The following is a 71,912-nucleotide window of genomic DNA, read 5'->3' as shown; positions in this document are numbered from 1 at the left end:
GTTGTTTTCCCAGAAGCAACCATCCCAAGAGGGGAAGGGGAGGGGGCAAAGTTCTCCAGAAGCAAGATTTTATTCTTTATCCATATTCTTTATCCATAAGATTTTCCCAAATTCCCTGAGCAACTCCAACATGTCTAAAATCCGGTGTTATGCTCCATAAGGGTGGCTGTGTGTGCATTCCGCCTTCCGATTTGTATTTTAACCACTGAAACTAATGACACAAAATTACTCTGTCACCAAGAACGGAAGACTTGACTAGTTCAGATCTATTTAGTGGATACCCACTGAAGGCACTCGCAGGAAGTCAATTAAACCCTTCCAGCGGATGGCAGATAATGATTTAAAAGCCATAAGCGTCTTTGAAAATACAACTTGTAACACATCTAAATGGTTGGGAATTTCTGACAATATAATTGTCGTTCCATGAATACGAATGCTCCCTACACAGAAATCAATTACAACTTTGCAACAAAGCTTTTTGCCTGAGGATCTCGCACACAGAGTGAAAGTCAAGTCAAAGTCCCTGGGCATCAGAGGGGACGTCCCACGGTGGGGGAAGCCGGGATGGAGGGGGGCTGAGGCTGGGCTGAGGGGACAAATTCACGGGCAGTGCGCATCTCGGAGTGGTGGGGTCACCCACAGGCACAGCTCACCCTACTTCCTTGCATTCTATTCAACAAGCATGAAGGAAGCACCTACTGTGTGTTGGGGAGGGTCCCAGGGCAAGTTCTGGAGCCAAACTGCTCATGTTCAAATCCCAGCCCTGCCCCTCAAGAGACCTTTTTCTCCAGCTTTATTGGGATGCAATTGACATTAACATGGTGTAAATTTAAGGTATCCCATGTGATGATTCGTATGTCATATATTATGAAATGATTGCGGCAGTAGGTGAGTTAACATATTCATCGCCTTACTCAGCTACCTGTGTGCGTGTGTGATGAGAACACGTGAGATCTGCTCTCTCAGCAGCTTCTGAGCTAATGATACAGTGTTGCTCACTGGGGTCACCGTGCCGTACTCCGACCCCCAGAGCACATTCATCTGATACTGGAAGGAAGTTGGTATCCCTGGTATCCCCCAATCTACTCTCTGGTTCTGAGTTCAGCATTGTTAGGTTCTCCATATAAACGAGATTATACAAGTGTTGGTCTTGGTCTGATATATTTCACGTAGCATTGTGTCTTCATGGTCCATTTTGCTGCTGCAAATGTTAGGACTTCCTCCTTTGTGGTGGCTGGGATTCCATTTTCCATATGAGGCCGCATTTTCTTTGTCTGTTCGTCTGTCAACTGACACTGAGGTCGTGTCCATATCTTGGCTGCAGGGAACCGAGAGGCTGCGGTGAACGAGGGGTACAGGTGCTTCTTCTAGGTAGTGTTTTCATTTCCTTCAGGTCTATTCCCAGAAGTGAGGTTGCTGGATCATGTTCTAGGTCTGCTCTTTTGAGGATCCTTCATGCTGTCTTCCATGGTGGCTATGTGGTTTCATAGCTCTTTGAGGCTGGGTGATATGCATTCACTCTGCCTCAGTTTCTTCATCTGTGGAATGGGTTAATAATAGAACTTGAAGGTCTACCAACAAGCCTGAAATCCTAGGATGTGCAGGCCCCAGGGGAGTCTGGGATGTATGGACAGCCTCACCCGTGGTGGAGGAGGGGCGAAGAGCACGGAGAAAGGTCAGCTGGAACTGGAACGATCTGCCTGGGCCAGGTACAGCCAGCTCAACAGTGTTGAGTCCCAGGGGCTGCAGGCACAGGGAGAGCTGCTTTCTGTCCCTCCGCAGTGTGCTCATGGGGAAGATGAGCAGCATAACCACTTTGGAAACCAGGTTGGCAGTTTCTCCAATAGTTAAGTCTGTACCTGTCCTATGATGCAGCCACTGAACCCCTAGGCATTTACCAAGAGAAGTGAAAGCATATGTCCACACCAAGACTGAGTCCCGAATTTGCAATAGCTAAAAACTATTAGCTAAAAGACCCAAACGTCCATCAGTAGGCACATGCTTAAAGAGACTCTGCTTTGTCCATACAACAGAATATTGCTCAGCAAGAAAAAGGAACACACATACCATGAGACAATCACAAAACAGTTATACTAAGTGAGAAAAAAAAAGCCAGGGAGAAAAATAGCCCCCATTGTATGATACCATGAATACATAGGTTCTAGAAAATGCTATTGATCCACATGAGCAGGCACATCAGGGTTGCCTGGGGCTGCAGACACAGCTGGGGAGGGGAAGAAAGAGGGATCCTTAGAGGACTGAGGAGTCTTTTTTGGGGGGGGAATGGTCATAGGTATGATCACTGTGTAATTGGTTTCACATTTGTATATATACACATATATGTCTATGTACCTCTAGGCACATGTATCCTGTACCTCTCTATGTCAAAAATGTACCCTGTAAATATACGTGGTTCATTTTATGCCACTTATACCTCAATAAAGCTTTAGAAAGTAAGGGTGTGAGGGGCTCCATATAGGATCACCCACTGTCCCTCCATTGCAATGACCCTTGTCAAGGTCACAGTGACTTATTCCAATGGTCAGCTGATCTGTGGCTTAATTCTCACGCCTCCCATCATAGGATCTGTGGCAGCATTGGGCCCAGGCCATCATGCCCATCTTCTGGGCTGGACCCCATCCCCTGGTCCCCAGGAGGGCCCTGGGCCCAGTGGCCCAGCCTCTCTCCTACCTTCTCTGTGGTTCATTCTCTGCTGGATGGTCTTAGCCAGTCCTGTGATTTTTAGGTACAATGGATTAGCTGATCACCTGAAATTTGTCTCTCTAGATGCAGCTGTTCTCTGAACCAGATGCCTCAATGTCCCTGTCTTACCTGCTTGCAAGTGGGTGTGTTGGGCTGAAGCCCTTACGTGGTTGTCTCCGTGTCTCCACAGGGTTCTGCCTGACTCCTCTTTCCCTCATCTAAACTGTCAGCCCTGCTGTCACAATACACAATCCAAAACCCGTTTCTCACCCTTGACCTTTACCGCATGGGCCAGACCCACCGCCTCCTGCTGGCACTGCAGTGGCTTCTAAGGGCCCTTCCTGCCTCTGCTCCATGGTCTGGTCCCAGCACAGTCCTGGGGCTCCCACAGGGTCACAGACCAGAGTCTCCCACCTCTCTCCCAAAGCCCTGTGCTCCGGCCGCGTCCCAGCCGGGCATCGTGTCCACTGCAGACCCTGTGCTATGTCCCCACCCACCCCCACTCCACATGAACTGGGACCCATCCCCTCTCATGCCACAGGCTCCGTCCCTCCCGTCCTGCACCCCTGCTGGGACTTCCTTCTCTGGTAGCCCGGGGTCACTCCGGCCTTCTTCTCTCTTGTCTTACTGCCCCAAACCACACCTCTGTCCCCAGCCTGACTGTCCCGAGGGCCTCCGTCCACGCCTCTGCGTTGCCATCTCCCCCTCTTGCTGAGAATCATGTCCACCTACCTGTGTTTTTATTGCCCTCCTGATGCAGTGACTCCAAGATGGGATGGCAGGAGGTCCCCTCCGCTCCCCGAGGCACCGGGCCTGCGACAGAGCTGGCACGTGGTGGATGCGCTGGTGGATGTCCCCAGGACTGGGGGAGTGTAGCCAGGCACCCAGAAGGGGCTGTCGCCATTGCCGACCCAGAGGAGGGCTCCGGGGCGGACAGCCCTGTGGCCCTGGCCAGCAAGGGACGTCCCAGCTCCCGAGGGCAACAGCTCAGGAGGCAAGGAGACATGAATGAGCCAGTGAAGTGAAGGGCATCTGTTGGCATCCTGGGGAGACCCCAGGCTGGACACGGGGAGGCCCAGGGCAAGCGAGGCGCCCTGCCCCACGGAGGACCAGGTTTCTGCCGGCTGGGGCGGCCCTTCCTGGTACTCCTCAATGTGTACAGATCAAAATGTTCCGGCAAGGGCCAGGCGGGCAGGTCCCAGGAGGGGAAGCAAGCGCGAGTGAGCACATACCGGCCAAGAGGCTACCCAGCCTCTTGGTTCACAGGCTGCCATTGTCAGACCGGCCGGCACTGCACTGACTGGAGGCACCGTGGAAAGCGGGGTTCTCGGGAGGATGTTGATGGGAGAAAGCTAGCATCTCTGTCACGTGGGCGTCTAATTGGATGCGGTTCACTGGGGTCTGCATGGATGTGGCCAGATCTGACAGGCAGAGGAACTCTCTCTGAGGATCAGTTATTTATTCTGGAGAAAAATATTTCATGGAAGCAAGTGCTGACTTCTTCTTAAGCCCCTGGTGAGAAGCGACAAGCCACAGGGGTGCATCTCCTTGCTAAGCAGCAGCATGCACACCACCAAATAAATGATGCACGGCCCCAGTGTGATGTACCGAGGTCCACCTCGGCAGGTCTCACCAGCCCTTCCCTCGGGGCTACTGGAAGCTTCCGAGCTAGCTGTTTGTCAAGACCTCGCTCTTTGCTCTTGCCCCTGTCATCCAGCTATTTTCTCAAAGGAAAATACCCTCTCTCTTTTCAGGGTCTCATGTGCGATTAAAGGTCTCATTAGAACTTTGCTTGGTGAGCAATTTACAGCCCAAAAAAGGGTTCCAGCATTCCAGGCCACTAGGGATCCCTCTCCGGTGTGCAGAAAGACATGAAAGAAGGTCTTGAACCATGATTTGTGTGATCTTGGCTAGATGCAGGGCGTTTGGAGCCTTGACTTCAAGGAGGCATGGAGGTGACGCTGGGCGTTTGTGTTGGACCAGCTCCAGGGGTGCACAGGCCCCCCTGCATCTAGATGAGAGAGGCCCCGGTGCTCAGAGTCAGTAGGCAGCCTTTGTGGTGCCCAGAGAGAACCAGCCTGCCATGTCAGGGCCCTCCTCACAGGTGCAGGCCTATGATGGGCTGAGGTGTCCATCTTCACAAGAAACCCACTGACCTGAGCAGGGCAGGACCCCTGGCTGGGATTCCCGTGGGTGAGACAGAGAGATTATTCCCAGTCATGGGTGCATGATAGGCGCCGCTTGGCCTCAACGCGCTAGGATTCCAAGCAGGCCAGGGGCTGGAGCCGAAAACAGCGCCTTATCCTTGGTTTGTTTAGGATTGTTTTTCCCTCCCAAATGCTGAAAAGAGGTTAGAACATTACTGGTTTCATAATTAGTGAGTGTTTATTTATTTTCTCCCTTGCACTACAGAACTGTACTAAGAAATCAAATTCTGTAACAGCTGAAGCCAGCCAGCAGCCCTCTGGGAAGGCAGCTGCAGGGGGGTGGGGGCGGCTCCTGAAACATCTCCTGATTTTCTGTAATACTGACCCTGGGAAGAGTTATTTTATTAAATTAAATTACCCCTGAAGGGGAGTCTTTATCCAACACTCAGTTTTTGCAGTGAAATTACAATTATTATCCAGACACAGAAATAAAAGCCCAGGGTAACCCATGTAATCTGGAACAATTCTACTGTAAGACCATTATCAGCTTTTGGTCCCGTGGCCCACAGCTTTGCCAGCACATTTTTCTCCCCTCTAGTTTCCCAGTTTGTGTCTAATACCCAGAATGCCATGCAATGAAACTCCTGGTCTGTAACGTTAAATAGGTCATAAAAATGTCAGCAAGAACAACTTATTTTTTTAAACTGTCATTAAAGATGATATACAATTAAGGCAGCCTATAAAAGATGATTAAAATTTCCATCCTGAATAAATTCAAGAGGGCCTGTGCTTTCGCTATTGTGTGCAAAATGGTAACTGCCAGCATGTATTTCAGGGGGAATCCTTGTGGAAGGGACAAGGCACGAGCAGGCTATGAGATTTCCTGTGAACTGTACTTGTCTTTTACAAGATAATGAAGGGGGGGTCCTTCTAGAAGAAGATGGTGGTGGCAGCTGCAGGCTCCTCTGAAGGTTGCAGAGCACGACACATGCACGTGGGCAGTATTTCCTCCACTCATTCCAGGAATTGCATATTATAGACGTTCGATTGGGGGGCTGTTTAACCATGAGAAGTGATGTGGTGTGACAAGACATGTACATTTTGGGCATGACAAGGTCTCCATCATCATCCAGGCCCTGCCACTCACCAGCTGGCTGCCTGTGGCATGTGGCTGTCTTTTGTGGGCCACGTTCCTGTCTGTCACCCTAAGGGGTGGGGCTGCAGCCATAGTTTCTACTTTACTGAATGACTGAGCTGAGCCGTCCCCGTGGTATTTCACTTGGAACCATGCAGTGTCCAGGGTCTGTCTGCCTGTGAGCTTGGCCCCTATAGGCAGTGTTTGCCAGGCCCCCAGCTTACTGGCTTCTAGCTGGATGTGGCCATCAAGGCACACGAGGACAGTCCTGTGGGCCTGGGGAGAAACTTGGGTATTTCCTCCCTGCCCCTGTCTCTGCATCATCTCCGTCAGTGGCGGCATCACCCGCATCCAGCACCCTCAGGACAGGACAGGTGTGCTTCCAGTTTCCATCAGGCGACCCCTGCCCTCCAGGACACAGCCTTTTCCCAGTGAGCCTCCAGCCCAAGAGGGGCTTCTGCTCTTTGCTTCCCCTTCCCCTGGGGGATCAGTTCCGTGTATGAGATCTCTCCGGCTGAGTTCCCGACGTGGCTCCTGTGTCCTGATAGAGCCCTGACCGATACGAACCCAACACAAAGAGCAGGGAGAGTGGAGTGGTTCGCATGGAGTGGGGGTGCACCTGGAGCCCCAGCACGCTCGCCATCACCGACCTCCACACGTCAGCCCCAAAGGTTCCCAGTCTGAGGGGTGCACTGTGAGACCTTGAGGCAGAGCAGAGCTTCTCAGTGCCTGCGGCCTCAGGGGTGCCCCCTGGACACCTCGAGCTCTTTGCAGAATGTGCTGAAGCACAGGGATACTTAGGAAAAGGGAACAGTGGAGCTAGAAAATGAAGTCGCAGCCACCAGCCTGTGTACCTGGATCTCCACCAGCCTCCCTCCTGGTGTGACAGGTGCATCCAGGGGCTCATTTCTACTTGTCCATTGCTCTGTGTCTGTGGGTCACTGGATGCAAGTGATCACTAGCTGCTGCCCAAAGGTTCAAGAACCATTTCTGGCATAAAAGGGTACAACTGAGAAAGAAAATGCTGTCATTAGCATGGCTTCCCATCTGCACACTGGGAAGAGGCTGCCCCTCTTTCATTCTGTCAGAGCACCATCTTGGCTTAGCAACACCAAGACAGCAGGAGACACTGTCCACTCTTGCCTCCACATGTGAGTCTCAGACGGCAGGGACCACAGCCCCCACCTCTGGTCCCTCAGTCCTGGGCTTTGCTGTACAGGGATGGGGGGATTTGAGGGGTCCGTACGGGAAGACAGAGGGCTAGTGGAGTGACCCATTGCCAGAGGGGTGGCTGCAGGAGATTCTCAGAACACTGTAGCAGTGAACCTGCTCCACAAAGCTCTTACTGTCACTCAGCTGCATGCAGCCCTACTGTGCCAGCAATGTGCCAGCTCTGTGGTCCCAGTGGGTATCATGATGGGTACCACACAGGACATGCAGATAGGAAATGACAGCAGACCAACAGGGTGATGTGGGGAGTGGACACCTAGCAGGGCAGCTAACCCAGGCGGGGCCAGTGCCTCACGGAGACTCCACAGGCAGAGACCTAAAACACAGGAAGCTAAGTCGAGAAATTGAGACCAATGTCAAATGTTCTCAGAAAAACTGGAAAAGAAGAAATAAAACTATCTCTACTTGCAGATGACAAGATCCTTTTTATATCTAAAAAAATCCCAAATAACACACATGCACAAACCCTACTAGAGTTCATAATGAATTCAGAGAGGTTGCAGGATATCAAAACAACACACACAAACCAGCAGTGTTTCTGTACCCCATCCGCGACTAACAAGAAAAGAAATTGAGAGAACAATTGCATTTACAATGGCATCCGAAAGAATAAAATTCCGGGAATAAATTCAGCCAAGGAGGTGAAACATTTATACACTGAAAACTAACAAAAAATTTGCAAAATAAATACCTAATTAAATGAAAACACATCCTATGCTCATGAATCAAAAGAGTAAACATTGTTAAACTTACCCAAAGCAACCCACAGATTCAATAGCATTCCTATCAAAATTCCAAGTCTTTTTTTTTTTCAGAAACGGGAGAGCTGATCCTCAATTCACATGGAATTAGAAGAGGCCAGACAGTCAAAACAATATATTGAAAAAGAAGAACACTGTTGGGGAAAAATCATACTTTCCAGCTTCAAAGCTTACTACAAAGCTATAGGAAACAAAACAATGCGGTACTGGCGTAAGGATAGAGAAATAAACTCAAGGAACAGAATTTGAAAGTCCAGAAATAGCTCCAAACTTCTATGGCCAATTGATTTCTGACAAGGCTGTCAAGACAACTTGAAAAGAGAAAAGAATAGTCTCTTCAACAAATGGTGCTGGGACAATGGGACAGCCACATGCACAAGAATGACTGTAGACCCCTACCTCACTCCATATACAAAAATTAACTCAGAAAGCATTGGTAACCAAGTATGAGGGATTCTTAGCTGTGACACCAAATACATGAGCCACAAGAAAAGAGAAAGGTAAAACAATAAAAAAGATAAAAAAAGAAAAAATAGATAATCTGGGCTTTTAAAATTAAAATAAAACCTTTTGCACATCAAAGGACATTATCAAGAAAGTGAAAACAAAAAAATAGGAGAAAACATTTGCAAATCATATATCGGATAAGGGTCTAGTGTCTGTAATGCCTACCGAGCTCCCATAACTCCACAACAGAAATATGAACAATCAAAAAGTGAGCAAAGGACTTGAGTAGACATTTCTCCCAAGAAGATACACAAATGGCCAATAAGCACATGACAAGATGCTCAGCATCATTAACCATCAGTCAAACACAGATCACAGCCACCATGAGATACCCGTTCATACTCTCTGGGATGGCTGTGACTTAAAAAACAGAAAGGAAATATAGAATATAGTAAGTGTTGGCGAGAGTGTGTAGAAATTGGAACTCATATACATTGCTGGTGGGAAGGTAAAATGGTTCAGAGACTGAGGGAAATGCAGTGCGGCAGGCCCTCAAAAAGTTAAACAGAGTTTCCACATGAGCCAGCAAAGCTCTGCTTTTAGGTATGTACCAAAGGATTGAATACAGGAACTCAAGTAAGTACATGGGTGTTCATCGAGGACTATTTACAATACCTGAAAGGTGGAAACAACCCAAATGTAAACGGATGAATGACAAAGTGTGGGCTACCTGTGCCATGGAATATTACTGAGCCATAAAAAGGGATGGAGTGCTGGTCCACATTACGACACGGATATTACCACATGCACATTAAAAACACTATGACAGGGAAAGAGGCCAGACAGCCCATTATACGAAATAGCCCGAACAGTTAAGTCCACAGAGGCAGAAAGCAGGCGGGTGATTGCCAGGGGCTGGGGAGTGACTGCATAGGGGGTACAAGACTTTTGCTTGGGTTGATGAAGTGTTTTGGGGCTGGATGGAGGGGGTGCTTGTACAACCTTGTGAATGTACTAATTTCCACTGAATTGTTCACTTTGAAATGGTTAATTTTATGTTATGTGTATTTTGCCTCAGTGAGAAAAATATCCAAGTGTCAAGAAGAAAGAATGGAAGGAGGGCTGGGGCCACTTCCCCAAGGCTTGCTGGCCTCTGGGAAGGAAGCAACTCTTCTGTGATACGCTCACAGGCAGAGGTGCCGCAGTTAACCTTGCCCGTGATGACTCCCATGTCTGTTATTTATTCCACTGCGTGTCCTCCTGCTGCATGAAGAATTGTCAAGAAGAAGGAATAGTCTCTGAGGCCTTCCTGGAGGCTGAGACCTTTGAGGGGATTTGGAGGGTGAATGAAAAGTGCAGCTGGTGGGGAGCGGGGGAGGGAAGGACTCCGGGGCTCTGGGCCAGGCAGCTGGAGTAACTTGGTGTGGCCAGAGATGGAAGCGGAGCTGGCGACGGAGCAGGGAAGACTTTGGGGACTGTGGCCAGACAGGAAAGTGTCAGGAGGGGATGACAGCTGTGGAGGGGATGGTTTAACAGGGCACAGGTCTCAGGGGGCCCTGGGAACTCCAGCTCCGGCTGCCCAGGTCTGCAGAATGAGCCTGCATTTTGGTGAGTCCCCCAGGGTGCCCAGGGTGCTCACAGTTTTGGACTGTCCACAGGTTTGCAGTCCACAGGAGGTGGGCTGAAGGGCAGGTCCCCATGAGAGCCCACTACGGTGATGGACGAGCCCAGGCTCACACAGCAGCCCCACAAGGCAGGGACTTTACCCAGAGTCCTGCACAGAGTGGTTGCTCTGTAGATATTTGAGGTCAGAAAACCCAACTGTTGGAAAAGAGAAAAGACGGTAGTTTGCTGAAGCCTCCCAAACTGGACTTCATGTTGTGTGGGAATGTGTCTGCAGGAGAGGGATTTTTCAAAGCAGGTATAAAGACTGGCATCTCAAGTTCTTTATAGACAGAGAAGTGGGATGTGGAAGTCGGTTATGGCCATGGCACGTCAGTCCATTCACATCCAGCTCTTGAAAGCCTCTCAGGGTCTGAGAGCAGCTCTTACTCCTGGGCACACGAGAGCTCCCTCCTCCCAGCTCAGAAATGCGGGAGGCAGGTTTTCCTCTGTTGGGGACCAGCCCCAGGGAAGCTGGGGGCCCCTTGCTAAGAGCCCTAGCAAGGAGCCGTGGCCCTAAAACCAGCCTTTCAACCTGGCAGCCCCTCAGCCTCAGAAAACTGCTTCTCCTTGCCTCCTGAAGCCTGGGACTGTGACAAACAGAGAGAGGGAGGGAGCCCTGGGTTTTGCAAGCAGTCGGAAGCAGCATGAGGTTACCGGCAGCCAGCTCAGAGCCTCTCTTAATTCAGACATTTCCCAAGCCTTGTAAAACTAATGAAAAATGGCAGCATCGGCCCAAGGAGGCTGTCTTGGAAGGCAGGTATGTGGCAGCCCTTTGAAACCTGGGTAATAACTTCAGGCTGAAAGTCAAATAAGGCAGAATGAATGACAAAGGCAATCCTTAAATAAACAGTGCTTAAAACCGGAATGATGAATTGGCATATGGAAGCATGAGGCGGAAAATTACATCCCAGGTAGAGATGTAAATATATGCACCTAGGCAGATGGGGAGGGGCCGGAGGCAGGGGTTGGGGGCAGAAATGTCCAGGAAGGGCAGACAGTCCAGGGGACCCTGCCTTGAGCTGCTGGAAGCTGGAGCACTAAGGTTGCCATGGGAGCAGGAGAGAGAAATGGTCAGAGTGGGAGAGAAAGCGAGTTGGCAATTTCAGCCTCAGGATGGGACACGGCCAGGTGACAGACCAGAGGTGCTTCTGGGGCGGGGGACTCATTCCTGGCGGGCACTTCTCCATGCCAGGCACAGTTCAAAGCTCTTCTTACATTAACTGATGGCATCCTCACCACACCCCGACCAGGTGGACCCACTCAACACCAGAGCAGTGAGCTGGAGGTGGTCACTGTCACTTGTGTCACTCCAGTGCTATGTATCCCCAATACAGCAGCAGACGGGAGGGCATCCATGCCTGCCCAGCTCTGCTACAGCGTCTACGGCCCTTCGAGACAGGCTCACCTTGGTACCTACCTGCATGCTGTGCTCTGAATCGCTGCATCCACAGGTGCACACGGGGTGTGGCTCCCACAGCAGTGAGGCCACGCTGGACGCCCTGGCCCTGCCTCGGCTGCCAGCTGAAGTCTGGCACATGAGACTCCCTCACTGATACCACCGGGGCAGAGGGACATCTGGCTGTTGATCATCAGAACCATGAAAACGATCAGTGGTATTGTTTCACGTCTCTGTTTGTGGCTGGTTTGTTATGCAGTAAGATGGCTGGAACACCTGCACCGGGAGGCTGTCGGGCATAAAAAAGGAGGAGAGAATGCTGAAAGGGGGGCTTCAAAAGCCCTGAAGATTGAGGATTGAAATCCCTCCCAGCCACATCCAGAGAGCTGACTATATATAGGTATTTCTCTCACAGAAGTATTGAGTTCCCATCTTTTCTCTATTGCTAACGACTCAAATAGCGAGTTGCATGGGAGTTACATAAGCCCTTTTGTATAGAACAGAAATAACCCTCATGCAAAGTGGCCAATTGAGTTATTTACGGCATTTTAACAGCTAGTTTGCATAGCTCTGCAGTTGATCCAGCTGATTATTCCCCAATCAGCTGCTAACACAGGCAAGGAAAAAATAAAATAAAATCAGCCGCTGTGCAGCAGATGAGTAAGCACAAATAGGTGCAGCCGGGCTGAGCCCAGTGAGGACCCCACACGACTGCCGAGCCCGGGCAAGGCCAGCGGTCAGCCCTTGAACACCCACGTTTGGACCTTTCTCCTGAACCCCCATGTTGGTGACCTGGCTTTCATTGCTGTTATTTCTGTGCACAAAGTGGCACTGGTGAACAAAAATGGTCAGGGTTTTATCTTTCCCAATTTATTCAAAAGACAAATACAGGGGCGCTGGTTTTTCCCCTTTATCCTGATTTTGGACCCCAGGTGTTCACGGTTGGGCTTCAGTTCACGGCACACTGCTAATATTGTCCCTGGCAAGGCACCTCTCTGTTTATCATATGGTATTTTATTTTGGTATTTTCCTCTTCTCATTCACTCTTAGCCCCACGTCCACCCCTGTAGGCACAGACTCTGAGGGTTTTTATGTCTGCCCTCAGATATACGTGCGTCTGAAGTCACGCACTCTATTGTGCACCCTGCAGAGCCCTCACCTGGCTAAGCCCTGCATCGAGCCACTCCCCACTGCACCTGCATCCTAACAGGTCCTCAGTGGGACGGGACATCCCAGGATAATCCCTCCTCCATCTACCCACCACCTGTCTCACACTTCTCCTCGCTCCTCAAACCTCCCAGCCTCCTCCGAAGTCCTCCTCCCTGACGATGACCTCATCCCAGTTCATGGGAAAACTAACAAAGCCTATCTGCTCCCCCCTGGGTTACCTGCATTTGTGCCCAGACACTCTACCTTCCCTCCTGTTGAGATGAGCTGGTTGCCTTCATTTTGGGCCAGCTCCTGGCCCCTGTCCAGGATATTATCCAACAATTGCCACATTTCCCCCTCTTCTAGATCATTTCCACAAATATAAAAGCATGCAATAATATCTCCCATCATTTGTCAGAAAATATCTTCATTTCACACACACACCGAAGCACCCTGAGGTTTTGAATGACAGTATCAGGGTGGGAGTAATCTGAGGGTATTATCCCACTGTTATCTGGCTTCCACTTTGGTCTTTTGTGATAAAGCCTACAACTGACTTTTTTGTTTTATAATCTTCTCACTGGTTGATTTTAAAATTTTCATGTTCTTTGGTTTCAGTGCCTCTGTGGATAAAGTGAAGGTTCCTACGGCCGGGATCCCCACCTGAACCTAAACTACTTGATGTAACTGGCCTGCTGCTAGGCTACTGCTTTCACACCCGTAGGCAATAAGCTATTGCTGACCAGGTCACTATATGAAGAGCTCTGCCCAGTGCTCTGGGTGGAGGCAGGGATGAAGGAGGATAGCAGACCTGCAGACTGCTGGATGCAGACATAATTCTAGTGCTCGACCCATCACCGGGAGAACAAGCCAGGTAACAAACCCTTTCACCCCAGAATGTTCCATTGTCATTGATCGGCCTCACTGAATCCATAGTGAACTTCCCTGGGGCTGAAACCCATTGGCAGGACAACATCTTTAGGTGTTGATTTCATTGAATACAACTTGGGAGTCATTGTGCTTTAGGAGTCTGAGAATTAAAATTTTAAATTTATTCTGTAGTTTTCAGCCACCCTATGAATTGAATATTTTTCTTCACTTTAAAAAATTTGTTCAAGGAACTCCTCTTAAATGTTTCTTAGACCTTTCCATTCTCTGTGTTTGATCTTTGAATTTCTCAATCACATCTGTCTCTTTCACTCTGTACTGCAGTCTGGATAGTTATTTCATATCTATTTTCCAGTTCACTAACTCTGATGAGCTATGACTATTGCATTTTAAAGCCAGATTGTATTTTTTTTACCTCAGGTATTTTAATTTTAATTTCCATATATTTGGTCCTGTTTCAAATTTAAACATTTTGATTATTTATTCATGTCTTCAAAACCTTTATTTCATTTTCAACACATTTCTGTTGTATATAGGTTAATTCTAATATGTGAAGACATTGTGGGTCTAATTGTGCTAAATGTTGTTTCTGTTGACTCTGATGCATGGTTGAGGCAGGTGATAGTGAGATAGGACTCTTGTAAATCTCAAAAAAAAAAACCCAATCCATCTCAGCCACTTAGTTAGACCTCAGCTGCTCTGAGTCATTGTGCCCTGGGCAAATGAAGTTCAGCCAATACACTTAGATAGACTTCAGCTGCTCTGATTGGTTAGGCAAATGAAGCATTGTACTTTCAGCCAATCAGGAGTGAGTTCCCATGTCATTATGGGGTGGGACTTTCTCCTCTCAGGGGTCAAACCCTCTACACCAAGGCCCTGAGGGCTTCCTCTCTTGGAACCCCTCCTGCATAGCAGGAGATTTTGCTCCCTCATTCATTCATTAAAAGCTTTGCTAGTTGCTCCATACCTTCATCTGCCGGCTTCATTCTTCCTTGCCTCTACAACAAAATCCTGGGAAAAAACAGCATTCTGGTCAGTAACATGGTGACTTGTAATGGTATGTATTTTGTAATTTCCAATTATGAGCTCATGTTTAATTGGTCTTAACCTGTGGGAACCCTTAGGAGCCTGGGTTGAGATGATTTCAGAGAGGATTTGTGTTTATTTCTGCCTTCACCTGGAAGCACTAAAACCCTGGGCATGTACAGTGTTTCCCCTGCACCCCCCCAAAATTATATAGTATTTCCTACATGGCCAGTGCTGCACTATTTGTGTCCTCCTTGCAAAGATGAGGAAATGGAGATAAAAGGAGATCATTCAACTTGATCAAAACCGCACAGATTATTTATGGCAGAATTGGAATTTGAAACCAAGTAGCCCTATGATAGTCTCAACCACTCTGCTATGATACATCTTTCCTTCATAGCCAGTAAAAATTCAAACCAGAAACCCACCCCAGGGGCCAGCAGTGGTCACAAATTCTTAGCTAAGGCTGAGAAAATGGTTTTCCTTCTTGCCTCCTGCCTTGTTCCATTTGGGCTGCTATAACAGAATACCATGGTATTAAACAACAAACATTTATTTCCCAGAGTTCTGGAGGCTGGAAGTCCAAGATCAGGGTGTTGGCAGATTTGGGGTCTGGTGAGTGTCCATTTCCTGGTTCACAGGCAGCTTTTCACTGTGTCTTTACATGAGGAAAAGGGTGAGGAAGCTCTCTGGGGTCTTATAAGGTCTTTGCTTCTTATGAGGGCGCTAATCCCATTTCGAGGGCTCCACCCTCATGACCTAATCACCTTCCAAAGGTCCCACTGGGGATTAGGTTTTCATATAGGAATTTGGGGAGGGGTCACACACAGTCAGTCTGTAGCACCTCCCACTTGCCAACAGGCAGGTTTCCCCCCCTGGCCTATGCTTTTGACTGAGACTGTAGTTCTCTAGTTCTCAGAAGGCTCAGCTTTCTGTAATACTCCAGCTTCAAACTTTGATCTCTGAGGAACCATGGTCTGCTTCAGGCCTACACGCAGGTGTTAAAATCCAAAACTCTCTGTTCTTGGCACTGGTGATGATTCTGCATTAAAATCCGCAGTTTATGGCTTTGATTGGTGGTACCCATCGATGCGGGTCTCTGTGTGGTGAAGGTTCTGATGCTTTGTACCCCACTTCGCTTTAAGGCGGCTTACCTGCACAGACAGTTCCGGGGCTGCTCTCCTTTCCCTCCCGCCCTTGGACACCCTGTGGCTCTAGCCGACTGGAGGCACATACACACTATTTTCAGTCTTACTCTTTTATCTATGCAGGTTATTGGTGTTATCCCTTTAAAGTTTTTTAGACTCTTCTCTTTCCTTTGAGGATCTTAAGTTTCTCTCTAATCTGTCTAGGTAGTTTATTTTTTTATTTTGTTCTATATTTTTAACCTATCCAGCTGGGCCCCCTATAAGCCTTTTCCGGCTGAGAACATCTCCTCCTAAGTCTGTGAAATTCTCAGCCTTTTCTTCTCAAAACATTTCCTTTCTTTTCACCTGTCTCTCTCCTGGTGGGGCTCCTGGTACGTGGATGTCACGACCCCACGTTGGCACGCCCACTGTCTCCCAGCAGCCCCCCATCCTCCTGTCTTCCAGGGGAGCGCTAACCTGACCTCCCACCTCCGCTCCGTCTCACGGGCATGCTGGCATTCCACCGGCTGAGATTCCCGTTCAAAATACTGCTGTTTCAGACTCCCTTTCTTGATTCTTTTTCAGAAATGCTTGAACCTGCTTCACGATCTTCACATCCTCGGTTAGTACTCTGAGGACTCTTTTAAAAAGTTTATTTTATATTCTTGTTCTGTCTGATCCATTAATTCTGTTGTGTCTGGCACAGGCTGTCTTTCATAAAATGGCATGTTTGCCTCTCAAATATCTTCTCACTTTTCCTCAGAACTCTCAGCTGCTTTGGCTGATAGGTGTATCTGCCAGATGGGGTAAATTCCTTGGCCGTAGCTTGGGCTCCTCCAGGGAGGGCTTTGTATTTTTCCGGAGGTGGTGGTGGGGTGTGGCTTGGAGGAGAGACCCTTTTGGGTTGCATTCTGGGCTCACCCACCCCCTCTCTTCTCTTCTGCTCCACAAGGCTTGTCTGTAAATGTCTTAGTCCCTCTGCCCAGACACTGTATTAGTTGGGGAGTACCTCTGAATTTGCATTGTCCAGCTAAGAGAGTAGAAAGATGGTGAGGAGGACTGAGAAGACCTGAGAAGCTCACCCAATGTGCTCTTGGTGCCCCTCATAGCTGGGGTCCAGCCTTGCCCTGGGGTCACCAGCTTGCCCCTCTGGGAGATGGCTGGGGTGGAGAGGGCCCTGTTTATTTCTTCAGGGCAGGAACTGGTAGTGGAGCAGGTGCAGAAGGCTCTGGGATGCAGGTAACATGTTGATGTGAGACTCCAGTGAAAGGGATGGAGATGGTCAGTGGTGCCATCAACTTCCAGGCATTCTGTATGCAACATGTTACATTGAGCAATGCAGGAACTGGATACATGCTCTGAAGAAACAGGACATGTGAAGAAACTGGATGCATGCCATTTAGATGGGAGAGAAGTTGCAGCACTCACGGCCCAGAGGTGGCAAATAGGTATGAGCTTGTGTTCTGGCTGTGCTGAGCTCTCCCAGTGGCTGTGCGCACCAGGGCTTCCCAAACTTTACCTGCAGACACATGACTGGAGGACCTTGCCAAAATGCAAGTAGGTCTGAGTGGAGTTGGGTTTTTGCATTTCCAACAGCCCCTATGTGCTGACCACACTGTTGGCCAAAGTCTGTGAACCACACTTTGAATATCAAGGTTGTAGAACCCTGTACTTAGACGAGTGCTGAGGCCTCGGTGTGGCACAGCAGGAAGCCTGCCGGGATCACGTGTCTAAGTCTGCCAAGGTGCTGGGGGAGGAAGCGTCAGCATGCAGCAATTTCCATCTCTGATTAAGTCATTTGTGTTTTTTTTTTCACACTTCAATTCTATTTGGAAACCCTCTATTTTATGCTGTAAATTTTCTCTGTGGTGTTAGACCATTTTTCCATCTATTTCATAAGGCAATCATTTTTATTCATTCTTTTATTATTCTTTTATTAATCATTTGCTAATAATTGTAATTCATTCCTTCATAATTGTATTGATGCAGCCAATCTTTTATTCATTCTATTATCTGCTAAACATTTATTTAGTGCCTACTCTGTGTGAGGCATTGTTTTAGTGTAAAGAACACTGGCAAACAAAACGACAGTCCCTGCCGCTATTTCTGTAGGAGGAAAGAGATAAGGAATGAAAGCTTGGGTACAGGAATGCGTGAACACATAGATGAAATACATAGGAAATGCATAGACAAAAAAGGAGAAATAGCTACTATGTGAAGCCCCATGATATTATTTAAAATTTTAAAGGGATCACCCGGGCTTCTCTGTGAAGAAGGGTGGAAACACGAGGACCAGGTAGGCAGTTGATGCTGGCATGGGATGATGGTGGCACAAGGGAGAGGACAGCTGTGTGCTTGGCGAGAAGTAGGAGAGCCTTCATATTGTGCAGCCTATAGTCCATTCCTGTGGACTGGATCTGGGGTAGGAAGGAAAAGGAGAGGTGGTGAGGGTGACTAAGGTTTGGGGCTGAGAAAAATGAGAAGACTGGTATCTCTATTTACTGAAATATCAGAAGAATAGGCTCTGGGGTGCCAATTTGACACCTGGAGGCGTTGAGGGGGCTGTTGGGTCTCTCCATGCGTGGAGTTCAGCACAGAGGTCCAGGTATGATCTGTAGTGGTGAGTTACCAGCAGAGAGATGGTATTAAAGTCACAGGAGTAGGTGAGGTCACCCAGGAAAGTGTAGCTTGGAAAAAGAAGAGGCTCCAGAGCTGTGGTGGGGCCCCTAGAGGTCCACAGAGAACACAGCAAGGGCGGAGAAGGGAGAAACATCAGCCCTACGTAAACGTGCTTTGGCAACTTGATATGTTTCCTTCCATGACGGCAGAAGGCTAAGCCTTTTGGTGTCTGTATTCATAATGTCTAATAATGCTGGACAGCAGTGTCACACCGTCACCTACAGGTGGTGCAACTTGACAAAATGAAATACTCAATGGGCATGTACTTTGGACTTAAGTCTTGAGGTTCTGTAATGCACGTGAAGATTCAGTTTCAGTGGTTTTGCAGTTTGGTGTTTTGTATATTGCGTTGACTTAAAATGATGCACAAACAGCACACAATTAGCTTAAAATGGGTCATGTTCATGTCAAAATCTTTAATAGATATGTATACATGTGCACAAAATAGAAAGAACACTAACATTTATTTTCCCACAACAAATTCTCCGAATATGAAATGAAACTTCACCGCATGTCAGGGTTTTGGATCAAAATCTTGAGATGATCTCTTTACTCTCTTTCCAACTCACTTCTTTGCTATCTCTCTGTAATTGGCTTCCCAGATTCATTTTTGCAAGGTGCAAATCTGTGTGAAAATCCCCCAATTCTTTCACATCTCAAAGCCAAACTTTGAAAGGATGCTATGTAAGTGACCTGGCAGGGGCAATCTAGAGCAGCTAAAACTCCAGTGCTGAAATTCTACTCATTAACAAGTTGTTAAATAATTAATAGGTTTGTGTTTAATTGCTTCTGTGTATATAATCTTGCTTTTTCTGAAAACCATCATTAATTTTCAGTTAGTTCCACTCGAAGTAACAAGGCCTAATGCTTCCAGTTGGAAAAAATGAATATTTATGAACACTTGCTCTATCTGAAGCTAGAGGAAAAATAGGATTATTCATTTCTTTAATGTTCAGAAAGGGGTAGGGGAAGAAACTTGTCCATTTTAGTCTCTGACAGTATGTTTATCTGGCAAGTTTAGATCTCTGACCTCAGCTAATTTCTCTAGAGAGCTTGTTAAATTTTATCTTAAGTGGAAATTCTGTCCTCAAAAATCCCAGTTTTTAAAGGTCGTGCTTAAGACAATGTCACATTTCACACAAGTGACTCTCTGCACGTGCTGGTTCTGGCATGGACACCAACTGGACAACATCTGTCACTTGGGTGCTAGTGAATGGTTCTAAGATGACTTTGGGAGCGTGAGATCATAGGCGGGGCTCCCGTCTCTCCTGTGCCAGGCGTCCTTGTGGCTCAGGCTACAAACACCATCTACAATGCAGGCCCCCTGTGGACATCCGTGCCTTAGCCCTGCGCCTACACAGGGGGAAAACACTGGGGTTGGACTGGTGTTAACCAGTCTCCACAACAGAAAGCAGCATCTAGCCAGGGAGGTTCTAAAAATATATAGGATTTCGGGCAATTTTATTTTCTTCTTTTCAGCTCTTGTGCTTTCCACATTATTTATCATTACCAAATAACAACATGGGAAAACCCACCCACTGTGGCTCTCCAGACGCTTACAAAGGACTCCGGATGTTTGGTAACGAGGTTTGCTTGACTGTTTCTCTGACTCTCTTTTGTGACTGGAAGAAAAGCAGGGTAATTCTCTACATGCACACCAACCAGCGCTGTGCTTAGTTTTGCGTGTTTCTGATTATTATAGGAATGGTAACTATTGTATGTGGTCTTCTGGGACTTGAATTTTCATGCAACATTATGTTTTTAAGATTCATCATGTTGTGTGTAGCTGTAATTCATTCTTTTACATGGGGCATCATAGAGACTTGTTTTCTTAGAATTCCACTTTCAGAGTCACCCATGTTGTTGTATAGTTGTTGTTCATTCATATTTAACAGTACATAATATTCTATGGTGTGATTATATTGTGATTTTTTTAAATCCATGGTTCTGTTCCCAGTTTTTTGCTATTCTGAACTGTGCTGGGTGCCGGCGCACCTGTGTTAGATTCCTTAAGGCTCCTAGGAATATATTGCTAAGTTCTCCCATATGTGTATGTTTGACTTTACAAGATAATGCAACATTGTTTCCAAAGTGGCTGCACAAATTTACGCTACTGCTGTTTCATAAGCTTGTTAGCTGCTGCCAATTCCGTGGGGCTAAATAGTCTATCATTGCATCATGATTTGCATTTGTCTGGTTTCTAATGAGGCTGATTATCTCCCTTGGTTATTGGACATATGCTTTTCTATTTCTGTGAAATGACAGTTCACAACTATGGACATTTTACTGTTTCTTTTTTTTTCTTACTGACTTAAAGGACTTCTTTGTTGATTGTAGATACTAAAAACCTTTTTGTTTTCAGTTATGTGCTTTGAACTTCTCTCAGTCTTGAGACTCCTTTATAGTGTGTTTTGATAAATAAGCTTTTAATTGCAATGTAGCTAAAATTATCAATCTTTTTAAAATATTTTTTTTTCCCCATTCTGTTTAAAAGCTCCAATATCAAGGTTGGAAAGATATTCTATATTTTCTTATAGACATTCTTGAGGTTTACTTTTCAGTTTTGAGTTTTAAATTTGAAATTAATTTTTTGTATAGTATAAGGTGGATAACCGATTGTACTTTTTAAAAATGTGGATAACCGATTGTACCAGTACTATTTATTGAAAAGTTCCTCCTTATGCATTTCTCTGTGCTGTCATCTCTCTTCTCTAAATGTGTGGGCCTAGTTCTGTGCTCACTATACTTTATATCTGGCCAATGTATCAACTTCCTTGACAATGTCACCCTGGCTCACTCAGGGCGGCTTAATGGCAAGTGTTCATAGCTGGTGGTACATGGTCTCCAGTGTTGTCTTAATTTTTACTGTTATTCTTAGTCTTTTGTACTTTTACATACATTGTAGAATCAATCTGTCAGATTCCACAGAATCCTTATTCAAATTTGGATTGAAAATGCATGGCATCTATAAGTCAATAGAGAAACAATCGATGCCTTTTGACACTGAGCTTTCCTGCTGTGTACAGGGCATACTGTACCCCCAAACAAGAGGCTATAATGAAATAAGAGTGGAAAATACCAAAGGTTTCTAAACAAGATTTATAGAAGGAATATTCCATAGGTAGTTGGAGAGCAGAATGAAAGTGGCTCAAAACTGAGTTGCTGATTTGGAAGGTAGAATAAGGCGATCTCTTCCTCTTACTCCCTCTGTGGGAATGAGGAAATGAGGGGAAATTGAGGGACTTGAAGATACATCCAAGCCATAAAATCGTTGCCTAATAATAATGGGCAATCCAGAAAGTGATAAGAGAAACAGAAGAGTAGGAAAAAGCCAAAAAAACAAGAGAATAAGTTAGCCTAACATTAAGGAAGATTTAAGCTAAACGAACCATTGGATGCTAAGTGAAAACAATGTTAAGGTGCATAGCCCTAAAAGAACAGCTAAAATTTCTGAAATTTAGTTAAAAAAAAATAGCCTATCCTAACATTGTATAGAAGGGAGGCAGGCTATTTTTAAGATAGCATGAATTAGACTGGCATCCGTTTTGTCATTTTTCAACATAAAATTCTAAAAACCAATGGGGGTGGTCTCTCCAAAGTTCTAAGGGAAAAGGGTTGGAAAGTCAAATTGTGTATTAAGTCAACAGTCACAAAAGAGAAACATAACCCTCCAAACATGCAGATTTTTACAAACTGTATTACTTAAAAATTGTTTCCTAAAGAAACTCCTCCAGCTTGTTCACGAGCAGAGCGAAAGGTGGTGGCCCCCAGGAGGAGGAGGCGCACCGTGTAAGAAAAGGGAAAGGTGAAAAGAGAACTTAAAGGCAATATTACTCAAAACCTTCAACCTTGTTGTCTTTTTTTTGAATGAAACTTTCATGCAATAATAAGTAATAATACGAAAAACATCAAAACAGTCCGCAACTACAGTTTGAGAAAGTTTAAGTAATAGCTGGGTTACCAGGAGAGGCATATAGAATTATGCTAAAAGTCTTCTCTTTATGGTAAAGAGTTTATAGAATCTGACTAATTTTGGAAATTTACAAGGGGGAGAAAAAGCCTGTATAAATATGTTTGGCATAAAATATTTAAAGGTAATTACTCTTTTACCAGAAGTAGGGTGTAGCTATTCCAAACCTCTGGAATAAAAATATTTAATGAAAGATTTGAAGTGAATACAGCAAATTTCAAGAGGGAGAAAGAACTGACTTAGAAAACACCAAGATGGTAGGAATGAAAGAAGGGGGAATTTCAGTAATTGTGAAGGAGTTAAAATTTGGATTAAAGGAAAGGAAGAAAATATGCTAGAAGTTGATTTCCGGAAACACACCTCAAACAAAATAAAACAATAGCAGAAAAGGAAAACAAACAATAGGACAGTGCTTTCAAGAAAATACAGCACATTAATGCAAGTACAACACGATTATCCGTTTTAAGAACAACACAGCAGCACAGACTCCGAGGCATCACTCCTTGTCTTCCAGCTGACAGCGCTCAGTGCGTGCTGGCCCCTTGCTGAGCACTTGGTTCCAGTTACTTCGTTTAATAGTCACAAGAGGTCCATGAGTTCGATGGCTTTTTAGCCATTTCACAGATGAAGAAATTGATGTTCAGAGAAGATAAACAATTTGCTAAAGATAATGCAGCTGGGAGGTGGCAGAGCTGGGAGGGAAGGGTTGGTATCTGTGTGGACAGCCTCTGGGGACCGCATGTCAAATCCCCACCGGCAGGGACACTTCCTTTCTGTCTGCTCATTCTGTTCTCTGAAGAGAACAGGAATGTCCTGCAAACCTGAGCTCTGGGGAAAAGAAGCTTTCCCAAGACTTCCTCCTGTCCATCTCTCCTCCCTTATTCAGCCCTGCTCTGCCACCGGGGTCTCTTCTTGGTCATCCAGGAGATGGCACATGACTGTGGCTGTTCTATAGAGAAAAGTCCAGTTCTCAAGTTCAAGGACTAGTGGTAGTTCCACCTTGGGTCAGAATGGCCTTCCATACAAATAAACAAACAGTGGTTGTATAGCAGCAGAATTTTTGCTTCCGAAGACATCTGGATCCCCAGCCCAGAGGCATCTCTGAAAGTGTGATAAATACCCACTTGCTTTGCAGGGGCCACATGGCTGGGAGGAGCCCATGGTCCAGCCTCTTTCCCTTGCGTCCAGACACTCGTCTTGTTCCCGTGGGTCCGTGTCGCTGATCTGGGCGCAGTGCGGATGGGAGAGGGTGCTCCGTGGTCTGCCAAGGGCTGAGAGAGGATAAAGAACACCTCGCAGCTACCAAACCCCGCCTGTTCCATTTAACCCAGAGCCGGGCAGACAGAGAGTACAGCGCAGGGAGCGGTGGCTGCAGATGCTGGGAGGCTCTGCGGCCGGTTCTGGCGCAGCGCTGCCGCTCTTGGGCACACAAACCGCGGGTTCTGTGACGGAGGAGGGATAGGCCCTGACCCCGCTGCACCGCCGAGCAGCCAAAACGTCTGCGCAAGAGAGCCCGGATCCTGTGCTCAGACGCCCCCCGGGAGTGCCGCAGGGTCCGCGCAGTGCAGAGGGACCCTGAGGATGGGCGGCGAAGACCCCCGAACAGGCTCATGGGCCAGCCCGGCTCACCAATTGGCCCTCTGCCCCGTCTTCCCCCACCCCCCACCCCCCAGACCTCTACCCACTTTCCTGCATTGTTTTACCCCCTCCTTGCTCCTTCTGGGACCCCTACCCAGGAGACAGGAGGGATAACAAAGACGTAGGATTGGGCATGAGAGCCGAAGGCCAGGACTGGGGCTCAGCATTTGCCAGCTGTGTGCCCACGGCCAGCTCACGGCACAGCCCTCGTCGGCTGCGTCCTGGGCGCACCGGATCCCCACTTTCTCTGCTGGGTCACCTAGCCTCCACCCTGGGGTGTCCTGCACAGCTCACTGTCTCCCTGCCTCCCACTTTGCCTGGGGGGCATTAGAGAAGTTCTCAGCCTGGTTTGCAACTGTTTGCAGTCAGAGCTCGGGCGTGCATCCCGCAGTCACTCCTCACCGCCAGCTTGGTTTGTGCCAAGGTGGCGTCTCTGAGTTGTCAGCACCTTCACTGGTTTCTCTGAGGATCCTGGAGTTGAGGGGCGCTTTCCTGCCTCCATTCCCTTGCATCCCTTCCAGAGGAGGAGCCCCGTGGTCTTGGTGGTTCCTGGCCCCTCCAACCTATGTCTGGTCTGTCGAGGGGCCTGCAAAGCCACGAGCCAGCTTCTGGGCCCAGATCGAAAGCCGGCACTGTCTCAGGTTATCCTCCACGTCCTGGAGCCTGGTCCACGGCCTGTCCTCAAGGAGGTGGAATCCACAAACTTTTCAGGAGAGGAACAAATAGAGCCTGTAACCAAGACAGTGTTAAAATATGTGCCATCATCCCACCTTTCCTCCAGGTGACCCTAAATAACATAGTAGTAACATTGCTTCTGGATATACAAGGTCTGTGTGTGTTCGGGTTTTCCACCATTTGGAGCAAGGACAAGCATTTCTATAACCACTCATATGGACACAGGGTTGCCTGTCCATCCTGACACTGAAACAGTGTTCACAGCCCGCTCTGTAATTCCTGCCACCTAAGGCACCATGTGTGACTCCGTGGAGCTGGCTGAGATCATGTTAACTGGGCAGTGATAGTGTGCGGGCCAGTCTGAGCTCCATGCCTGGACCTTATGAGGTCCTCGATACATGCGGACTCTCCAAAGGCTGGTTTCAAGTGCCAGAATGGGCAGTGCTCCTTGCCTCGCTGGAGGAAATGGAACCGAAGCTCAGAGTGCCTGGCTGGCACTGCCACCCGTCCTGTGCCCTTACACTCCCTTCGCTCCGTTGGCCCTTGTCTGACTGGGCTTTGTGTCCCTGAGTGGGAGCCCTCCTGTCTGCCGTGTCCCATCCTGCCCTTCCCTTGCAGCTGGACAGCCTCACCTGCCTCTGTCCAGACACTGCCTGCCCATCTGAATCCGCCCCAGCCATGTGCCCTGCGTGTTCACAGTGACCCCTTTGTTATTTTTGTCCATTTGTTTCCAGTCTATCTCCCTCCTTGATTCCATCCCGATGTTTCTTGTCATCTCAACAGATTCTTTTGTCCTGTAGGGAAGAATGGAGGCCCACCCCCTCTGTACTGACAGGTCACTGCGCCTTCAACCCTTCCTGGCCACGGCCACTGTCCATCTCACCTTTCTGTGTTGGGGCAGTCCAGGTCCCCCGGCCTTTCTGCAACAGCAGAAAGGTTCTTTGGCCCTGTTGCCAGCTCCAGAGACACCCAGAACCCTCCATCCAGTAACTGCTGCTCAGTGTGCGGCTCCACCGCCATCTGGGGATGTGCTCTCCCCCGGTTCTGCCTCTGGCTTCCCAAGCTGTGGAGGGGGGGGGGCACATCTCCATGCGGTGTCTGTCCCACCCGTCCCCGGGTTCTCTGGCCAGTGTCACACTGCCAGGCGGGACGCCCCTGACATCCCGGGGATGCTTCTTGCCAGGGCTGGGCTCAGATGCCCACAGTGAGAGCTCTTGGACCAACGGGCAAAAGCAGGGGCAGCCTCAGGCAGGACTGTGCTTTTCTAATGAAAGCTGCTCTTTCTCGAGAAGTTGAACCATTTGAATATACCAAGCATCTCACACTTAGGTGAGAATTCTTTTCCCATTTTCCACTAAGAAACCATGAGAATAAATACGTCATTCCCTGGAGTCAGGACCTTAAGAACCCACAAGACCAATGGCCAGTGTCCCCGCTATAGTTAGAGGGATCATTGATGAAGTGTCTTTAACAATTACAACAATAATCTGAACAACAAAAACACCAAGCTGGGCACATAAAAAGCATTTCCTAAATAAATACTATCTAAGTGTTAAGGTTTTGTAACTGAGTGAAAAAGTCAGCTCTCTGAACCCCTCCCGCCTGTGTATTTGTCACCTTATGTAAACTTTGGGCCAAAAGGAAACCTAGGAACAGGGCTTCTGCTCAGCCCAGCAGCCCTGCACACGGGCTTGTTGATCGTCCAAAGGAGCTTGGCCTGCAGTCTGCGAGTTGGGCACATACTCCTGACCCCGAGCTGGCCCCTCCGGGAGGCCGGGAGACGTGTATGGAAGTGATGACGCCTTGTCAACGAGCTTTAGGAACATCATAATCAGACCTGGTTGGCGAGAGTCAGCGAACCAGGGACGTGGACTTTCTCAGCTCTCCTCGCACCTCCCTGGGGCCCCGATGGTTGCAGCCTCAGACACCCCCTAACCTGCCCCGCCTCCTGTTCCCCATTCCCTAACATAAAAGAAGCTTGCAAACAACCCCGAGTCAGGATGGTTCTCTAGGGCACGAATCTGCCATCTCCTCGGTCTGCTGGCTTCCTAAATGAAGTCACTTTCCTTGCCCCAACACCTTGTCTCTCAACCTCTTGGCATGTTATGCTGCGGCGAGTGACCCGAGCTTGGAGGGATACTCTCTAACAGTGTGATAGACATGTATTAGAGAGAAATCTGATTTATTAAAAATAATCCTTTAGTGAATTCTTGGCAAGCAGAAAGCTTCCTCACAGCCTCCAGGGAAAAGGACCGCGAGAATGGCTTCGAGTGGATAGGTGTGGCGTAATGTTCTTTTGATGCTCATTTAAGTTTGCCCACTGTCATGTCAGGTCTTCTGAGTGAGCTTGGAAAGGTGGGAAGGCATTTTCTGGAATATTTAAGGTCTGGTGTTTGTGGCATGGTGCAAGTGCTTCTGGCAGATTTGAAATATGAAAGGATAAAATAAGGCCACCGGGTTATAGGTCCAGAGACCCTGCAGGAAAAACTCAAAATTCATAGCCACAAGTTAATGAATCCTGTCTCTCCACCACATGCCTTGTACCACGTGTGAATGAATTTCAAAGCATGCTAGCAAAGATGCTTCAGATGTACTTTTATTGAAGCTTCCCAAGACTCCACTAGAGCTGTAAGTTCAGCCAGGGAAGCCGAGCAAGGGCAGGGGGTCCGGGTACCCACACATCAAGCACTTGACATGCACCAGATAATTCAGTCATCATTACAAGCACTGGGCATGGGGAGGGTTAGGATTCCCATTTTACAGATGAAGAAACTGAAATTGAGCCAAGTTATAGCACTTGTCAAAGCCCCACAGTCAACAGGTGGCAGAGCAGGATTTGTGCCCAGGTCTGTTCACTCCCAGCTCCTGCTGGAGAGGCACCCATGGGATGGCTTGGTCAGCAGGCAGAGTCTGACCTCCTGCGTCAGACTGTGGGGAATGGAATCCAGGCATTAGCTAAAGTTAGCGCATCGAGTTCCTAAACGCCCTCCGAGGGTTTAACTCCCGCCAAGTGAGTGGCTGCGAAGAGCTCAGTGCTATTTGTCTCTCACTGTGACTTCACACCTGCACGCACGGGTCCAGAAATAACACGATTCAATCCTGATCGCAGTTTTGCAGATACTCGAGCTGTGCTCAACAGATGTCTTTTGATTCTGCAATATTTCCATCTGTCAGAGCTGAAAAAGCAATAAATAATAATGCTCCCACATTTACATAGCAATTGAACACACTGCAGAGTAAAATAACTTTGTTTCTTTCCATTTCAATGTTTTGTAACGCTTTCTGAGTTCTCGGGACTTCTGCGTATCATTCCCAGGATGCTTGTGGAAAGCAAATATTTAGACTACGTGGACATTATTCAGTTTTAGAACATATTTTTTTTTTCGGGAAAATAAATGTTCCTTCAAGCAGATGGTGCTACTCTCTCATAAGCACAGCCCATAAGCCTCCTTAATTTATTTCTGCAGTCCTTGTATGGCACTGTCTTTAAAACATCCCTTGTGGCAGCCACAGATGTGTGTGAAGCCTTGGCTGTTTTCTCTTTTTCTCCCCTACTGAAGGTCTGTACAAAAGTCAGCTAATCCCGAAGGGGGTTATCCTGAATTTAAAATCTTTCTATTCCTGGAGGGCCCTCCCGACAACACGTCAGCGGGCTGCATCAGTACTCGGTCGTGTCAGACGCGCATGACACCACAGGGTGCTCGAAAGCTGCGGGCATGTGTTCACGTCTGCAGGATTTTCCTGTTACTCTGAAATTCGTGATGTAACGCGGGTCGTGACTCCTGCGGCTTCTGTCATTTCAGACTCTGCCGGCATAACTGACGGGGGGATTCCACTGAGAGGCATGGGATTTGTGGCACTAACTGGGTGTAGATTTCAGGGCCCAGGAGTTTTCTCCAATGTGGTTGACATGTGTGCTGGGGGGAGAGATGTTGGGAGGGTGCGGGTATCACCGAGAGTTGCATCCCAAGCCTTGACAAGGCAGCGTGGAACTCGCTCCCCTAAGTCCAAATCTTTGGGGAGAAGCAGGGTAAGCAGGGTGCTGTGCTCGATAGCAAGGACTTGCATTCTATTTAATTGTGCTTCTCTGATTATTGAAAAATGGTTATAGGAAGATGATGAAGCTGTGAAAGTAACGGCATTAGCAAATAGCAAAGGGACGTGGCGATCCATCAATCTGCAAAGTGCTGGGGACCTCAGCTCCGCTTCCTATGACTTTACTATTAATAATAGTGAATAATCAGAGCTGGGCTTCCTGAGCGGCTCTCATTTCAAAATTCTGAGGCGCTGTCCTAATATTAACCTGTTCACTCGCACGCCTCCAAGTCCTCAATTCCAGGTAAATGAGTAGCAGGGGAGGGCCGTGGTCACAGGTGCATGTTGACGCCAGCCCGAGGTGGGTCTCGGGGCCCAGCCACGTGCAGACGCCTCTGGGTGGGTGCCTGGGGCGCCTAGGTAGGTGTGGGGGCTCTGCGCAGGCTGCCCAGGGCCAAGGGAGGGGGCAAGGCTCTGGTTGTCCACACTGGCTGTCATTCCCCCAGTTTACATTTAGGTCCACATCCACTTTGAGCCGGGTTTTTTTTTTTTTTTTTGAGTTGGTTTTTGTAAAGGGTGAAAAGCCCGTGTCTAGAAGCTTTTTTTTGTATGTGGATGGATGTTTTTCAGCACCGTTTGCTGAAAAAATTATCTTAGGTCCGTAGTGTTGTCTTTGCTCTTTGCCGCAGATCAGTTGACTGTGTTTATGGGCTTCATGCCTGGGCTCTACTCTGTTCCATTGGTCTGTTTGCCCATTCATTTGCCAGCACCGCACTGTCTTGATTTCTGTGGCTTTATTGTAAGTCTTGATGTAAGATAACGTAAGTGAAAACCTAGGTACATAGTCAGAGCTCTGACTTTGCTCTTCTCTTTCAATATTGTGCTGATTTTAATTTGCTATATAGATCTGCCTCTTGTAGAACATATAAATGGAATGACGCAGTATCTGTTCTTTTGTGTAAGGCTCCTTTCACTTGACTCCATGGATGGAGATCCACCACACAGTGTGCATCATGAGGCCATATTTTTTATTTTTGACTAGTAATCCATTGCATAAATATCCTTAAGTCTGTTTAGCTCTCTTTCTGGTGATGGACCCTGGGGCTGTTTCTAGTTTTTGCTATTATGAATAAACTGCTGTGAACAGTCTCACACAGTCTTTTTCTGTGGACATATGCTTGTATTTCTCATGTAAATAAATCCAGGAGTGGAATGTTTAGGTTTTTATTTCAATGAGAAAGTGACAGACCGTTTTCCTAAGCCGCTGCACCACCCCGCGCCCCCATCAAGGATGTATGGGGGGGTCCTGCTGATCCTCATCTTTACCAACATTGTGTATTGTTAGTCTTTTTTATTTTAGCCATTCTGGCGGGTGTGAAGTGGTATCATATTGTGATATTTTTGGTGTTTCTTTACCCCCTTCACCTATCTTACCGACCCACTCCAACCCCTTCTTCGTGTAACTGCCAGTCACTTCTTGGTGTCTATGAGTCTATTACTCTTTGTTCATTTTGATTTGTTTTTAGATTCAACATGTAAATGAAATCATATGGTATTTGTCTTTCTCCGCCTGGCTTATTTCACTTCGCGTAATACCCTCTAGGTCAATCCCTGTTGTCACAAATGTCATGATTTTCTTTTTTTTGGCTGGATACCATATTGTGATGTTAATGTGCTTGATAGGGTATTGATTGGTGTAGTTCACTAATGCTGTTGGGCCCTTTTTCTTATTGCTTAAGACCATTCATGTATCTTCCTTTGTGAAGTGTTTAAAGGTTTGTTTCTCATTAATTGGGCTATTTTTTTCTTTATACTTTTGAATTGTGGGAGTTCTTTATATATTTCATAACGCATCATTTTCTGCATTATGAATAACTTGCCCATTCATTTTATTTACTGAGTCTTTTTATAAGGAAGGATTTTTAATATTGATGAAGTATTATTTTTTGTCTTATTTGTCTTATTTTTCCCTTATGCTTACTACTTTCTATGTCTTATCTAAGAGAATGTTGCTTACCCACAAGTCACAAAATATTCTTCTGTATTTTTTTCTTCTAAAAGTTTTATAGTTTAAAATTATATGTTTAGGTCTATGATCCATCTCAGATTAAATTTTGGGTAAGGTACGAGGTAGAGATCAAAATTCGTATTTTACAGTATGGATTTCTGGTTCCAGAACCATTGGTCAAAAAGAACATTATTCCCTATTGAATTACCTCGACACCTTTGATGGATATCAGTTGGCCTGTATGAATAGACATTATATTCTGTTCAATTGATCAAAAGCCCCTGCTTATGCTAATACCACAATAACTTGGAATCAGGTGTTATATGTTCTCTAACTTTATTCTTTCCTTCAAAATCCTTTGGCTAAACTAGGTCCTTTGCATTTTCATATAAATTTTAGCTTCAGCTCCACAAATCTTATGTAGATATCTGTTGGAATTTAGATCGTGATTAAACTGAATCTATAAATTGGTTTTGGGAGAATTAATGTCTTAACATCAAGTCTTCTATCCCATGGGATTTCCATTGACTTAGACCTTCTTTCATTCCTCTTCATGACGTTTTAATCATTCTCAGTGTATAGTTCTGGCACAACTTTTATTAAATTTATGATCAACTATTTTATAATTTCCGAAGCTATTATATAGTGAATTGATTTTTTAAATTAAATTTTCTATCGTCCATTTGTAGTTTACAAAGCTGCGGACGATCTGTGTGTGCTGGACCTGCCTCCAATGACGTTGATATATTTGCTTATGGGTATGGGAGTTGCTTGTAGATTTCTGATTACCTAAATAGTATTTAATACTATAAAATAAATAATATAAAAAAACCTAATAGTATTTTCTATTAATGCACCTGTGCTACCTCAGAGCTGAGGCAGTTGTTCTTTCCTTCTAGTCTTTTGGCCTTTGTTTCTCTCAACCTGTCACACTGGCCAGGCTAGCTGCCAACGTTAAATACAAACGATGAGCGTGGACAACGCTGCCTGTTATTGTCTCGAGAGGAAGGCCATGAGTCACATGGCATCTAGTATGGAACTAGCTCTATTGAATATTTTGTATTGTGTATGCCCCTTTTTGGATGGAGAGGTCTTCAAATCTTACTTAGGTGAGTGTAAACATTAATCAGTGTTGAATTGTTGCCAAATGTTTTTGGGGATTTGTTTAAATGAACGTTTGATTTTACCTTTAATTGGGTTAATATGGTGAATCCTGTTGATTGATTTTCAAGTATTATATCAACCTTGACTTTTTAAAACCTGATATCTTCTCTTTTTATAATATGCTGATTTTGATTTGCTAAACGTGTATTATGAATTTTTGTAGCTGTGTTCAAGAGAGTTATTGAGCTAAAGTGTTTTCTCTTTTTCGTAATAGGGTTTTCAGGTTTTAGTATTTTGCATGTTGCCCCATGACACAAATGAGAATGTATTTCCTCTTTTATTTTCTGAGAGAATTTATGGAGGATGGCATAATTTCTACCTTGAATGCTTAATAGAATTCACCAGTACCCATCTAGGCCTGAAGCTTTCCCTGAGAGATTATTGAAAGCGGAATCAATTTGTTTAATAGATACTGGGCTATCTGGGTTTTCTATTTCATCTTGTATCAGTTTTGATAAGTTGTATTTTTCAAGAAATGTGTCTATTTCACTTCAGTTGTTAAATTTATCAGCAAAAAGTCATTTTTAGCATTTTCTTACCATTCCTATAGTATCTATAAGATTTGTAGTAATATGCCCGCTTGAGATTCTGATATTAATTTGTGTTTCATCTCTTTTTTATTGATTAGCTAGCTACAGATTTATAATTTTTTTTGATTTTTCAAAATCTGAGCAGGTGGTTTTATTAATTTGTCTCTGTTTTATTGTTTTCTATTTTATTGATTCCTGCTCATATATTTATTATTTCTTTCTTTATATTTACTCTTTTCCTAGCATTTCTAGGTTGAATCTTAGACCACCGATTTTAGATATCTTTCCTCTGTAGCGTAACTATTCAAAGCTATATGTTTCCTTGTATTACTGCTTTAGCAGCCTCCCACAATATATTTTTATGGTTAGTCAGTTCCTTTCTCCCTGTGGTGGGCAGCATATGTAATTCTGCCCAGTCCCCTTGGACTTAGCTGGTGGCTTAGAGTCTGCTCCACACATGGGCAGTTCAGGAATCTTCCAGGGATTTTGGGACCATGTATAGGGTCTCCCTTCTGTCCTCTCTCTAGCTGATGAGAATGACATAATTCTTCTTCTGGCCTTAAGACTCTGTTGCTTGTTTCTGAGTCTTACCCACTTTCTGTCCCTGATGAGGTCCTGACCTCAGACAGCAGGAAACTTGCCCAGTACCATTCCCTTCCTTCCAGCGTGGACTCCCTCCAGTCTTTGCCTATTTGTGGCCCCTTTCCAGGCTTTTACAGCCTATAGTTGGTGTCTGTGGAAGGGTCTGTCTTATAGGAACTGCTCTGTCATTGCTGGATTTATTTTTAGTGACTTTGAAAAGAGCAAGTTTAGTAAAAAAGAAGGGATTCTGATTGTAGGAAGTTAAAAGGTACATGCTTATTGAAGAAGTGGAGGATGCCAGTGTAAAGGAAGTGCTAATGAAGAGAGAGGAGATACTTCAAGAGTGTGTATCTCCCAGTGCATCCCCGAGCCTAGCACCATGGTTAGCCCATGTTAGGTTATTTATTAATATTCATTGTGTGAATTTGAACGATCTGTACATTTTTCATATCCAAATCCTATAGTTGATGTATAGGAACTGTCTCGGTTAAAATTTAAACTTGGCACCATATAACAGGGACACAAAATAACAGTGATTTCAACAAAATAAAAGTTTATTTCTCCCTCATGTAGATTTCCAAACCAGTGCAACAGCCATCTCCTGCAAAGCCATCCAGGATTCAGGCTTTGTCCAGATCAACCCTCTTTCCTTCGTTTTAAGGGAAAAACACTGATGTTGCACACTACTACTTCTGTCCCTATCCCAGTGGCCATCATTTAGTGCGATGGTTACATCAAGCTGCAAAGGAATTTGAGAAGTATGGTCTTCCCTCTGGACTGCTAGTTAACTAGTAGGAAAATCTGTTGCAACAGAGAACACACATTAAGGGACAAGTTCAGTCTTGTATCAATAATCAGTATCATAGGTACTAGGGCTTTATTTATATTCTATTTCATTACTTCTTTTGGAGTTTCACTGTGAACTGATCTAAAAAATTGCTCTAGGAATACATGTGCATCCTTAACTGACTGCTGTCTACTTAGTTATTGCACCATTTCACTTTTCACAACTGTGCAAACTTTGCAACAATATAATTCTATTTGCCCACCTTGTTCTTTGTGCTATTGTCATAATATATTTTACTTCTATGTCATAATTAATACTACTTTTCCTTTAAACAATAATTTGCCTTTTAATAAAATTAATAGGAGAAGCAGTATGTTTTAAATATCTAGACATGTGTTTACCATTTCCTATGCTGTGTTCCTTTCTGTGAATACGTGTTTCCATAGTACCGTTCCCCTTGAGCTTCAATAACTTTATTTGGTATTTAATACAGTGAAGTTCAGATGGTGAAATAGTCTCTTAACTTTTTAAATAAATTTCACTCTCATTTTTGAAAGGTACTTTCACTGGATATAGAATTCTGCATTGAAGTTTGTTGTCTTTCAGGGCTTTAAAAATGTAATTCCAGTGTTTCCTGGCCCTCATTGTTTCTGATGAGAAGTCAACCATCATTCGTATTGTTGATCCCTGTATTTAATGGTGTTTTTATTTGGCTGCTTTTAAGAATTTTTTCTTTCACCTGCTTTGGCTTCCAGCAATTTGACCATGATGTACCTAGATATGGATGTCTCTTTATTTATCCTATTTGGGATTTGCTGTGCTCCTTGGGTTTGTCAGTTAATTTTCACCACATATGGAAACATTTTGATCATCATGTTTTCAAATATTTTCTGTGTCTCTCTTTCAAATATATTCTCTCTCTTTTCCTTCTAGGACATACACTAGATCACTTGAAATTAGCCCACAGGTCAATGAAAATTTTGAACTCACTTTTATCATTTTGTTTCTCAGCAGAGTACATTTTATCTTCTTTTGAAATTCTCTGGCCTTTTCCTTTTCCATCCCAAATCTCCTTTTAAGCTCATCCAGTACTTATTTCAAAATATTAGATACCATTGTCTTTAGTTACAAAATTTCCACTTGGTTTTTAAAAATTCTTTTCTTTTCTCTGATGCAATTCCAAATCTGTTCACTCAATAGACCAGACTTTCCAAAAGCCCGTCAACGTAGGCATCATGGTGCTTTGTGTCTTTGCTAATTCCATCATCCATGTCACCAGGGCATGGTTCTATTGAATGCTTTACTCTTGCCATGGATAATATATTCCTGGTTTTACACATGACTTGGAATGTTTTTAATGTAGCCATTGTGTGTGATACATTGTAAGGAACCTGCATAATGTTGTTTGCCTTTAAAGAGTGTTGCGCCTTGTTTGCTGAGATGGTAAATTTGTAGGCTGCTGTCCTTAATCCTGTTTAATTTTGGTTGTAGGTCTTTCTGGGGGTGGGGAGGGAAGCCTAGGGTGGCTCCCTGTAGTCACAGCGCTGGCACTTAGTGTATTCCTTTCCTGGTGTCTTGACTGAAAGTCCAGCGGGCTCACGAGGGCTCTCCCAAGCACGGTGAGATTTCTAGTATCACCATTCTCTCAGCCCATAGAAGCCGCTCTGTCCTAGGATTTGAGGAGCGTCTCCCTGCGTGACTACAGTCCAAGCACCTCTGGGGAGGCTGTGCTGTGCCTCCACTGAAGCTTCTCCCTCTGAAGGATTCTGCCTTACATATTTCTCCTGCTTTAGCAGCATCAAACCGATTTCTACCCCTTCAGCTCAGTGGGACCACTGTGCTTCGCCTTGTCCCAGGAAGAGAGCTGGGGTGGGTGTCAGGCCCGCCTCGCCTGGTTTTCTCTCTCAGAAATTCTGTCCCTTCTGTTCTCCACTGCTTGAGGATGTCTGCCTGATGTGTTTTGTCCAGGTTTATTGATGTTTGTAGCAGGAGGGAGGTTCAGCACTACATATTCTTTCCAGGAGCAGAAGTTTTAGACTTTCTTCTCCATCTCATGAAGAGCATCCTTAAAGCAAGCACAGCCCGACCCTCCTCGTTTTCATGGTTGAATACTGAGTGCAGTGCAGCTAGGCTCTTGTTCATGAAGCTGAGGCTCATTGCACGGGATTGTGGGCTGTAGTCATGGGAACCACTTCTATCCTCCTCCTTTCCCTGTTTCCCCTATGACATTATCTGCCGTTTGAGGGGGAATTTCTCAGAACAATGTCCCCTTGACTGAGAGGTCCCCCACATTCTGGCCCCCCATCCTCCCTCCCAGTCCTATCTTCAATATCTCCCTTTGAAGAACAGATCCTGAACTCATTCACTCACTATCCCAGTCTTGTCTCAACATTTTTAATTGTAGGAGATGATACCACCTTCCTTGATTACCCTAGACTGAGGCAATCATTCTCTGCTCTGACCTCTCATCATTACTGTCCGAACAATTCACTTGGCAATTAATCATGTCTTGCCTCAGGTTCTCTCTTCTCTCACTGTCTAGATCTGACATTTGAATCTCTTATTATATAATTTTTCACAGAAATATCTGACTCCCCATTACAATGTAAGCTTCTTGAAGATCATGGTCACATGCTTGCTAATAAGATGTTAGCTCTGACTGGGACACAGGCAATAATACCTCGAAGAGTCAGATCAGATGCTAATGCATTAATTTTCTCAGGCCTAATCCACATTTAGTCCCAAATTACTTTTCCTTTTAGATCAAGAAAGGAGGCTTGTTTATTGCCCCCCTCTTGAGCCTTATGTCCAGATGGAGGAACTCTCATAATTTCTGGATGCTTATCACAGGAAAGTAGAGAGTACCACAAACTATCTGAGCCAGAGCTGGTTCCCTTCTCTACTGTTTTCCTTAGATGGTTAGTTTTGTGACTCACACTTAGGGTTCAAGGCAGGCTGTAAAGAGCTGATTCTCTGGCTCCTTCTTGTCTATCAACTTTTCGGGTGCTCTAGAAAGGAGGCCCAGTGATGACACAGGTGCAAGAGGCGATGTGGGGAGGGGTAAAGGGGTGAAGGAGGGAGTTTGTTCTCCTGGAAAAAGACATTAGGTACTAGTCAGCTGAACGTTTTTAGTAGCAGATGGGAAAATTGGACTCAGATCATGTTCCTTTGTTTTTAGCCATTGATTCTGACATGGTCATCTTGGGACAATTAGTGGTAAGTATGTGCAAGTCCCCAAATTCTTCACATTTGTGAAGGCTTTGCTCAGCTGATCAAGAAATGTTTTCTCTGGAACTTTAAGGGAATACAAATGTGGGAGAGGGTGCCAGAATATAAGAACTGACCTAAGGTGGCCCTGCCCATTCCCTCCAGATCTGAAACCTGTGCCCTGAGCCGCAGGGGTACTGGGCTCCTTGTTGTAGGGAGGAGGATGTGTGTCCTCCTATCCTGACAGGTCCGGGGTTTCCCACAGCACCTTTACAGCTGTCTTGGTCTCTGTCTCTCTATCAGTTTCCTTCTCTCCTCCCTTTTGTCTCATTCTCTCTCAGTAGAGAATGCTTGCAGCTGCAAGCCAGCTGGGAAGGGCTTAGGCCATGTGCACGCTTGTCTCAGCTAATAAGTCTGGCAGAGGTCAGTGACAAGGTCATGTCGGTGCTTGGCAAGGTCAGGGCTCTGGGACCACGGGCTCTGCTCACTTTCAGACTTTGCCTTAGGTCCCAAGAGCACAGCCATTCCCAAGCTTCACAGCCTCGTGTAATGGTGCACGTTGGGGGCAGCTGGTGGGAAGACAAGGAACAAAGGAACTTCCCCCCACCTTACGTTTTCCCCCTTTATCAGGAAGACCTTTCCTATTTCCACAAATAGACCTTCCCTAAATCACTGGACACAACCGTCGAAGAGGAGCTGGAGTCCCGTGATTGGCTTAGATCTAGACCAGGAGAGGGCCCACCTCTCATGAGTACATGCATATCTATGCCCTAAGCTGAACAAATTTGGAGTCATGATGGCAGAAATAGATGGAGAACGACTTGTGGAAGAACATAATGGTTTGTATCTCTTCCCCTCCCACCCCAAAGAAGGCAGAAAATTAGGATTACCACAGATGACAAGCCCCACTTGGTTTTCAGTGGGCTCCTTATGGCAGGTTGGTATGGGGAAGAGCGCACGCCCCTTGGCATGAGAAGGCTTGGGTTTGGATTCTGGCTTTGCTACCCGTTAGCCATAAGATCTTGAACAGGCTGCCTAATCTACCCCAGGCCCAGTGTCCTAATATGCAGTACAGACTGATCCATCCAGTGCTCACCACACCCCAGGTGGGTTGGGTCAAGCCTCCAGATGAGAACACAGTCCCCAACACCTTGGTTTTGTCTTGAAGAGAATCCAACCACATTGTGCCAAATTTCTGACCTGCAGAAAGCAACGCATAATAAATGAGTGTGGGGCTAAGCTCCTAAATTTGTGGTAATTTGTGACCCAACGGTACACAGCTAATACAGGTGGTGTGCTAGACCCTTAATTGATCTGATCCATCCAGTGCTCACCACACCCCAGGTGGGTTGGGATTATCATCTCTTGCATTTGTTGAGGGACAAATTTCAAGGTGTGTGATGTCACTCATGTAATGTGTAGATTATCCAGGCACCTTTCTCTCTGTTTCTCTTTCTACCCACCTTCAGGTAGGTCTCTGCTTCTACCTCCTTTAATTTAGAGAAAACTGTTGGAAGAAAATAGACACAACCCCAGATTGCTCAGTGCATTTCTTGCTGACTATACTGGCAAAGAGCATGACTGGTTACAAATGCACTGGCCTCTCTATGTTTCAAGCTCCTTCAGGACAAAGCCTGCAGATTTATACTGGCACATAGTAGGTGTTCGGTCTTCATGGATTGAATTGCATTGAAATAAAACTTAAACTGTCTGATATTTTCCCTTAGCTCGTGTTCTGCTGAGCTTCAGCTGTAGCATGTAATTGGGTTGAGATGGTGCCCTACTCAGCGTGAGTGCTTAGATTTGTAGTCCCCTGTCTGGGATGGCAAGGACAGACTTTTCACGTGCAATGAGCTTCTTATTGACCAAACAGTGTGAAATCTCATCTCACGCCAGTGCAATTCAGGGTCACCGGGATTATTAGCACATATATGAGGAGATGCTTGTGGTTGGCAAGTTCAGGAGCACTGGGTAGTTGCTCCTTGGTTTACATATTCGTGGTCAGGGGCAATTCGGAGTGGACTTGAGGGCATGAGAGTCTGGTTCTGACATCTTGTGATAGAAAAGCATTTTGCTCAGCCACCTTATCACAGAAGGCACAATATATCTGCTTTGGAAGTGAGCAAACAGTAAAGCTCCTTTTAAGGGAGAAACAAACAAAATTAAGACAAGCTGCGAAGGCTGGAGCCAGATGAACTGTGCCCGTGGAGCTCAGGAAATGAGCCCAGCATGGAGGTGATATCTTCCCAAGTGGTGTGTGCACAAAGCTTCGAGCCGCGTGGCCCAGAGGGAGTCTGTCTCTTGCTGACTTAGAAATAGAGAAAATTCATTCCTCTCAGGATTTTTCTTGCACTATAAACCATGACCTCTTCTCTTCTGTGGTCCAAACTAGCAGATTTAAAGGATGTTCATCAGATCAGCACATTCCGTTGTGTCCTTACAGCTCAGTTGCCTTTCAGCTCCGTGAACCCAGTTCACAGGCTTCAGCTAAGTAGGTGGGGCTGGCGACTCCGCACAGGCATCCTCTGCGGTTCTGCCCACTCTGTAAGTGCCCAGGACAGCTCCGGTCTCCTCTGGAACGTGTTCTTAATTTCCCCATTGAAATCCTTTCTCGGGTGCCATACTTGCCTGGGCGTCCCCCTTGTTAACAAGGAGCACCTTCTATTAATCAGCATTCTTTCTTCTCCAGCTAAACCGGAATAGAATGGATATTCAGTCCTTTGCAGAATTCTTCCCCAACTGTTAGTATTTTTAGTTCATACTCATTTTTTTCATAATATTTTTTTCCCTAATTCTTTACACTTAAAAAAATTTAAAACGAATTAATATGAATTTGCTAGAGGTATTCTTGCTTGGGAATCATAATGTTATTTATGCCATTTTTGGAAACAAGAGCACGGCATTCAACAGACTCGCACATTAAGGAAGTAGATGGCATTTGAAGGTGATGTGTTTGATCCCAACCAAGGGCTCCCCACAGGCACTGGCCTGTAGCAGCCAGGAACACAGCAATATTACCCAATTTCCATATAACCAGCCTATTAACATGCCAGTGGCTTCCAAGAGCCATGACTTGCAATTCCGGGAGACAATAATGCTGAAATCAGGGTAGAAAATGAGAGCTCTTCTGAGAATTTAGCAGCACCTTTGGCGGTGTGACCAGCAGCAACATCTGCTGCTGGGTCCAGAGGGTCAGCACCTTCCTGCAGAGGGAAGGTCATGTGATGCTTTCTCCCGGTGAGCCAGCCTTGGAGACCTTCCTTGCCCTGTCCAGTCTGGGCCACTGGACCGCTGTGTGTGGCTTGTGTGTGTGTGGGGGGTGTGGGCTCTGTTTGGGCCACTATAGAAGCTCTCTGCATAGGAAGGTGGCAGCTGGCCCATCAAGGGCTCCCTGGCTCTGCCACGGGCTGTGGGGTGGAGATGATGACAGGAACCAGGCAGGATCAGTAATAGAAGGAAGCTGTGCTTCCCGCAGCAGCTAAGAAACTCCACGAAGCCTTACATTCCAAAGGCCGCAAGGTTGACTAACTCTTCAAAGAGTTCGCCTCAGCACAAGCACAGATAGAGTAGCTTTGGTGAGATTTTAAGGAGACGTGTGATATTGGGTGGGTGAGTTTTGTGAGACTTTGAGGTCTGCTGGTGCCCCTACAAGCGCAGCATGTAGACCATGGGTCTAACTTGGAACAGGTCTTCTGTGGTCCATTTTCCTTCTTTCAAGCTGCTCTGTTCCCTTCTAAAGGATATCTTACAGAAATTGTGGTTCTAGGACTCCAGACTTATTTAGCACCTCCCCCCCAAAACCCCATCAGATGCCTGCTGTCTGCACTCTAGTGGGAGTGCCATGTAGGGTGAGGTGAGGCCCCTAAATACAATGAATGAAGCACTCAGCCCCTCTGGGGGGCGTTATAGTATAGGCTGTCACTGGGGAGACTAGAAAACAGTAGTCAAATGAGTGAATCTACTAGAATGACCTGCTAATGCTGTGACTGATTACCAATCACATCAGTCAGACAAGTGCTTGGAGTTAAAGTCAGTGGAGCTACACGTGGGGTGGGCATCACAGGTTGGGGAGCTGAGAACCAGACTTATGGACAAGGGGGGCTTCAAGTCTTGAGCAAAGGGCAGAATTCACAGGGGTCGGGGAGGGAGGAGACAGCAGCAAGGGGCTGAGGTGTGCAAAGCAATGGCTTCGAGCGGCCCTGAGCTCAGGGCAGAGTGACCAGAGCAGTACCGGTGCCCCCACCTTCTGTGAAGTGGATGAGCTGTATTATTCCTGAGAGATGCTTGACCCAGCTTAGAGTCCCCGGGCAGTGAGGCCCCCCACAAACCAGCCCTTTGTCTGTATGAGGGTGTTGCTGGGAGGTTAGGAGCATTCTGGACCCCTACCTTGCACGTCACCCAGGCTTCCCCTACCTCTGGGTTTGGTGAGTCAGAGCTCTTGCAGGAGGTCAAAGGCCAGAGTGGAGAGATCAGGTATGTTTTCTACTACCTGCCACAGTCCTGCCTCAGTCCCTGGACACGTTCTGGGAATGGCTGTTACTTCTGCCAGTGACCCCTTTTCCAGAACTCCTTCTTTCTTGGGGCTCTGATAACACAAGCCTGTGCTGGTAAAGCCCTCAGCTCTTGCTAGTCTGTGGGCAGCTTCTTGGTCTCTTTACCTTAGTCTGTCCCCTGTTTTCTGTTTCCTGCCAGGACCTGACTGATACACTTTCCTTTACCGTCTTCTTCAACGCCGATATCAGGCAAGGATTTTTCAGTGAGAGAGTAACAGAAACCCACGTTGGAATGTCTTCACAAGGGAAGAGAACTTATTGGCTCACAAAGCAGGAAAGCTCCTGGTGTCCAGCTTCAGGTGCAGCTGGATCCAGGTGCCCTCAACTCTTGGCTCTTCTTTTCACTGTGCTGGCATTTTTCTTAGCCAAGCTCTTCTCTTGTGCTGGAAAGATGGGGATCAATAGTTTTGGGTTGATGGCTCCACTCAGTGAGCAACCGCAATGAAAAGAGGACCATTCTTTCCAACAGAGTTCCAGAAGAATTTTTAATATGCACTCTGATTGGTGGGGCCTGAGTCACATGTCTGCTCCTGGAGTTGGGATGGTAGGAGTGGAGGTGGGTAGAAGGTGCACAGTGGATCCCACCATGTAGACTGAGAATGGGGGAAACATATTTCCCCAGTGCAAAACCATAGGCAAGAATATCCTGGGCAGGAAGAAACAGAAGACGTTTGCCGTGAACCTGAATCTGGTTTATCGACCTGTGTCAACTCCATGGGAAATTTTTTCCAATCTCCTTCATTAACCATGCTACGTCAGACCGTCCTTTCCTGTTACTTAATGATGTCTTGACAGATCTAACTGCTTTTTACCTACTGTCAGTTATTAAATCAATGTAGTTCTCTTTAAAACTCTCTATAAATGTTTCAAAACTCTTTCTGACCCCATGTGGGCCAGACCCTCACTTGGGGAACTTGGAGGGTGGCTATGCATGTGCAGAAGGGAGGCAGGGGGCACCGAAACTGCCCCTTTGTGCTTCTGTGGGCTCTGATGTGTGGAGACAAGGATCTGAGGGAAAGGAAATGTGGAAAACTGGTCATTTAATGCAAGGAGCAGGTACTGGTCATGGATGAGCTGTCCCTGGTCCTGAAAGGGTTCTTTTGGGGTCTGTCTGCTGCTCAGGGCCTCTGCGTAGAGGCTGAGTGTGGTTTTCTTGGGGTGTAGTGTTCACTCTCATTGCAAGAGCCTCCATTACGGAGGATGACATCCTCGGGGGCTCAGGTCTCCATGTCCCTCCCTTCTCCAGCTGCAGCTTCCCCACAACTCCTGCGCCCTCCTCAAACCCCCGTAACCCTTCACACGAAGCCACAAGAACCCCAGAAGTTTCTCTGTGCACTCCGAGGTCTGTGGCCACTCAGAATCAGGAAGTTGCTCCCATGACCTTGGCAGACGTGGTGTGTCATGAACATCTTGCTCTGCTGGAGCTGGTATTTGATCAGGCTTTCTACCTTCTACTGGAAGACAGTATGACCGGTGCTTCCCCTGCAAAACTTAGGGGACTCACGCCATGTCTCACAGGAACCACTTTATGGCACCCCCAGTACCAGGATGAGGCTGCAAGTCTTGCAGTTGCACAAAACCTAACCAGGGAATAAGCAAGTTTTTTGGCAAACAGACCACAGAATCAGTTGTCCAAACCTGAGCCCTTCGAAGAGGGCTGCAGTTGGGAATGAGTCTGGGACCACAGGTGAATCCACCCCAAGCAGCCAGGACACACTACCATCCTCTCACCTGTAAGTGAGCCTGCTAAAGCTCCTACACTCTATTTGGCTTTAGGGAGAGAAGCTGAAGCCCCCATGCCTCACTGGAAGTGGAGGAAATGACCTCTCACCTTAGCCCCAACTCCACGGCCCCAGTCTGACCCTTCTCCTGACTCACTCCCTTCTTTCCCCAATTTTTATACCAGCTCAGGAGGAGGGGCTGCTGGTTGGAGCATGGCTGCTGCCTGAGTGAGCCCAGGGACATGCCTGCAGACTTCCAGGTCTCTTTATTCAGCTTTGAGACTTTAGAAGCAATTCTGGGACAATAAGAGCAGTCCCACCCGGCACGTACCAGCCGTGTTTCTCAACTGCAAACAACAGGAAAAAGCCTTTGGCCAATTTAGATAGAAAATGAATTTATCCAAGGACATCGCCTACCCTGACGCCTCTGGGAGAGCCGGAGAACCAGTCTGTGAGCTACACAGTGAAATCACACCCCAGAACTGGTTTCTACTACCGACATGTCCGCTCTGCTCCGTGGCTCTGCTGTTAGAACACCAAGGCCACTGAAAATGCCATAGAGCCGCTGCCCCTTGCTAGAATCGATTCCCCACACCTCTGCTTTTTTGCACCATCAGCTGCTGAATAAAACCTGGGAATGTGCATCTGGCTGCTGGGGCCTGAGTCCTGGGCTAAAAGCCTTAGAGCCGGAAGAGGGGGTAAAGTGAGGCTGTGCCACCCAAATATTTTGTCTCCACGGTGGGAAGCTGGCTTTGTGTCCCCAGGTGGGTGTTTCTACAGGCCTAGAGAGAAGGGCCAGATGCTTTGTGATCAAAAGGCATGCACGGTGCATCCACCTAGGGCGGCTGGCTGAAGGATGGCCCCCAGAGCTGTCAGTCCTCGTCCCTGTAACCTGTGAATGTTACCTGAGGGGGCAAAAGAGACTTGGCACATGGACTCTGCCCTAGAGCCTCCAGAAAGGACTTTATTCAGGTTTTCTTGGACCTCAGCCCTCTGGAACTGTAAGAGCAAATGTGTGTTGTTTTAGGCCACCACATTCGTGGTGACTTGTTACAGCAGCAAAGGGAAACGAATACACACAGGAAGCATTTGTGGACTGGCAGGAAGGAAGAGAGCCCCCCAGCCCATTTGTGGGCGCCGGAGCTGGGAACAGCGGGCTTTGGGGAGAGGAGGAGTTGGGCGGCCTGTGGGCTTCTGCTGCTCCTGGTGGGCTGAGAACCACCTGGGAAGCACCTGTCTCTTGTGCTGTGTGGCCTGGAGTCTAAACAGTAAAGGAGAGACATCTTTCCAAACCTCCCTTAGAGCAGGAATAAAAAAAAAAAGGAAAAAAATGTGTTTGGAGGCAAGAAGCCGCTTGGAGGCCCCTGATGGGAAAACAACTCGTGCTTAGGGGCTGTAAGTACCCCGAGGAAGCTAGTGCACAGAGAGGAATTGTGGGGGAAATAGCTTATATCAGCTGGGAAATTCATCCCACTCTGTTCCTGTTCTAACGGCCGTGATCAGTGCCCCTGAGGGCCCTGGAGAGCCGCTGGGGGGGCCTCTCCCTGGGGCTTCTAGGTGCTCAGGCTCCCCAGCCACCCTTAGGCTCAGCAATTGGCTCCCTCCTCCCTCCATCCCATAATGTTCTTGCTGCTCAAGGTGGCGCGGGAAGAATAGGGGGATGAATGGTTCTCAATGCAGGACGTGTGAGTGGTGGGGGGTCTCAATGGAGGCAGCAGAAACAGCTCCGTATTTGGCTTCTCCTGGGTTGCTTTCAAAAACCATCAGATTATTCACGCCTTTCTCCCACTGCTTGTAGAATATCCCTCTTGACAAAGCATCTTTTAAAATGGTGGTTCCATTTTTGAGAGCTGCACATTTGAAGGCAGTGATCAAGTCTTAGGTCTAGAAGAGAGGGGTCCTGGGAGGTCCTGGACGTCTGGGCGCTGGCTCTGGTGTCACCTGGCTGACCCCATCCTGGTAAAGGGTCGGTTACACCATGGATTTTACATTGCGTCACTTACCTTGGCTACAACAGGGCAGTTAGCTACACTATGGTTGTTTAAAGTGTGCCATCCTACTGGAAGGGAGGTCCCAGGGGCAGGCCCCCAGCAGCCCTGTCCACATCCGTGGGCCGCCCCAGGCCCACCCCACTCCTAGTACATCACTGCCCTCTTTGGGCTTCTCTGCAGTTACCCCTTTTTGAAATAGACTCGTTCATTTGGTCACGTGCTTATTCATTTGTCTGCACCCCTTGGACAATGGGTTAGGATCCAAATTGCCTGCGAACTTAGGCCATGTCTGTGGGTTGTTTTGTTCATTGTACAGATAGAGTGTGAGGAAATCTGCTTTCTCTGTCTTTCTATTTCCGCGTGAAGAGAAATCCAGTAGGTGACACCCCAGCCTCTGTCTGCGCTCACTCATGGGGTAGCGTCTCTGGGTGATGAGCTCGGGGAGGGAACTGGCCCTGCCAAGCTGCCTCTGAGTTCTGCTCGCCTATCCAGGCTCAGCTGCAGGGTCTCTTCCTCCAGGAACCTGTGGTGCTTGTGTCCCATCCAGCCTGAAGCCAGATGCTGGATTCTGCCTGGGTCTGGATTTAGGAGCATAAAGCCCGTGGTCACAGCTGCTCCGTGACAGCCTGTATCAGTGCTGACGCTGACAGTGTGATCTTCATCTGCCTAATCGTGCTTCTGTATCTCTGTAGTTCTAAACTCGGCCAGCAGACAAAGGGGTCATTTGTTCAGCCCCTTTAATCCCCTATATACAGCTCCATTCCCAGGGTCTAGAACAATAACTGTGCATGTAGATACTCAAGTTATTTTCACTTTTTAAGTGAAGGGATGCATAGATGAATGCATTCAATGTTTATTATAATAATTTGCAAATAGCAGGTCTCATAGATATTTGTTGAAATAGCTCATTGTGTTGACTGGAGATCTATGGGATCCCTGCTAAGTGTACAGCACTTTCCCAGGTCCTGGGTTCTCTGGACGAGTCCAGGTAGTTAACACAGACCTCAGCATGGATTACCAAGTCTGCAGGGACTGAGTTAGGTTTGGTGGTATTAGGGTTTGTTATTCCAGCAAATACCATTACCAACTGAAATTTCAGTCCTCCTAGCCAACAAGCCAGCTAGGTACTTAAACCTTCTCAGGATGCAGGTTAATCCAAATCCTCAGCTGAAGTTACCAGATGAAAGAAGGGAATCAATTTTGGTGTTCTCTCTACCATTCTTTTTTCTTCCCCCATCCAGGTTTGCCATTGCCAAAAACAGAGGTTTGACTCTTAAAAATAAGGATTTTCTATACTAATTTTGAATGACATCCCCATGCTTGACTTTAATTGTCTTGATGACCCAAGTTTGTTCTCTTGATTTAAGGATTGGGATTTCCAGGTGCCCATGGCAGAACACCATTCAAGGCGCCTCCTTCTACATGACCCCTGTCTCCAGTAAGTGCATTTTTTAATTGATGGATGGGTCTTGGTGGTGCTATTTGCAAGGACAGGCTCTTTTATTGGAAAGGATACAGATGTGCACTAATCTGAAGTTATGGATCATTTCCTTGAAAAACTCTCTTTAGAATTTCAGGAAATGGGTGTCTGGGGAAATGGAATTTAAGATGTTAAAGCAGGTTTTCTATGTAATTGGAAACTTCCCAAACCAGGTCTGAAGCTTTTCAAACACGTCTGAGCCTTTTGGATAAAACATAGGCGCAATTTCTGTTTTTATCAAGAAAATATAAGCAAGACAAATTTTACTTGTCTCTTTGCTTGTTAGAGTGTATTAGGGGCTGAATGTTTGCGTCCCCCACACTTCCGTTTGGTGAGACCTGAATCCCCAGCTCAATGGTGTTGGGAGGGGAGCCGTTGGGAGGTGATTGGGTCATGGAGGTGGGGCCCTCATGCATGGGGTTGGTCCCCTTACAAAGAGACCCCAGCTGCTCCCTCACCCCTTTTCCCATGAGAAGACACAGTGAGAAGAGGCCCATCTATGTACCAGGAAGCAGGCCCTGACCAGACTGGATCTACAGAGCCTTGACCTTGGACTCCCAGCCTCCAGGACTTTGAGATGACTGGTCCTTGTTGAAGCCACTCAGTACCCAGTTTATGACATTTTTGTTACTGCAGCTTCAACTGAATAAGACTGTGTGTATGTGCCAAGGAGGAACATGCCTAAACCTCTACGTCCTTGATATTTGGGGGATATAGAACCCAAAACTCAGCCACTGGTCTAAAGCATTATGTTGAATCTGCTGATATTTCAGTGAACAAACAGCTTTCCTAGGCTGACCAGACCTGGAGGAGCCATCAGCGTGGACAGAGGGTCTGTCCAGGGCTGGGGCCTGAGATGAGCAAGTGCGTTTGCTGCTCCTTCCGACCTGGCTGGGCAATCTTTGGAGGGAATGTCAATTGCCAGGGTTTCCTGAAGAACATGGAGGAAAGGCGGCCGGTAGGAGGTGGTGCTGTGAGGGTGCTGGTGATATTGGTGAGTGGTCTGTGTGCCGTGGAGGAAGGACTCCTGGAAATCCCCTCATAGAAGATGTAGGCATCTGACTTAATTACAGGACGGAAGGAAGGGAATTACCATGCACGTGTCAAGAGGGACCCAGATGTCACTTTAGATAATTTTGCCTCCTGGTAACTCTTTTCAAATAGGAGAGAGGAAACGCGTGAAGCTTAAACAAAAGCAGCTCAGCTGGAAACACGTGCTCACTGACACGGTGGCGACATGAGAGTGTCACAAATAGCTGCAATCCATTGTCTGTGCCCTGGCGAGGCTACATTCAAGGTCAAGTTAGCAGTGCCCGACACCTGGCATCCTGCACATCGACAGTGAGTGACAGTGAGCCACGGGCTAGCGGGGCAGTCGGAGGCCTGGGTCCTCCGACCCACCAACACCCGCTAATGGGTTTTTTCAGTCCTGGACTTCACTTCTGTTGAGAATAAGTGTCTGTAGGAGCCTGGGGGTATATCCCAGAATAAAGTATATAGATACAGATACATATGTCTACATACATGTTACATGTACATAAATCATCTTTTCCAAAATAGAGTTATTTTCTTCAGTCATCTGAGTATGACATTGCAGAGTGTTGCGAAGAACAGGAAATGGGCCAACACATTATTTGAACAAATAATGTTCAAATGTTCCCAAGTGGAAATTTTTAATCATTCTGGTGTATGAAGGCTCAGCCCTGCTCATCTTGAACTGTCCTGAAAGGACATCATTTCTGTCTTACTTTGGGAATGTCAGGACTGGGTCACCACACTGATAAAATATTTCCTTCAAAGCCACCCTAGGGGAGTTGAGATTTGAACCCAGAATGCCCTAGTGTTAGTCGGTTAGTCTTTGATTCAGTCCCCATGGCCACATCACTGCCCAGAGATTAACCTTTGGACAGGAACAGCTTGATCAGTCAATTAAAAAGGTACACGTTCCTAACCTTTAATCTAACACCACCATCAGAGGGCAGGAGGAGACGTGCCCCTGGCACTACTGTTGGTACTGGCCCACAACATCTCCGAGGGGGCAGAGACCGATGCCTTGGGAGTAGGTGGGTCCTTCCCAAATGAGAGGATGCCTGCCTGCAAGCTCTGGCTTCTTACTTGGGCACTTTGCCAGACGAAGCCCTTCAGGATTGAGGACCATGTCTTGCTTATCTTTGTCCGGCCCACTGTCTGGTTTATTGATAGAATAAATAAGCCAAGGGAAGGTTTTGGGCTAACATTCAGTAAGTGACTTCTGAGGGGGCAACTCTCTTGCCCACATTTTCTGCCCTTGGGACCTTTGTAAATGTTTGATAACATGAACGATGCAAGATAAGATACAGCCCAGGTTTCTGACCCACCAAAACCCAATATTAATTTAAGTTGACATAGATAAGATGGAGTATTTATCTGGGAGAACATGGAGGTTATCTTATTTGAAATATTCTCTGTTCTGTCCTATTCTATTAAAAAGAGAGAGAAACAGGGAGGAAGAGTTTCTCTCAACAGACCTTTGAGTGATTAATAAAGCCAAGGAACTCTGGGGTGCAGAAGAAAGCATGTCCTGGTCCCTGTCTGCAGGAGACTTGGTCCGTCAGGGAGGCGGCCACCCACGCATTTCCGTTCACCATGTTCTGTAGGGGGCCCACAGGGGGATCAGGTGATGTGGCTGGGGTGATCAGGGTCCCCACTTGGAGGAGATGGCTTTGTGGCTGAGCCTTATGTGGGGTGCTGTTTGGGTACTTGGGGGCATTCAGGAAGGACATTCTGCAGGGGGGGGAGCTGTGGGATCCTAGGCACGGAGTCAGGGAATCACCAAACAAAACGTATAGGCAGTTAGGTGAGAGCATAGCCGGATGGATGGACGGAGAAGCTGGATCCATTCACCCGACATGCCCAGTCGTGCACCCGGTGCTGCCCTGGCTGGGGGCTGGGACACAGAGGCCAATAAGCAGATACGGTCTCTCCTCTTAGGATGTTTTCTGTTAAGTTGGAGGCTCAGACAATAAAAACAAGAAACACATAATTGAAGGTACAACCACAAATTGTGTAGGACTCTGAAGGAAAATGAAAACAGGGTGTGGTGATCACAAACAGAGCAGCAGGGCGGACACTCAGGGTGGCCCCAGGAAGGTGGGTGAGAGGGGAGGGGCGGGCAGGGAGGTGGTGCAGGAAGCCGGCCACCTGCAGAGCCGAGGAGGAAGGGCCCCAGGTGGGGGGCACCCGTGCTGCAGGAATGAGGTGGACAGTCATGGCACTGATGTGTCCAGGGCCACAGAGTGATGGCGGGCAAGAGGCCCAAGATGAAGCTGGACAGGGGACACGAGCCAGCCTTGACCTTGTAGGTAGGTCATGGGGAGAAGTCTGGATTTTGTTTGAGGCTCAGTGGGAGTGTTACTGCAGGATTTAAGCAAAGGAATAAAGATGAACTTTTGTTAAAACGTTCTCTTGGGCTTTTAGGCAGAATGTAGTTAGAAGAGCAAATATGGGAGCAGGGGAAGCAGACAGAACTGTGAGGAAGTTTTTCCAGGAGTGGGTGAGCGATGGACGATGCAGCAGGAGCGGTGGGTGGATGGGTGGACGAGGTGTGGGTTGTGGGGAGGGCCGTGCACGTCAGAGTCGTGTCAGGAGGCGGAACTGAAGGGACTTGCTGGAGGGCTGGGGGGCGCTGGGGGCTGGGGAACGAGTTCGGAATGGCACGGGGTCTGACTCTGGGACTTGGCTTATGATTGTGCCTCTCACTAACATAGGAAGGTGGGGTGTGAGTGAGCAGGTGAAGGGTCGAGAGAGCATCAGGGTCACAGTTAAGTGAGCAAAGGCCCACAAGACAGTGAGGCCAATGTACGCATCTGGGCTATTGGGGGGAGAGGGTTAAAATAGGAGTTTTATTGTGGGGATGCTATTTAAGGCCACGGGAAGAGATCGTTGAGGGGGAGTGTATAGATAAAGAAGAAAAGAGTAGCTTTCAAGAAAGGCTGATACTTAGAAATCAGAGCAGGGGGAGCCCATGACGATGACAGAGAGAGGAAAACCAGAACTGTGAAAAGAAAATCGAGCACATGGTGTTTGTGCCCCGAGACAGCGCATGTAGGAGGGAGGGCCCTTGGAATGCATTCTGTTGGTAGGACGTGGAAGGGAAGGAACGCTTTCTTTTGCCTTTGGGAACCTTTGATGTGAGTCTTTCGGGAGAGATCCTGGGGCAGAGACCAGATGAGGTCTTGGGAGGGGGCTGCATGGTGGGGGGTATGAAGAGAACACACAGATACAACTCTGAACAGTTTGGATTGGAGTTGACCCTTCAGGTCAGTGGAACTCTGAGGTCCATGAAGTCAGGAATTGAGCATTCCATAGTGCCAAGAGGGGTTAGGGGACAATTGTTCTCTATCACTACATATACACATGTGTGTATGTGTATTATATAAATACAAAGCAGCCGGCCAGAGCATGTTTTATGTTAATGGGTGAATGGTTGAATAGACAGATTATAGGTGCAGGCAGAGGGGATACCTTAAGGAGTGAAGTCTTTAAAAGGTACAAGGATGCATCTTACTTTGTAAGCAAATGAAAGAATGTAGGTGGGAGAAATCTCGGTTCAGCCGGGAAGGATGTAGGAGTTGCTGTCCGGAGGCTCCGGTGAGACCGGTCCTCAGCGCCGTGATCGTGCGTGGTTGAAAAAGAGAAGCGAGGAGAGGAGATGGTTATGTCAGAGGCTGGGTGAGCAAGGGAACCAGCCTGAGAACCAGCCCAAGACTAGGTGCAGTTTCCTATCATGCATGCAAAGAGAACCAATCAACTAGGCTTTTTATTTATTTGCTTGTTTGTTTGTTTACCCCCAGCAAATGTCTGTCTCGTAAGCACAGTCCGGAAGAGGACTGATGGTTGAGTTCATCACCCAGAGTAGGATTTTGTTCCAAATATCAAGGAAAGAAGGTGCGGAAAGTTGAATTTGTTTGCAAGGGAGGGCTTCGAATGACAGACCATGAAATCCGAGCTGCAATAGAGAAAGACGGACGGGACCAATTCACTGCAGACCTCTCAGGGTTAAAGGGCTACCTCAGTGGGAGCCCTTGAACAAGGGAGTCAAAGATTAAGGTTGTCGAGTGTCTTTCATGGGGTCAAAGTTTGACCAGCCCCTCTGTAATCCTCATCAACTCCTCAGTGACACCCCAAATAAACATACACTCTAAGTAAAAAAGTGTGCTTGCTATGCAAATGCCGCTGTAGGATAAGTCCCTAGTTTTATCCCATTTCTAAGGAAATTGCTACTTCTAAGCCCCTCTGTACTTCCACTGACCGAGGGACCCAGAACCATATAAAACTTTCATCACGGACCTTCAGCAGCAACCATAACCGGCTTTCTAGTTGGATGAGTCTTTAGGTTCCAACATTATACTGTTCCTCCCAACACCTGGGAACTCAACAGCACTTGGGATGAATTCTGTCTCCTGGCTCTGACAGCCACCTCCTGTGGTCTCCATCCAGTGTTATTTAACCAGCACAGCAGTTAAAATCTCAAATCATCTTTATTGCTGCTGCAGATTTTACCATCTGCCTGAGAATGGTCTTACCTCCACATGATTAGTAAGTGATGAATGGTTCTCTCCTTTTCCAACATTTTCCCCTAGAGGGTTATTGATGCCTCAGAGAGGAAAAAATCCCAGAAAATATGGTATCCTCAGCCATCCTGGAGTGGCCTTGTAAAGACCAATCTATGATAGTAAAAACATGATCTATACAGGCAATAGGCAGAGGAGAGAGAATGGTAAAAGTTACTGGAGAGAAATAAAATTGACTTCATGTTGGAAACAGGAGGCACCATAAATGCTTTCCTGAGTGTCTAGAATCCTGAGTGTTGCCGGCCGCTTCATCACTAAGCCAGCATGTTGGCCGTTTGTCTTTATCCCGTATCAGAATGGTCAGGACCAGGTTATTTTGGTTAAAGTGCTTTTCCTTGCCAGTGAAGGTCAGTTGGCACTGTAGCCATAGTGTCTAGCTAAAGAAGAATGTTCTATTTGCAGAACTGGGTTTTGGATGACTAAAGGTCAACAGTTTCCTTCTGAATTAAAAAGAAAGGGAATCTATTAGGACACGTCTTCTCCTATAGGATCTCACAACCATTTATAGTTCTTTAGTCTACAGCTCCATGCAATGAACAGTGGTCTCTGTCTAGGATGCATTAGGTGGGATCAAGGCTGCGGTGTGTTGGCTCCATGTTTGGGGACATATGGTTCTGTTCTGAGGTAAAGTCTTCAATTCCAGAGAGGAAATCTTTGTGAAATTAGTTGATTTTCTCTAAATGGACTGTGATGGCTTTTATGTGCCAACTTGGCTGGATCACGGAGTGTCCAGATATGAGGCTTAATATCGCTTCTAGGTGTGCCTGTGGGGGTGTTTCCAGATGAAATAAGCGTTGAATCAGGGGACTCAGTGGAGCAGTTTGCACCCCCTCTTCCCTCATGGGCGTGGGCATCATCAGACCTATTGAGGACATGGCTAGAACGGAAGGGTGGAGGCAGACGCCGTCTCTCTCTTCTCGCCTGGTTGCTTGAGCTGGAGCATTGGTCTCCTGCCCCTGACGCTCCTGGTCCCCAGGCCTTTAGGTTTGGACTGGAGCTGTACCACCACCGGCTCTCCTGGGTCTCCAGCTTGCAGATGGCAAATTGTGAGACTTCTCAGCCTGCCTGATTGCATGAGCCGATTCCTTGTGACACATCTCTTTCTGTAGATGCATCCTAATGGCACTGTTTCTCTGGAGAACCCTGACTAATACAAGGACTAATTGCTCTGGTGCCAACAGCACGTCCAGGACGAGCAAACACTCTCACGCTGCCACTCTGGCTAGGTCACATTTTTCAAGGTATAATGGCTTCTCTTTGCTTAGAAAGAGACCCTACGTTCCTTAGCCAGGGAACACAGCCTAATGCGAGACGTCCCTGCCTCTTAAGCCAGACTTACTCCACATCTTCCTGCACACACCCAGGATCTAGGTGATCCACATGTTTTCCTTTCCTTCAAATCCAATCTTTGCTTTTCCAACACCATGCATTTTTCTCTTGAAAATACCTGTCCTCACAGGAAATATCCTCTTTGAATAAAGTCTCTTCTGATCCCAAATATATTCTTTTTTCTAATTAATTCATATAACAGATATTTCCTGCATACCTTCCATGTTTGCTTGGATGGACTCTTCATCCAAGGGAATGAACAATTCCCACATCACTTTTCAGAATGCTTAAAATATTTAGTAAATATTTTATGAATGAATGTGTGCTTTGGTTTTAGTTTGTTAATCCTTCCACTTGGTTATAAGCTCCTTACTGGCTCAGGGCACACATGTCGCTTCTACTCCCCTGTGAACATAGTAAGCAATTGATTTGTTCTTAAACACTGGGCAGAGAGAACCCTGAAGTCAATTAAGTCAGTAAAAATCCATCAGTTGAATTAGCCATCATCATTTCCTAACGTGAAAGCAATCAGAGAGGCCACATTCCCAGTTGGCTGTTGGTAGATGGTTCATTCTTGCTTGGTAATTCACTTCCTGTGGCAAACAGGCAACTCTTCTAATATTTTCAATTCTCTTTATTCATTACCTGACTTGATTAGGAGCAACCACTCCAGTATTGATAAGCATTTAATATTCTGGTCCGGCCTCTTCTGTGAGAGACTGTAAATGGGGTAAACTGGAATATTTCATACAAAGCTGAATAGGACTTCGGTTCTGCCATTTTCACTTTGTAGCTGCAGTCTTCATGGGGTGCTAGCTGTCAGTGCTGTGTCTGGGCACCCATGTCAGTGAGAAAATCCTATCATATTCGTTCCAGAATGCGTTGTTAGAATGGCAAACCCAAGCACTGCAAAGACTCCCACTCTTGGGAGGACATGATACCCTAGAGTCATGGAAATGAAGGTCAAGGAATGACTGCAAGCTGTCCACTTGGAGCAGATACCAGTGCCTGCGTAAAACTCATGTTCAGTAGGTATTTGTTGGATTAATAAGTGACCCGACCTATTCCTTTAGCCTGCACCCAAAGTTTCCCTTAAGTCCTTCCTAACATGAGGAATTCTTAGTATCCTTCTGAGGAAGAAGGGGTTATTTGGAAAGCAAAGACTTTCCTTTTATTTTAGCCCTAGTCCAGTAAAGTACCTACAACACTAAAGGTGCTTTATCACTTTTGTTGAATAAAGACACCAAGCCAAATGTCCCCGTATAAAGCTCAAGGAAGTGAATGTTCTGTTGTTAAAATGACAAGGACCTCTTCATTTCCATTAACCAATGAAATTGTCTCAAGCATCTTGAGAGAACATACTAGTATACAGCTAAAGGTTATTTTCATATAAAGGTGCTTCTGACTACATAAGGGATCCAGGGGGGTTTTAGATGTATCGGGTACCCTGGAGTATTCCTCAGACACCGTGTAACTGACTATTACATTTCATGTCCTCTCAGTTAGGTCTCACTCTGTTTTGGATGCTGGGGACTGATGTATCTGTGGAACTCTCAAGTTACTGCCCACTAGGGTCCATGAAGGGCACAAGATAAACTCCGGTCTTCTTCAGGGCAGATAACAGTTGTGCGTTTTTCCCTAAGAATCTTACTTTTATTCAGAGAGCTTGTTTTCTGTAACATGTAATTGAGACAAATGGAAAAACACTCATCCTACATAATGGGTAGTCTAACCTCTTTGCTTTCATCTGACTCAAGTTTTAGAATCCAAGATATAACAGAGTCCAGTCAAGCTTCATGGGAACCAAAGAGAATGTAGCTCACGGTGTAGAGGCTGAGAACTTCCAGAAAAGGTGGCCTCCCTCCTCATTGGAAATGGACACCCAGTGGAAAATCTCACTTGCCCGCAACTAGGCCCCTCTGGTTGTGCTTGAGAAACACTTTGGGAATTTTTAAAGAATGACAGGAATACCTGACATTAGTGCCTCTACCATGGGACAGGCTAGAAAACCTCATTATTCAAACAGCAATCGGTAAATCACTCACAAGCATCCTTCAAAGGTAATGGGCAATAATTAGCCCAAGACTAAATGCTGCTTTGCTCATACCTAACAAATCTTACAAGCAAAACTATAAAGGAGTGAACCGTTTCTGAGTAAATATCCATCACCCAAAGGGTAAAGTTTACAATGTCTAAAATCCAACCATAATTTTCCAGGCTTGCAAAAAGCAGAAAATATGACACATGATGAAGAAAAAAATATCAGTTGAAATTGAGCTGGAACTGATACAGATGATAGAATTCACAGACAAAAAAATTAAGACAGTTATTAGAAATCCATTCCATTTTCAAACAATTAGTAAAGACTTAGAAGACATAAACAAAACTCTAACATTTTAGAGATGAAAACTACAATGACTGAGATGAAAAATGTAACGGGTGGGATAAATAGCCAATTAGCCATTGATGAAGGAAAATATAGTGAATGTGAAGATAGTTATAGAAACTATTTAAAATGAACCACACAGAAAAAAAATTAAGGAAGGAGCATCGGTTACATGTAGAACGACCTTAAACGGTCTAATTATATATATAACTGAAGTCTCTGAAGTGAAGAAGAAAGGAGGGGTAGGAACAACTATTTGAAGAAATAGTAACCCAAAGTTTTCCAAATCTGATGAAAAGTCTAAACACAAAAATCCAAAAAGCCCAACAAATTCAGAAATGTGAAACACAAGAAATGTGTTAACTAAAGAAATTAAATTAAGGCATATCAGAATCAAGTTCTTCAGAATCAGAGAGGAAGAGAAAATTCTTAAAAGCAAGTCAGAGGGAACAAAGATGATAAATAGGACAGCAGATTTCTTGTCAAATAAAATGCAAGCGCAAAGACAGTGGAGCAACATCTTTGAAGCACTAAAGAAAAAATATTGTCAACGTAGAATTATATACCCAGGGAAGGTATATGTACAAAATGAAGGTAAAATAAAGAGTTGTCTAGACAGACATTACCGAAAGAATCCATCAACAGCAGATCCACACTAAAAGAAATGTAAATGAAAGTCCCTTAGGGCAGAAGGAAACTGATACCCAGATGGAAATGTAGATCTACATAAAGAATGAAGAGCGCCAGAAGTGGTGGCTACCTGAATAAATATATACTTCTCTTTTACTATTTAAATCTCTTTAAAGGAAAGTTGTAAAAAAAAGTAACAATACATTTTGGGTTTCAGAACATATATAGAGTAAAATGCAAAGTGGTAGTAGCATAAAGGCCAGGCTAATAGATGAAGTGGTATACTAGCATTTGAAGATACACTGTCATAAGTTAAAGATGTATAGTATAATCTAAAATATAAAGAGGTGTAGTTAGTAAGCCAACAAAGGGGATGAAACAGAAATCCAAAATAAGGCAGAAAGAGAGGAAGGAGACAAAATAATCACACAAATGAAAAACAAATAGTAAGGTCGTGGACTCAAACCTAAACATTCAATGATCACATTAAAAGTAAATGTCCTAAACAGCCAAATTAGAAGGCAGAGATGATCAGGTTGGATTAAAAAACAAGATTTAAGACCATATTGCTTTCAAGAGACCCATTTTAAATAAAAAGATGCAGACAGGTGTAAAGTTAAAGGACAGAAGAAGATATGCCATGCTAACACTACTCGAAACAAAGCTGGAGTTGCTACCGTGCAATAAAATAATACTTAGTAACAAGGGAGAAGGAGCTCTGTATATGCAAAACAGCAGTGAATCTCAAACTAATGATGCTGAGTGGGAGAAGCCAGACTCCTCACCGCAAAGAAGACATACTATAAAATTTCAGTTTCAGTTCTAGAAAACACAAATTAATATAATCATAACAGATCAATGGTGCTGGGGGTTGGAGGATGCAGGAGGGAGGGATTAAAAGGGGGCATGATGAAACTTTTGGGTTCGACGGGCATGTTCTTGATTATGATAATGGTTCCACTGGCATGTACATATGCCAAAATGTATCAGTTGTTTGCTTTAAATAGGTGCAGTTTATTGCATGTTAATAGACTTGAATTGAAAAATTAAAATTAAAGTCATTAAGATAATGATCTCCTACACCTATAGATTCTGGTTTAATTTGTCTAAGAGGGTGTCATGTTCTTAACTGTGGTCCTCCCAAGTTCCTATGTTGAAGACTTAACCCCATTGTGACTGTATTGAAATAGGACCTTTCCTGAGGTGCTTAAGGTTAAATGAGACCATTAGTGTGGGTTCCTTCTCAATCCAACTCGTGTCTTTATAAGAAAGAAAGAGACAGAGGGATGTACATACCCAGGGAAAAGCCATGTGAGGCCTCAGCAAGAAGGTGGGCATCTGCAAGCCAAGGCAAGAAGCCTCAGAAGAAGCCAACCCCATCCTTAGCTTGACCTCAGACTTCCACCCCTCAGAACTATGAGAAAATAAGTTCCTGTTGTTGAAGCCACCCACTGGGTGGTATTCTGTTACCACAGCTGAGCAGACCAACCAGGAGAATTCATAGGTGGCCGTGCTTTTGAAGGGCTCCCAAGATTTTCATGGGGAGCCAGAATAGAGACCCGTGCCACGAGGCCAGGCATCTCCCCTCCAGGCTGCGGAGTGAATCAGACCCTGAGCCTGGCATGGTCTTGGAGCTCCTTGAAGTTCATTTTGGCACCACCATCAAGAATTGTCAACTCGCTTCGGTTTCCAGTTCTTTTTCTGAGGCTACAGCTATACCTCTACATCTTTTTGCACAGAAATCGGACAAGTTCCTAATAAAAAATTCAGGTCATTCAAGTGAACAGATAGGTGTGCACACTCCCCACCAGGTAGGGGGATGAGCATTCCAGAGAACAAAAGGTCTAACAAGACTGGGCCAGACAAGAGCTGCAACTTCCTACCACTGAAGTTCCGCACACTCTCACAGATGCATAGCTGAGCATGGCATTTGAAGCAAGCTGGATGTTTTGATGTGGCTGTAGTATAACCACTTCCTGGATGTTCTATTTATTTTTATTTTTGCACTAAAAAAAAAAAATCAGTGAACAACTTATATAAGAACCGTCAAATTATTTCTGAAGACATCCAGCCTTCCAAAATGATTGCAAAGGATTTGAGTTACAGAATTAAAAGCAGGTTCAGTCAGAACCTTCAAGCCAAGAGTAATAATTAGTGCATGCACCATAAAACTGGGTTTTAATTAAATATGTCTTTGAATAAAAAAGAAGTTTTATGAAGTGTAGTGTGCATAGAAAGCTCTCAAAATGCTTGATGACTTCCAGAGAAATGTCAAATATACTTGAGAAGTTTAAAAATGTAACTCATTTGAAAGTGAATCCAACACAGAAGAGTGATAATTTACTGAGATGTACCCTGAATTTATTTCATTCATTCTTAAATGATCAGAACATCCTCCAGGAAGCTTCTCAAGTGGCCGCCCTGCGTCCTGTACATTGCTTATTTCACTGCCTCCTGCCCTTTGTCCCACACTAGTGGATGCACAGGAAATGTCTGCTTCAGTGAGCTTTGGGGAAACACAGAACTTTTCTATCCTAACAAATACTTTCTAGAAGGGTCAGATACATAAAAGTTAGTGGCTGTTGCTTTAGTGTTTCATGAACAAAAAGCACCATTTGTCATCTAGTACATCACTCTGTTATATTGCTTCTGATTAAGATGGTCCTAAATGAATGTTTAATGACAGAACACCATGTCTCTGCAGATTTAGAAACTGCAAATTAGGCTGACCATCTCCATCAGAAGCATCTGTCTGCTTCCGTATGTGTCTCTCATAGATAGAGAGAGGTGATCTTTCCCTGGGGTCCCTGCAGATGTGCAGTTCCATTTGGTGGCTCCTGAAAGTACTGTTCCAAATCCTAATGGCAACCAAGCATTTATACTTCGAAGACGGTGCTAGCTTGATTTCCTTATGGCTCCAAGTTGACATGCCAGACAGATGACGTCTTTGTTGATGGAAGGTAGAGAAATGGAGGTAGTGTGGTTCTCCTAGCCAGGGAAATGCCCACCCTCATGCACACAGACAGTGGGGAGCATCACTGCAAGGCCTGGGGACACTTAAATGAGCCCCCCTCCACATTTTAGCCCACCAACCAGCTCATCTTTCCTTAGGGCAAAAACTCAAAGATAAAAGAAAAGTTCGGATACGAGGCGCTCCCCACTCCCTCCCACCCCCATCGAGCAATAGCAAGCGGATTTCTTTTTAAAATTCAAAATTCTTTTCAAATGCACTTCCTATTTAGCAAATCACTTCTGGCTCATTCATACCCCACACAATGTAATACAAAAAACATCTATTTGATATGACAATGTCTGTGATGTACAGTCTCATTCTATGAATAAACAGTAGCTTGAGGCAAAGATAAGGCCTTGCTCAGACGCTAATAGGGACTGGAATTACAGTGAAACTCTAAATGGACAGTACTTATGGTAATTAGTTAAAAACCACTGACAGAAACAAAGTCCCAGGCTAGAATAACATCATTCAGATTTCAGCCTTCATTAAAACGGAAGCTACCGATTGTTCGGGAAAACGGGCTTTATCATTTCGTGTTTATCTTCCAAAAGAGAGGAGTGCCCGCAGCTGGTGCGGTGTCTAGATCTTGCCTGCTCCCCTTGGGGGGTGCCCCTGCCCCCACTTATCCTGCTGGTTGGAGATATTCTCTTGGGTTCAAGGAAGTGGTCCGGCCCACCCCCATCTCTCCTATACCCTGCCGTGTCAGCCCCCTGGCTTTTGGTGCATTCTTCACACAGCCATTACATGTCAATCTCCCTGTACTTGGAATAAAACCCAAACTCCTTTCCATGGCTGAAGGGCTCTGCAGCACCCAGCCCCAGCTTGACCTCCCCCATGGGTCTCCCACCAGTCTCCTCCCATCCTTCCCCACCTCCTCAACACCAGCCTTCTTCCAGATCCTAAAGCTCAGCAGGCTCCCCACTTGCTCTCCCTAGTAAGCTCTTTTTCCTGGTATTCTCCTGGCTGACTCCTTGCGGGAGCCCCTGGACCCTCTGTGCAGCAGGCATGTCAAGTGCTGTCTGTCTGCATGAAGACAGCTCAGCTCCCAGTGCCTCACACAGAGTCCAGCACAGAGAGTGCCCTTGATTAATAATGCTGAGTCAGTTAGAGAGGACACACGGCAATGAACACCTGTTGGCATGAGGAGTCTCCCGTGGCTGGTGTCCGCGCGCTCCCCGACTCGCCCTGAGATGGGCTGTCTCAGGGGTAGCACTTTTTGTGACAGCTCACCAGGCAGTATGAGGAGGAGGGACCCAAAATCAAACCCAAGTTGTGGCTGGGATCCTGGCTCCAGATTCTGAGAAACTCTGCCTCTGGGAGAAGACATTACAGACTTGTGAGTTGCGTGGCGAGACTGGTTTTGTAGCGTTGTCCCAGAGGCAGCCATTTCCCAAGCTAGATGGAATAAAAGGGTCCGGCCTTCAGGGAATGTTCCCCCGAAGACTTCACTTCAGGAGCAGCTTGGCGGTCGTCTTGAGACAGTCGAGAGAGAGAGAGCTCTCTGTGCGAGGAAGATGTTTTCCTCAGTGGGAGCAATGTAAAGAGTTGCAGTCATTTGATTCAAATCCGAGTTCCTAAGAGAGATGAGAAACACAGTGCCTCGTCGTGAACATCTGTTGGGTGCCCGGGCCTCAGTCAGGTTCTCGGCTCACTCTTTCTCTGAGGAATCCACAGCCTTGTGACTTAGGTACCAAACCATGGCTCCACAATTCTTGCTTCCCTAGTGGTCCTCCCGTGTGTGTGTGTGTCTGTCTGTCAGGGATTGGGGCAGGAGGAGAATCCAGCTAATGGTTAGCTCAGATCAGGATGGGATGGGCAAGGTCTGCCTGCGACCTTACACGGCAGGCTTAAGGCCTCACGGAACAATTTAGAGTTAGGAAATGATCTACCTTAGCACATCAAAATGTGACTAGAGAGGACAGATTAATATCCTGTGAATAAATCATTTTAAATAAACAGTCCCTAGAAATCAGTATGAATAATGCAAGTCACTTGATACCTAAATGAGCAAAGAATGTAGCAGGAAATCCATAAAAGTAAACTTGAACAGTCAAAACACATGAAAAGATACTAAACCTCACTTGCAACCAGGCAAGTGCATGAACAGTACAGAGATCCCATTCTCCACCCATCGGATTGGCCCACGACAAAACAAAACATAAAGCAGTCTTATTATACCAAGTATTGGTAAGGAAACATCCATTTTGGAGATGTGTTTGGTGATCACACCGGAAGACAGTCATACTCTTGAGATTCAGCACTTCCCTTGCTCAGCACATGGGAACCTTAGAACCTGTATACAACAGGTACAGCAGAATTCTGGTAACTCTAGGCAATTGGGAACTATTTAAATGTCCACCAGTATGAAAATGGGTAAACAAATTGTGATGTGCTCATCCAGTGGAATGTTATTGTGGTTGATATGAATCATCCAGTACATGTACCAGCAGGGCCAACTTGGGAACCATATTCAGTAAAAGAGCAGGTAAGCAGGGCCAAAAGACGTTGCTCAAACAAAGGGGAATTGGGAGCGAACTGCAAAGTGATAGGAGACCCAAGAAATCATTATTTCCATATTGCAGACATAATCACGTTAACCTTTCCGTGTAATGCCGTCCCATCCCATTGTTACGTGTCTATGTGTACTTTCTATTTATTTTTACAAAATGAGGTTCACATCGCATTGTATGTAGAGTTATATATATTTTTTCAGAAACAACTTCATGTCACATGTCTTTCCCTGTGCTGTTAGTATTCCGCCAAGCAGGCTTTCCTACGGCTGCTTGATAAACTCCACTTTTGCAGGAGTTTTCATGTGTCAGTTGAACTGTGTCTGCACCGAGAGAGATTTTCCACCATGGGGCAGTGGTCACCGTGAGTTCATAGATAAGAAACAGTTGAATTAATTCCCTAAATCCCCACTCACTTCTAGAAAAGATTAGAACTGAATTAAAGGAGCAAAGGGACAGTAACTCAGTGATGAAATCTGTGTGAATGATTTGCGGGCAGGGGAAAAAGAGGGAAGAAAGTTAATTGTATCCAAAACAGTTCTTAAGAGAGGATGAGCTCTGACAGTGGAGCGTGAAGCTTTGCTCCATATTTCTCGGCAGGCACGAAAAACGGGTGCAGGACGAGGCACATAGCTTTCGCATCTCAAGGAAAGAAGTCCGGCGCTCCTAAGAGGACCTTGTCACGTGGGTCATTAGATGCTTGAACGCAGCAGGGACCCATTGTCTTCTGTGCCATACATATGACTGTTTCTTACACTGACCTTGAGGCCCATCAAGGGCAAAGTATAACTTGTCACTCATTTGGGATAATTCGAACCTGAAGCACAAGTGTGTACCTCCCATGTGGCTGTGTCCCAAGGGCGAGCAGGGCTCTGTGACGCTATAGAATGACTTAGTGATTCTCAGTCACACCAGCAGGGCGCATGGACAGGCGCTGGGGAGGGTGCACCTTCAGGGAGGAGCATCTACAGAGGGCCAGCTGGGATGTGTGGTCATCCTGGGCCCGGTACAGCCTGCAGAGCCACCCACAGGGGCCCTTCCTTCGGGAACCTTACCAACCCCGCTGCTCCCAGGTGGCACCACTGCATCCCGAAGCTCCTGTTCTCCGGACTCACTAGTACCATTGTGGTCACCAGGGGCTTCACGTCATCCCCTTGAGAGCAGAGAGCTTATGTCTGAACTCCTGATACCCAGTAAGTGATAAGTCAGCTTCTGTGGGATGGAGGAAGGTAACCGGTTCAGCACGCTGGCGTGTGGGATTAGAGGCACACAGGTCCATTTTGTAAGGAACTGGCTGGCTCGTTTCTGGCAAGAGTGTGCGAGGCTCGAGACCTTTCCCAGCTAGATGAGACAACCCAGCGCTTTGTGGGATGTTTCTTAGGTCTGACTCCCTCATAAGAGTTTTGCAGATGCATCCAAACCACAGAGTAGGTTCACTGGTGCAAGTTGCTCTTCAGACTTTGGTGGGGGTGCCAGGGTCCCCCTTCCGTGGGAGACTTGCTGGTGCACGTCCCAGGCGTGTCTGGGTTACTGCCACTCTGGTGGAACTAAGGGCAATGCTTGTCCTCACAGTTGCTTGGTAGGAAGCTCTCTGCACAACTCATCTTCACCTCTTGAGTTCATCGGTGTTCGTGAAAGACCCCAGACACCTCCCAGCTTCAGGCTCCTGGGGAACAGAATTTCTTTTCCTTCTTTGCTCCTTTCCCTGTTGGGGAAATGGAAGTTTTGCTCCTTGCCTCCTTCTCGGCTGTGCATCGTGTGATCTACACAGAGGGCCTGGAAGCTGTAGTGAAATTTTACAGCTTAGCTTTTAACTGGTTCCTGTCTATAAAATTAAACACTCACAATAGATTAATAAGTGTCTTAAATTCTTAACCACTCGCTCAATTAGGTGGAAAAAACATAACACTGTCTAACAGTGGATTGCTGGGGAATCATGCAGAGCATTAGATTTACAGACTGCAGTTTATGGGGGGTAAAGTTGGGCTGGGGCTTGAAGGAGAAATAGAGAGCGCTTCTTTCCGGTGAGGGACAATAGTTAAAGCCTCGCACCTCCCCGGCCGGGGTCACCAGCAGCTCTCCCAGAGCCTCGCGGGCGCCTGTGAAATGCGGGGACCTGCTTCCACCCAAGCCCCTCCCTCAGTCAGGTCTCCATCCCGTATCCAAGGGGACCCTTCGTGAGATCACAGCCATGGCTTCTCTGCTCGGAATCCGGCAGCGGTGCCCTAGCTCACCGTCGGAGCCCAAGTCCTTGCCACGGGCTAGCAGGCCCTGCATGATGTCCTCCCCTGCCTGTCACCTGTCAGACCCTAGAGGGTCGGCACCACTCCCTTGCGGGATCAGACCCTCCAGGATTTGTGTCCCTTCCTGACCTGTTAGTCCTGGGAGGATTTGGCCCTCCTTGTCTATCAGACCCTAGTGGACTGAACCCCCTACTCAGCAAACCCTTCAGGACTTGGCCCTGTTACCGATGAAATCTGTAGGACGTGCTCCTCCCATCACGCCCGGCCGCCACAGGCCCCTGTCTCATCACCTCCCTGACTTTATTCCTCCTCCTGACCAATGTCACCTGTTCATCCTCACTACCCTGTTCACGGTGTGTCCAGGGCAGCAGCTGCTCGGACCTCAGGACCTTTGCGCCTGCTCCTCCGTTTGCCTGCAGGGGCTCTTTCCCTAGATGTCCACCTGCCCACTTCCTGTACAGATCTACTGAAATTTTCTTCTCGGTGAGCTTTCCTCAGTTACTTTGTTTAAGGTCTCAACAGCCCCTCCCTGACTGTCTTCTCCTTTGCTTTACTTTTCCTCCCTGGGCCTTCGGTTGTCTTGTGCCCCTGCAGTAGCAGAAGCTCCGTGAGGGCAGGGCCATTGTCTGTTCTTTCCACGCGGCAGCCCTCAGTCCTCTCATGTGCCCGGCCCAGAGCTGGCATGCAGAAACTCCTATGCACGAGCGCGGCTGCGGGCGAATGTGCGTTTCCCGGGGTGCTCTGCACCATGCCCACCTGGTGAAATGGTTCTTGCTGGCACCGACAGACAGGAAAAAGCCCTGGACACCAATGAGCTGGAGAAGTCCTGAGTAGGGTGGCATTCTGCCCTCTTGGGCTCTCTGAGCCCCCTGTGAATGCCCACAGGAAGATGCCATGTGCAGTTCTTCCAAATCCATGAGCGTGTGAGCCTCTGGGAGAGGATGCTTTGGGGGACACTCTGTGGGACTGGGAGGGAGGCTGGAGTCCCCCTGAGCACCTCCTCCCTGTGTGGAGAGAGAAACCCCTCTGTGAGTTTGGGCTGCTCTTCAAGCTGGTCTGAGCCCCTGGGTGCATATTCCCAGGGGTTCTTGGATGAGGCTTGAAGGAGGACACGCCCTTCACAGGGTTGCTCGTTAGAACCGAGACAGGGAACTCGGGGTGCCAGCGGTCCTAGAACCCCAAGTGAAAAAGCCAGCAGTGCTCAGGGAGGCCTCACGGCTCGGGCGATGCCGCCTCTCCCCAGATCTTGTCTTAATGGGCCGTCCGGGGGCCTCCTGCTGAGATCAGCGCCAATCTCCCTTTTAAAGGGTTTTCAAAACCTGCAGTGTGGGAACTGCTGCGTCATCCTCTTCTGACATCTGTGTCAGGTGTTCCTGTGAATTCCCCTGGACCCTGGCCTCTCTTTGTCTCTGCACAGGGACACCAGCAACCCAGATGGAAGGCAAGGGGGGCAGATGAGGGCCACTGTGTCATGGGGCCACCACATTTTGGAGCCTTTGGGAGGACTGGATTTGCTGAGGATCCTGCAGCCAATGGCCAAGACAGAGGCAGGGGCCTTTTCATGGTGAGAGGCCAGACAAATCCATTTTCAGAAGAGATGTGTCCCTCTTTAAAACCAAAAGTCATCTATTTTCCCAACTAGAGACCCTGATTTATCAAGTCATTTCTTCAGTGTATCCATGGTTAGATCAGGGACCCTGATTCATCTGCCATCTGTCCTCCATCCGACCCTCAGGCACCCCTCTTCTCCCAGATGGATTGGAAATATCCGGGATTCTCTCCTCCCATTCCCCCGCACAGCGGCCAAGGAAATGAAGTGCAGGTGTGATGCCATTTCAATCAAGTAACATGGCTGTGGCCGACAGGCTCTGACGCGGCCCCATGGTCCCCACCTCCTGGTATTCCCACCCTTTCCCCTGTCTCCTGAGTGTGGGTGGAGCACGGGACTTGCTGCTCATCAAAGAAATGCAGTCATGGAAACAGGGTGTATGAGGTCAGTGTATGCAGTCCTGTATACAGAGTGTAAGCTCTGTCTTGCCAGGTAGCTCACTCTCCTGCTGAAGGAACAGCCTCCCGCCTCCAGCCTTCATCCTCCAGCCAGCAAGGCTCAGTCAGGCAGCCTGCAAACAACACAAGCTGTCAGAGGCAGACCTTACCTGTTCCAGTCGAGCCTCGACTGAGCACGCAGCCCCACTGACAGCCTCGCAAAGAAAGCGCTAAGCGGTGCTGGGATTCCTGACCCACTGGAATGGTGGGATGATGCGTGCATGTTGTATAAAATCTCTGAGTTTGTGGCAACAATGTCTTGCAGAAATAATGAATAGATAACTTCCTTTCACGTGTCTCCCTTACTAAGTGCTGTCACACAATTCCATTGAAACTTCTCAACCATTTCTGTGCTCTTTGACCTTATAGCCCTTTGAGCTCAGCACTCCAGTATGGTTCAAGGGATTCCTCAGCCATGCTCCCCACACACACCTGAAGCCTGGGATGGTTTGAGTTCCAGTTGGGTTCTCAGTTCACATTCTCTGTTTAGGTACCTGAGTGGTCTTCTGTACCCGTTGGAGGTTGGCAATCAGAGAAACGTAAAACTATGAAGCCCCTATTCCTTTCATCTGTTTTGGGGCTCCAGCTGTCCCTGAAGATGAGGCCTTCATGATGCTATGGGGTCAAGTACTAGAATCCTGGGAGATTCTGAGTTGGTGAAAAAAACGTGTTCTTTGCTGTGGTTGAAAGAATGTCTTGATCATCGGTCTAGGCAGATACACAACCAGCTTTCAAATACGGAATGAGGAATGAACTCACTTTGCTGGTGCTCCAGTATGCCAGCTGCTGAACTAGGCGTTTTGCAAACATTTTCATTTAATTTAACCTGAGATGGAATAAGAGATGCATGCGGGAATTTATGTGCATTACACAGCTAGTAACGGTAAATGCTCATCGGTGCAGCTGTTAGTTTTAGAGGCTGGTCACCGTCCTGGGTGTTTTACATGCATTATTTCATTAAATCTAACAACAAGCGTCTGAGGGAGGATCAATGACCTCCTTTCTTTTTGGATAGAGAATGAAATTGTGGCTTCATCATTTGCCTGAGGGCGCTGGAGTTTAGTCCTGAGACAAAGGCTGGTCTCGTGGTGCACATTCCTTGACCACCTCTTTATATATATTAGCTCTTCAGGAAGCGGTCGGGCTAGAAACCAAATTCAGGTCTGTAGGACTCCAAGTTCTATACATTTTACCCTAATTAATGCTCTCTCCACTTGTGGGAGTTATGAAGAAAGCAGTGATCCCAGATGCCCACAGCCCTCGAAGCCACTATTGCCCCCACAGCTGGAATTTCCTTTGGGCATATTTGTAGCTACACAACTTGGGGAGCCCATTTCTATCAGTTTCCCCATTGCCTTTTGGCGTTATCCATTTTTAAAACCAACGGGTGGCATGGAATCCCTGGTATTTAAGCTGTAATGTCTTTGGTTCAAAGATGTGCCATCTAACCAATTCTTTCCAGCTGGTACGTCCATGGCTTTGAGAAGCTGAAACTCACATTGTCAGTTGTGGACTTCAGACAGAAGGATGGCATGGAAGTGCATCACTCTGAATGCAGCGAAGCACTGTCAGCTGCATGGAAATTAACTACCTGATCAAATGATGGGCAGTCATGTCTTTTGCCTTAAGATTTCTCTTGAAGAAGGGCAATTTGTTATTTATGGGTCTGGCTGAGGTACACTGCTTCCTATTATGACAAGTCTAAATGAATGTCCAGTGGCAGAATATGGTATCCGTGCAGAGTCAGACACTGCAAATCAGACTGGCCGCCTCTGCGCGGCACATGGTTCCTCCGGAGCTGCCTGCCACCTCAGCGTGGTGAGCGGAGGGAGGGAGGCCCTTGCAGATCTGCCGAGCCGCTGGCGGACTGGCTCCCCCGGCTGCTGATTGTGCAGGTGCCGCCTGTGGAAGGAGGCTACTGCGAAGGCCCAGCGGAAGTCGAGGCTGCAGGTGGACTCCTGCCCCGCGTGCTGCTCTGGCCCCTTCACCCCCTGCCTCTGCAGCGCCTCACTCTCCTTCAGGGCTTCTGGAGTCCGTTGTTCCTTCTCGCCGCAGGGCCCACTGACCCTGCCCGTTCTGTCTGGAGCATGTGTTTCCTGCCTGCACTCTCATCGCCCCCTTGCCTCACTGTCTGCCCTGCATCCTTCTGGGTTCTGCAGACGCGTCCTTCCCTGGGGATGCTCCCCTCCGACCCCTGCGCAGGGACTGCATGCGCACTGCCTTGGCCAGCTCTGCCTGCACGTGTGGATGACTGTCTCCCGCACGAATCCATGGGGCCTGGGGGGCTGCTCTCTGCACCTCAGCAGCCCTGAGGTCAGCGCAGTGCCTGGCATTTTCCTAGGAGCAGTTCCTGCTCTGCCAGAGGCAGGATAGTTTGTTCCAGCAAGACAAACACAGTGAGTGTATTTTTCAGCTTGCCCTTTGTCACCCTTCTTTCATGGCTGTGTGTTTAAATTTGGCTAAAAACAAACATGAGTTTTAAGATAAAGGGAAGGGGTATTATGCAGTAGAAATTATGTAGATATGGCTGCTGGCATGGTTATTGACCAGCTGTGTGTCCTTGGGCAAGCCAAGTTGCACTCTGGTCCTAATGTCCTCATCAGTCAGGCAGCAGTAACAGTGCCTGCTCCGCATCTCCACAGGGGTGTCCTTAGGACCACCTGACACGCTGCAGAATTGCTCTGAAAAGCACAGAGAGCTCCACAGATATACAGGGGCATCAGCATATTCATTAATAATACAACAGGCTGTTCATGGCTCACTGATACGAACCCCAAAGAAGACGTCCGCATGGACGAGGCAGCCAGGAGTGACGTGCCTCGCGGCTTCAGTGCTGTGTGTAACCATAACCGCAGGTGGGTAGCAGAGACGGAGCCGAACAACTGCATTTCAGGATGACAGCAAATAAAATGTGTGTAACAGTCTCCAGGGTCCTGGCGCTGAGCTCGGCCTTGGAAGGCAGGCGGAGTAAGTGTTCACAGCACCACATGCCCCCCACCACCCCAGAGATGGTGATACAACCATGGCAAGGACTTACTGGCCTGAGTTCAATGTGTACCTTGGCAATTTTAATTTATTGGGATGACCTCGTGACAACACAGGCCACTGCCATGGAAAGATTCATTGCTTACAAATCCTGAGAAAAGAAGTCACTCCCATGGGAGGTATCAGAGTTTGGCGGAGACAGAAACTGGGCAGTGGAAAGCCCAGGCTGTGGCCTTTATTGAGGTTTCCAATGGAAAATCGGGCAAGATGGCCCAGTATGCAGTTGAGGATCAGACAGTCTGAATGGTCCCGGTGGGCCTCAGCCTTTAGGGATGGCCTCTAGCCCTTGGCGCCTGGCCCTGGGGTGATTCAGGGTCGGGGACGTGGGTTTGGTGAGTGAGCCAGATACAGGCAGTGGCTGCTGAATTCATGGTGGGTTGGTGGGGTCTCCCTGGATGCCAGTGGTCATAGCACCAGGCTTCCATCTGAGCCAAGTGTCCAGCCCAGTTCTGAGGTGCTGGTGGCCAGTCCACGTGTACTTTGGACTCTGCTGATGCTCAGCACACCCCACCACCCCTGGCTGGTCTCCCTGCTTCTGTTCCTGGTTCCTTCCACCCCACGACCACGGAGCAGCCAGATTGCTTCCAGTGGGGCTGGCCTGCAGGGTAAGCTTGGGGCTGCAGCTGGAGGCGCTCACCCCTATTCCTGTGACACATGGTGGATGGTCGTTGCATGTATGACATGTGCCCATAAACAGACGCAGGTTTAAACACACCCCCAAAATGTTGGCGGGAGTCAAGCCCTCCGAGGATTCAGACTGTGTACCTTCTAGAGGCTCCTGCAGCAGGAGGTGAACGGGAGGCTTTGGCTTCTGTGCAGTCGGTGGGGACTGAGGGCGTGCTCCTGACTGCCTGTTACGGTCCCTGCCAGGGAGCTGTGCAGCCCACCTCCTCTCCGCTGACACACAGAAGCCCACAGCCCCAGATGCGCAGGCGAGGCCATGGGCTCATTCTGGCCACTGCAGTGTGGCAGAAAGCGGTGTCAGATGCTTCCAGGCCCGACTGCACACGGGTCCATGTGTGTCTCTCCTCTCTCCATCTGCTGGCTGGTGACGCATCCTGGGAACTGCTCTGAGGCCCAGCAGACAGCAGAACCACAGGACAGAAGGAGGGGATGCCAGTTCCCTGGCTCATCACTTAGAAGGCTGCCTCGGAACATCCAGCATGTTATGAGCAAAAGACAAATCCTGTGGCACAAGGCCACCGAGATCTGGGGCTGTCTGTCACCGCGGCCAGCAGAAGTCACTCTCATGCAAGAGTGGAGAATGCAAATGACAGGGAGTGATGTTACGATCCCGGCCACCCTTGCACCTGGTCTGATGACCTGCTGTAAAATCAGCATTATTGAGGTGTGCTTTATGTGCGGTGACACACACCCACTTGCAGGGCACAGCTGGGTGACTCTTGACAGGTGGGTTTACCCAGGCATCCGCCACTACCACCAGGACGTGGGACACGCTCATCATCCCAGAGTTCCCTGTGCTGATGGAACCTCTCCATTGAACCCTTCACTGCGTTTTATTCTTCAGTTTCTGTTCAGACAGGTCACTGTTTTGGAGGTGCCCGGCTCCTCAGGCCCTGTGAAAACTGCTTTGTGTTCAGCAGAGGTGTGATGTCTGGCTCATGCCCCCACTGCCGCACCCTCTGGCTTCTGAACAGCCGGGACTGCGCGGGTGGGCGCGTGACCCTCAGGTGTGTCGGATGGTTGGCTCTGACGGTAATGCCAAGGGAAGGTGGAGGGGGCTGAAACCTCCCTGAGGGACTGGCAGCAGGCATCTGCGTGAAAGGTGGGGACACTCACAGCATGGGCATGGTGGGGGAACAGGACGGGGTGAGTTTGAGCTGCGCCCTGGCCGAGAGCTAGGGGTGGCAGAGCGTTGGGGCCCTGCTGTCTGTGCGGTGGCCCCTGGAAATGTGGGCGGGTGTCTCTGGCTGGTCCTTCCACTCAGGACAGGAGCTACTCGGACCTCAGAGACACCCCGGTGCCGGTGGTGAGGGAAAACAGGAGACAAAAGAGGGTGTGCAGGGAGACGGGGGCGGAGGTTGGGGTCCCAAGGCCTGCAGCTCTGTAGGGATGAGGAAGGCGACTCCCCGGTGGACCCAGAGAAGCGACGCATGAACTGGAGGAAGGCATGAATGTCACCTTCTGCCTGGTGCCTCCCACCGATCCCGCGTGGTGCACGACCTCCCCTCCCCACTGCTCTGTGCCCAGGGGCCGCCCGGATTCAGGCACCAAGGGCCCTTGGCCGTCCAGCTGGGCTTGGCCAACGGGGCCAAGATGCAGAGGCTGGGCATTCATTCCACTGGCTCCCCTTCGGGGTCGCAGTGGGATGGCAGGTCCTAGGATAACGACATCAGCTCCCTCCAGGCCCACCTCTAGCCCCTCCGATCTCTGGGTCCCA

The 71,912-nt window shown here is 47.2% G+C and overlaps 1 long non-coding RNA gene across 2 annotated transcripts; it reads left to right on the top strand.

Moving 5' to 3' along the window:
* Positions 1-14,396: 14,396 nt before the first annotated feature.
* Positions 14,397-51,860, top strand: LOC140848640 (uncharacterized). 2 transcript variants are annotated; one of them, XR_012129728.1, is made up of 3 exons: positions 14,397-14,553; positions 46,582-46,652; positions 51,527-51,860. It is a non-coding gene; the product is annotated as an uncharacterized lncRNA (long non-coding RNA). The 2 variants fall into 2 exon arrangements; XR_012129729.1 differs by lacking the exon at positions 51,527-51,860 and adding an exon at positions 47,859-48,051.
* Positions 51,861-71,912: the final 20,052 nt, after the last annotated feature.

This window comes from Manis javanica, chromosome 4 (genome assembly GCF_040802235.1).
Source record: "Manis javanica isolate MJ-LG chromosome 4, MJ_LKY, whole genome shotgun sequence".
Lineage (NCBI taxonomy): Eukaryota > Metazoa > Chordata > Mammalia > Pholidota > Manidae > Manis > Manis javanica.
Note: the sequence above shows the minus strand (reverse complement) of the source record. Positions and strands in the feature narration are given on the sequence as shown.